At 42.6% G+C, this 72089-nt stretch overlaps 1 protein-coding gene across 1 annotated transcript; it reads left to right on the top strand.

Annotated features, from left to right (window-relative positions):
- The first annotated feature begins 17972 nt into the window (after nucleotides 1-17972).
- Nucleotides 17973-68387, top strand: LOC140724673 (scavenger receptor cysteine-rich domain-containing group B protein-like). The gene is made up of 11 exons (XM_073039098.1): nucleotides 17973-18089; nucleotides 20286-20352; nucleotides 43654-43968; nucleotides 47635-47949; nucleotides 49181-49495; nucleotides 49569-49643; nucleotides 51647-51904; nucleotides 53408-53539; nucleotides 56631-56717; nucleotides 56803-56881; nucleotides 68162-68387. The coding sequence occupies exons 1-11, from the start codon at nucleotides 17973-17975 to the stop codon at nucleotides 68385-68387; spliced, it is 1986 nt and encodes a 661-aa protein (XP_072895199.1).
- The last annotated feature ends 3702 nt before the right edge of the window (nucleotides 68388-72089 follow it).

The following is a 72089-nucleotide window of genomic DNA, read 5'->3' as shown; positions in this document are numbered from 1 at the left end:
GGATTTAAAATAAATAGCCACAGTGAGATCCTAATTTTTTTGGCGTCGGAGCGTACATGCTCGGTGAAGCAATCTCCCAATATACGTCGGGTCTAACCGATATACTGGAGGCAACACCAGAAGCACTGGGCAGAGTATATTACACCAGCAGAGTCACAGGTGAGGTGTTGCCTCACCCGAGAGGACCGTATAGCGTCCTGGTTGTTAATGAGGGAGGGAGTGTAGGGGCAGGGGTAACACTTGTTACGCTTGCAAAGGCACTCTTGAGCGGTTTTGGGCCACTGATCTAAAACTGAAACTGGAGAAGATTCGAAGAATGTTCACGAAAATGATTCCACTGTTGAATGGTTTTTAATAGAAAGAGGGTTTGCTAGTTCTTACCCTGTATTAACTGAAATATAGAATAATCAATTGTGACCACATTGAAGCCTATCAAATGGAAAAAAGCCTTGATATTGTGGATGTGAAGAAGATGCTTCGTAGAGTGGAAGGTCAGACCAGAGGACGTAGCCTTAGAATAGATGGGCTTCCTTTTAGAATGGAGATGGTAAGGAATTTCTTTAGCTAAAGAGTCTTGAATCTGTCGATTTCTTTGTTACAGGTACAGCGATGTATAATTAAGGCAGAGGGTAATCGATTCATCTTTTTGGTCAGGCATGAAGTGATGCAGGAACAATTCAAGTGATAGGGTTAAGAGGAAAATTAGATAAGCTAGGATTCAATTGCGGAACAGACTCAGCGAGCTAACTGGATTAATCCTCATGGTTCTGATCAATCAACGTTCATCCAAACACCGTACATTTTAATCGGATACATTAGTATGACTTCCAAAAACTGTCCCACAAGTGATGTCATCCGGGAATCTCGTTCTCGCCCCACAGAACGTCGTTTTTTATCCCCTAATTAACAAATCTGCTATCAACACAACTCGCCTTTTCTCCCCCTTTCTTTCTGAGTCGCAGAATCAGAATTAATGCTAGAAACGTGAGCGCCGTGACTTTCCTTTGTTAGGTCATCGCCCCCTAGAATATCCAAAGAATGCTGTACCGGTTGAATGGGATGGCCAAAAGTGGACTCCGCACTGGTTCCTTAACGGTTTTTTTTTTCATTCCTGACTGTCAACCAATTACCTGTGCCCTCCACCTTGGGTGCAGCTCCCTCTCCAAAGGTCATATCTATCACATCCTCTGACTCCGCACTGTTCCGAAGTTCATTCGGATCCAGATCCAACACTTTCACGGGGTTTGCTAGAAGTTGCAGCCTGGTGCACTTTCCACAGTTGTAGTTCTTACAGACACACTAGGTCTCCCTTCCTTCCAACATGCAGCACAAGGAACATGCCACTATCCTGCCTCATTCCATTAATGTTCCTAACTGAGCAATTATAAAGAATAATGTATAGGAAAAATCTCTACCTTTTTGATCTTTGCTTTTGCCTTCATTAACTGAAGCCACTACCCGCTGAATCCCGGAAGAACTGCAGCCTCAAAATCTCCGCTTGGATGATGGCCGCTCAGCTTTCCTTGCCTTATATATATATATATAATTACATAGGTAGTTCAAAGAGAGAAGAAAAATACTGACAAATAAGCCTCTCCTGAAGCATAGTGTATGGATAATATTAACAAATCTATGTATTTTCAGGGCAGTTTGGTCGAATTTATTTTCGGTGTGCTGGATATAAATGGTGTCGCATTCAATTTTTAGTTTCCAGCCCATCTTTCTCAAATTAGAAATAGTTAAATGATGGGATACCTGCTCACATTCTCAAGCATCAGAATAAGTGATAATAATCTGATTTTGATTCAGTGAGAGGAAATATGGAAACCCCTACCATGTATGTTTCAACGTTCACTGACGTCTGAAATCGCTCAAGACAGTAAATAGACTAACGTTGTCCCAGTACATAAGAAGGGTGACGGCACTGACCATGGTACCTATTGACCCGGACGTTTAATGTGTATCGGAGGAAAGATTAACATAAAGTGAGCTGGAAAAGCAGCTAATAAGAACAGAACTGCTTGCAGCCAGCATGCGTTCAGAATGGGGAGGGATCATGTTTTTACTAATATGCTGGAGTTCTATGAAGAGGCACCTAAAATTAGCAATAAAGCGTTTGAATTAATTTATTTGGACTTTCAGAAGGTTTTAGACAAGAAACCCCTAACGAGGTTTATAATGAACTTAAAGGATAAAGGAATTCAGGATAAGGGGTACGAAAGGTTTTGGAACTGGCTGTAGAGCCGAAAACACCGAATTATGGTCAGACGGTCAATTTCACGCCTAGAAGCTGTTAAAAGTGAAATTTCGCGGGGATGAGTTTTGGTTCCGCTGCTGTTTTTAATCTGCATTAATGGTTTGGATAAGCACGTTACAAATAAACTGGTAAACTTTGCAGATGACAGAAAATTAAGTGGACGGTCTGATAACGTGCGAACAGCGTAAAATAATCAAAACAAAATGCAAATGTGCACATATTATTGGCTGATAAAAGTTTATGTTAGTAATTGTAAACTATGATATGCAGGAGTAGAAATATTAGATAAAACTGTCCAATTGGGAGTCCTGTTTTTGAAAGTGCACTGTATGAGAAGGATTTGGGCGTCCTAGTAGACTCGTCGTGCCATCATCTGGGCAATGCACAGAAGCAATGAGGAGGTCTGATAGAATGTTCAGCTGTATAATGCGCTCAGTGCATTTCAAGTGTGGAGCTCTTCTCCATTAACTGTATAAAGAGCTTGTGTGGCCCCTACTTGAGTACCGTGCACAATTTTGGTCTCTATAATTGAGGGCACTGGAGAGAGTTCAGAGAAGGGCGGCGAGACTCATTCGAGGTCTGCAGAGTACAAGCTGTGAAGAAAGATTGACATAATTAAATCTGTTGAGCCTAGGTATAAGCCGCACGAAATGGGACATGATAGAAATGGGAACCGTGGCTGTCAAAACAAGTGATGCAACTCGTCAAGAGGAAGAAGGGAGCAGATGTTAGATACAAGAAGCAGGAAGCAGATGGGATCATGAGAAATATGTGGTAGACAGGAAGGAGCTTTGGAAATGATTTGGGAGAGCAAGAGGGGGGCATGAGAAAGCCTTGGCATGTAGGCTTAAGGAGAATCCTAAGGCGTTCTATGCATATGTGAAGAACTGAAGGATGGCAAGAATGAAGATGGGGCCGCAAAAGGATAAAGAAGGCAACATATGCCTGGAGGCTGAGGAGATTGGGAGCTCCTAAATGAATCCTTTGCTTCAGTATTCACAAGTGAAAAGGACCTTTATTAGGGTGAGGTCGAAATAGAACAGGCCTCTGTGCTCGACAATGTCGAGATTAAGGAAGAAGAATTGTTGGATCTTCTTAAAAACATCATGACTGATAGGTCCCCATGGCCGGACGTGATATACCCCAGGTTGCTGTGGGTAGTGAGAAAAGAGATCGCTGGAACAGTAGCTATGATCGTTGAATCCTCGTTGGCTGCAGGGGAGGTGCCGGAGCATTGGAGAATGGCAAATGTAGTTCCCTTGTTTAAAAAAAAATAGGGTGATTTCTGGGAACTATAAACCAGTGATTCTTACGTCGGTGGTCTGCAAGCTATTGGGAAAGATTCTTAAGGATAGGATGAACCAGCATTTGGAGAATTACAGCCTACTCTAGGATAATCAACATTGCATTGTGAAAGGACTGACGTGCCTCACGAGCCTAAATGAGTTTTGTTTTTAAGAGGTAAGAAAAGAACTTGATGAGGGGAGGGCGGTAGATGTGGCCTACATGGAATTTAGCAATGTATTTGAAAAGGTCCCGCACGAGAGTCTCATCCAGAAAGTCACAACGCATTGGATCAGTGGAACCTTGGTTATTTGGATTTTTAAAAAAAATTGGCTTACGGGAAGAAAGCAGAGGATAGTAGTGGAAGGAATGTATTCTGGCTGGAGGTCGGTGACTAGCGGAGTGCCGCAAGTGTCCTGGGACCCCTGCTCTTTGTGATTTTTATAAATGACCTGGATGAAGAAGCAGAAGGATAGGTGAGTAAACTGCGTGTACACGAAGATTGGAGGAGTTGTGTATGGAGCTGTGGGTTGTCGAAAGTTACAAGGGGATATTGACAGGATCGAGATTTGGGCAGAAAAGTGGCAGATGAAGTTCAATACGGATAAGTGGGAGGTGATGCATTTTGGAAGGACAAATCAAAAGGCTGAATAAAGGGTTACATAAGAGTATGGATGAACAGAGAGAGGGACTTAAGGATCAAATCCATTCATCCCTCAAGGTCGCTGCACAGATTGATAGGATAGTTATGAAGGACTATGGGATGCTAGGCTTCATTAATAGGGGGATTGAGTTCAAGAGAAGAGAGGTTGCAACTCTACAATTCTCTGTTGAGACTACACTTATTGTATTGTGTTCAGTTCTGGTCACCTCATTATTGGAAGGATGTGGAAGCTATGGAGAGGGTGCCGAGGATATTTACCAGAATGTTGCCTGGATTGGAAAACAAGTCTTATGAGACAAAGTTAGCATTGCTGGGACTTTTCACTTCGGGGCGTAGAAGGATTAGGGGTGGGTCCTGATAGTGGTCTACAAGATTCTGAGAGGCATAGATAGGGTGGACAGCCAGTATCTCAGGGCACGAATAACAAACACAAGAGGGCATATGTACAAGGTTAAGGGAGGGAAATTTAGGGTAGACATCAGGGGTAAGTTTTTTTTTACACAAAGAGTTATGGGTGCCTAGAATGACTTGCCAGTGATGATGGTGGAGTCCAAAACATTAGGGGTATTTAAGAGCCTCCTGGACAGCCACGTGGATGAAATAGAAAATAGAGAGTTACTGGGTAGTGTGGGTTTAGTATTTTTTAAGGAATATATGGGTCGGCACAACATCGAGGGTTCAAAGGACTGTACTGTGTTGTAGTATTCCAGTGTTGTAATGTTCTAGTGAAAATCCTAAATACCTGGACAACATTGCCAGACGATGAGTAGGAATTTTTTTACAGGCGTATGAAAAGGCAAGTAATAGAGACAAGCGGAATTATTTTAATGTGACATAATAGATGGTTCAGTCATTGTGTACCAGAGGGTCTCTTACCGCTCTGTCGTTTTCTATTTTGCTTTTTCAGCAGAAAAAAATCTGGAGTGGGGTCAATGTTGGAAATTGTAAGGAAAGGTGGAATGCCCAGTAGGGCAATGCAAATAATTGCACATGCAATCAGACAATGCATGCGAACTAATCTCAAGTATTTATATATCTTTGTGTTTTCTTTGTGGTTATTTTATTTTTTATTAATGCTTTGGATGCAGCGGGCACGCTGGATTCCGTGCAAGTTTGGGGACTGGATCCTCTCGTCGGTGGACCTCTCCTGTGTTCGTACGGTGGGGACAATTTTGACTGCAACTGTACGAGCGCAGGATCAGGAACGGCTACATCCTTGTTCTTGCAGAAATATGGGTTGAGGACAACATTGCAATCACCAACAATCCACCGGCCATGACACACGGGGATTAAGGTTACATTTTTGTACGTGTGCGGCTGTATGTTTCTCTGCTACCGCAACTTTGAGCGGTAAATGTGCCTTGTCCTGTTTGTGAAGTGGGTATGTACGAAAGAAACTTAATATCAATGTTGCATATGTTGATACGTTGATATTAATTTTACTTTAAAATTTAACTTCGAAGTTTGGTGGCACCGTATTTTTTCAACTACCACTCTGAGGAAAGCTGTTCCGTTTGGTTTTATTCATGTGTATTTTAAAAATACAATGAAACCCTGGGCTTTTACTTGAACAATGCTGCGATAAGTCATTGGATCCCTAGTATTAACAATATGCATCAACAGTGACTGTGGAAAAAAATTCAATTACTCCAGTCTCTGTGAACAAAAGCATAAGACCATAGATACAGGAACTGAAATAGGCTATTTGGCCCAACAAGTATTCTCCGCCGTTTCATCATGGCTGATGCATTTTCCTCTGAGATCTGTGCCTTCCCATCGTATCCCTTTATGCCCAGACCAATCAAGGATCTATCAAACTCTGCCTTACATATACAGAAAGATGGGTTATCCACAGCTACATATGGCGACGAATTCCACATATTAACCACTCTCTGGCTAAAATATTCATCTTCATTTCCTTTCTGAAATGACGCACCTCTCTTTAGAGGCTGCGTCTTCTGGTGTGAGACACAGCCACCACAGGAAACTCCTCTCCACATCTACTTTGTCAAGAATTTTCACGGACCCAGAGTCATCAAACGCTGTTTATATGACAAGATGTTTAATTCTGGAATTATTTTCGAGAACCTCCTTTGAACCCACTTCAGCTTCGGTTCTGAGGTTAAGTGGCCCTGAAGTGCGTACAATACTCCATGTGGAGGCTGAAAATTTTATGAAGTCTCAACATTATAAACTTGTTTTCGTATTCCAGTTCTCTTCAAATGAATGCTAACATATGATTTGAATTCCTCACAACAGACTCAACCACCAAATTACCCTTTAGGGAATCAGGGACAATATCTTCTAAATCACTTTGCATCTCAGAGATTTTTTATTTTCTCTCAATTTAGACATTAGAATACCCGTTCATTGTTTCCAAGTAAAATGCATGACCATACACTGACCTAGACTGCATTCCGTCTGCAACGTTTTTACTCATTCTCCTAATCTGTCCGTCCTTCTGTACCTCCTTATTTTCGAAAAGCTGCCTGTCCCTCCACCTATCTTAGTAGCGTCTGCAGAAATTGCAACAAAGCCATCAATTCCATCACCCAAATCATAGCCATATGTGGTAAAACGATTTGGACACAACACAGACCGCTTGTGGAACACCACAGTCACCGACAACTAACCAGAAAGGGTGCCTTTAATTCACAGTCCTTGCTTCCTTCCAATCATCCACTTCCTTACGCATGCTAGAATCCTTTCAGGTAATACCATGGGCGCATAGGTTGTTAAGCAAACTCGCTTGTTGCGCCTTGAAAACAGTTTTTCTGAAAATCCAAGTACACAACATGAACTGATTCACCTTTTATCTATCCTGGTGTAATTTCTTCAAAGAATTCCAGATTTCTCAGGCAAGATGTTTCGTTGAAGAGACAATGCTCACGACTCTCTATTATGTCCTGTGCCTCCAGATGAAATGAAACCATACCCTTAACAATCTATTCTAGCCTATTCTCAACCACTCAAGTCAGACTAACTGGCCTATAATTTCCTTCCTGCTGCATCTCTCACTTCTTGAAGAGAGGAATGATATTTGCAATCTTGCATTCTTCCGGAACCGTTCCAGAACCTAGTGGTATTTGAAAGATCATTACTAATGTCTCCACAGTCTCTTCAGCCACCTCTTTCAGAACCTCGGGGTCTACACCATCCGGTCCAAGTCACTTATCTACATTCAAACATTTCATCTTCCGAAAAAAACATCCCTTGGTATGGTAACTTCACACACTTCATGACCCCTAACACCTGGAATTTCCATCATACAACTCGTGTCGTCTACAGTGACGACTGATGCAAAATATTTATTGAGTTTCCCCACCATTGCCTTTTCCCCCATTATTACCTTTCCTGCAGTCCGTTATCCATTCTCGCCTCTCGTTTACACTTTATGTGTCTTGTTACGGATTCATCAACAATAAATATATAAGTGAGGCAGGGTTTTTTTAACAAACAAAACGTTTATTAAACACTGAAAAACAAACCCCCAAAAGTAAACAAACCACTAACGTAACCGGAAATCAGCTGCGGTGCGGCAGCTTAAACAGTTCTTAAAGCGATATTGCAAAAACAGTTCTTCAAAGTAGTACTGCAAAAGTTCAAAATGCTTACAGTCCATTAAATGAGAGACTTTTTAGACGATTTAAATTTTCTTTCACGTCGTGTCGTTGCGGTTCCCAGTCGAACTATACTTTTCCCACGGAGAATTTACGAAGATGAAAATGAAACGGCTTAAAGGCACCGACCTTTCCTTGACAAAACTGTACCCAATCCTTTCTGCTACCATTTGCAGGGATTAACATGGGGACAGCCAACGAATTCCTTCCGAATGAGGAGCAAAGAAAGGTCGAACCTGTTTCACCATCGAAATCGACTTACCTCGATCTTTTAGCTCCCAAAATCCGATCTTCACTCTCCACTGATTTTTAACTGGCAGTATTATAAAGAACCTGCCGGCAATGACCTTTTAAACTTTAGGCATTAAATAAAACTCCATCTTTCAACCAAACTGCGTCGTAATACTGGACCACGCAGTGGCATGGAGTCAAAATGGCAAATCCAGCCACTAACTGCTCCTCCTCACAGGGAGGGGTCCTCACTTTATACACTGTAAAAAAAACTGTCACATGACCTCTACTGGCGGAAAAATGACGTCACTCCACCATCACAAGACCACTACCTTAAGTCCAATATAGCTTTAACACCACTGTCATGTGACAAGTACACCACGGTCACGTGTCACGGATACATAACAATCGGAAGAAACGTTTGTATTATCTTTAAACTTATGGGCTATCTTATCGTCGTACTGCATGATTACCTTACTAATGATATCTTAGTTGCATTCTTCTGGTATTTAAAAGCTTCTCAAACCCCTATACCCACTAATGCTATATGCTTAAGTAGTACTATGAATTGGACGGTCCCCAGCCTAACTGAAAACTGTGCTAGTGCTCATGAGGGAGTGGAGAAATAAAATGCGAGTAATAGAAACATGAATATACATTGGAAGATTGAAACGCAGAATAATTCAAAATACCTTCGCATTAAATGTTAAAATAACCAATCTGCTCTTTTACCGGAGTTCCTGGAAGCTAACATTTTGGGTCAGCAAACAATTAGGAAAATAATGCTGTCTCGGGGCTATTTCTAGATTATTTGCTTCAGTGTTAACACGTCTTCCGACCTTGCTCCATCGAGAATATTATGAACGTGCTTGGTATCCCTACCTCAAAAGCAACATACTTTCCAGTGAGAGACTGAAAAAATACTATGAATTATTCTTTGTATTTGACGTTTGTGTATAAGAGATGAAGTTAACGATCTGTGCTTCCAATATTTTTGAAGAATATATGTGTTCGCCATTATATGATGACGAGATACAACCCGGAAAACAGGCCTTTCGAAATAATTCACCTCTACACTTCAAGTTGCCCAGTAACTAAGTAGCTCCCATTGAAAATAATTCCACCTGGACGGTCCCAAGCCTGGATGCGAATGGATGATGGTTGAGCACAAGCCTAGTAAAGCCATCTCGTTAAAACCCAGAGGCTGTAGAAAAGCCAACGAATCTCCGGAGCTCTGGAGGCAGATGTAGTATCTCCGCAGATGGGTTATACCGAGGGACAAGTTAAATCTGGCCCAGGACAGATGAAGGTGGCGAGCTGCTGTTGATGGCCTATGCCTCAGTAGGAATGATGTTTCTAAGAAAATCTCAATAATAATTATGTCTATTTTATGAAGAACTTCACAAGAACATCTCCTTTGGGAGAGGAGTCACAACCACAGTGGCTCTACAAGCAGCCTTGCATCACATGGACAAGACAAATAGCACTGTCAAGATGCCACCTGTTGTCTACAGCTTCGTCTGCAAACCATCCTTCCTTCAATTCTGATCGAAAAGCTCCAGATCTTGAACTTTGTACATCTCCCTACAACTGGATCCTCGACTTCCTAGTCTGTTCTATTATTATTATTATTATTATTATTATTATTATTATTATTATTATTATTATTATTATTATTATTATTATTATTATTATTATTATTATTATTATTATTATTATTATCTGTTCTATAAAAACAACTGTTCTTGGCACTACAAAATATACGACTGGTTCGATTTGGTGGCTGTCTAATAAGAACATAAGAACATAAGAAATAGGAGTAGGAGTAGGCCATCCGGCCCATCGAGCATGCCCCGCCATTCAATAAGACCATGGCTGATCAGTTCGTATACTCAGCTCCATTTACCTGCCTTTTCCCCATAATGCTTAATTTCCTTACTATGTAAAAACCTATCTGTGTTTCTTTCTTTACAAATCTATTATTATTATTATTATTATTATTATTATTATTATTATTATTATTATTATTATTATTATTATTATTATTATTATTATTGTTGTTGTTGTTGTTGTTGTTGTTGTTGTTGTTGTTGTTGTTGTTGTTGTTATTATCCAAAATACACAGGCACATCGAAGTAACAACACTTAAAATTCCTCAAAAAAATTATCTTAAAGATTGAAATATTTTGTGAATAAAAAAACCCCTACTAAGCAAGAAAAGTGTGGGGGAAAAAGGGCACAACCCCGGAGCCATGTGTCATATAGAATACTTCTAAAAATAAACATCAAACTCCAACAAGAAGAAAGAATATATCAAAACAAAATTTGCACTTAGATCGTAGAAGAAATCTATCAGTTAACTGAAATGATAGTAACGAGCAAATGAGCCCCATCTCTTCTCAAAATCAAGTAAAGGTTCAAAGGTTCGTCTTCTAATTTTCTCCAAACTGAGACACAGCATCACTTGAGAGAACCATTGAGACAAAGTAGGAGCAGATGCATGTTTCCATTTCAACAAAATGACCCTCCTAGCTATCAATGTAACAAACGCAATAAGATGTTGGTCAGACAGAGAAATGCCATGAATATTTTGAGGAATTATTCCAAAAATCATAGTCAATTTATTAGGTTGTAAATTGATTCTAAGTACATTAGAAATTGTCGAAAAGACTCACTTCCAGACGGTTTTAATATAGAACATGACCAGAACATATGTATCAGTGTAGCTATCTCAGTTTTACATTAATCACAATACTTGTCAACATTGCGAAATATTTTAGAAAGTCTCTCTTTTGTCTAATGTTAGCGAAGTACAATTTTAAATTAAATCAGTGAATGTCTAGCACAGACCGAGGAAGAGTTAACCAACTTCAGAATCCGCGCCCAATCCTCCCATATAAAAGTCAAATTGAGTTCTTGCTCCCAATCCTGTCTAATCTTAAGTAAAGGACCCTTATCCCATTGTAATAATAAATTATAAATTCTTCCAATAGAACCTTTTTCTTAAATATTTTCTGTTTCTTAAATATATTTAAGAACTGTTTCTTAAATATATTTAATGTTTCTTAAATTGTTTCTTAAATTGTTTCTTTCAATTGCTAACTGTTTCTTAAATATATTTAATGAAGAAACCTTAACTGATTCCCTGGGAAGATATTCCACAGATTTACCACTCTCTGGCAAAAACAGTTTCTCCACATTTCCGTCCTAAATCTTCTCTCCTGAATCTTGAGTCAATGTCCCCTAGTTCTAATGGAGTTGATCTGAGAGCCGCATGTGAAGTGAATGTTTTTGTCTCAGCCAATACACATCCAGTGGTCACTTTATTGAGCTCACCTGCATACGTGCTCGATAATTCAAGTACCTAATCAGCTATTGAGAAGTGGCAACTCGATGTATATACATCCACAAAATTGGTCAACATGTTCAAACCAAATGTAAGAATGGGGAAGGAATATGATCTAGACGTTGACCGATGAAAGACTCTTGGTGTCAGAAGATGTGGCCTGTGTACTTTAGAACCTGCTGGTCTCCTGGGAAGGTACGCACAACAGATTACAGAATTTACAGAGAAACGTGTGAAAAGCAAAACGAAAGCGTCCCATGAGCAGCAAACCAGGAAACGAATTGTTAATGACAGCGGACAGTTTAGATTCAATCTGACAGGACAGAGGCCGTAACTTAATTAAACACGCATTTGGACAATATTACGCAGAACAGCATCATTGAACGCAAACACATCGAACTTTGAAATGCAAGGACTACAGCATCAGAAGACAACGGCGGATTCTACCCTTGGACATATTAAGTGGGCACTAAGTTTATACACTAGTTAGAGTTGAAAGGAACTGCTAAATTCAAACTGGGGATGTCTACTGGAATGGAACTGACATCATTTTTAATACTTTAACCTGCATGTCACCGGCGCATAAACCCTGGTATTATATCTCCCCCTGCATGTATTCCCTTTCCCCAGTCTCTCTATATAATCGTTTAGCATTGGGAATTGCAGCGAAAATGAGCAGGCAGTAGACAGTCTATATTGTCTGCAGTGCTAGATTTGCCACAGAGTCACAAAGGATTAAATCAAAGAAGAAGAGGTGTTTTTCCCAAAGTGCTGCTTTAGCGAAAAGTAACGGCATTGCGGGCCGTGATTTCGCTCATCTGCCTAATATTAGGGAAACTAATGTTTACGACTAAGGCAATTATAACACAGTTTCCATAATCACCTATTGTATTTTCTTTTATTTAGATTTCGCTGATGTGAGACTGACAGGAACCAGTGTTCGTTGCGTAGGAGATTTACAAATTAAATACCGAAGTCAGTGGCTGGCCGTCTGTAGCATGCAATGGCATGCAGTCCATGGAGAAATCGTCTGTAGAGAGACTGGATGCGGGTCTTTTGACCATTTGAAATACAGACCTATTTCATCTAGAGGCGCACCTGTTCTGAATATACTTCAGTGCAAGGGAACCGAGAATTCATTGTCGGAGTGTTCGTTCACTGTTTCGAACATGAAGGACTGCCAATCTGGGACGACCGTATCAATAATGTGTAATGGTATTTGCAATTCTGTTAAACATTCTCCTTCCCTAACATTGATCACTGGATTTTAACTCGTCCATAGGTTTTGTAACGTTTTCTCAAACTGAATTTCTTCCATTAGCTCCATAGTCATGGGAACCAAGAGAACCGATAAACAGAATATGAAAGAAGTAGACTATGACATAAATTTCGCTATTCATCTCATATAGAACAACAGAAAATAGACTGCCATGTGTGGCACTTTTCAATAGATCTTGTATTTTTTATTTGGAATTTTAGGTTTGTGTTTTCGGCTAGTCCATTCTGTCTGGTGTGGCTGTTTCGATCACTGTCTCCAAACGCCTTCAAAACTCGCTGTCCGTGTTCATCAGTTGCTCCTTTGTCTTTACTTACATGAATTTTACCCTGTTGCCTGTTGTATTTAATCCTGCTCACCCTTGTCTGCTGTCCTTCGTGACTTGCTATCTTTTCGTCTATCCGTAAAATTATTTTTTACTGCTAAATCGTTTTCTCTGCTCGACATTTGTGTCAATCGGCCTCTACATTTCCTGACAGGGCTGTCGATGAGAACTTAAGTTAAAAAGTTTGCAGGTGACCAGTCTGGTATGAGCGGCAACTGAAGGCTATTAGCTGCGGGAACACTGTGAGGTGCCTGAAAGCACCGGCTGGGAGAGCCTGCGGAAGCAGTCCTGACACCATTACCCTTCGTCACATTAGCGTTCCCTCGCTGGTTAGAGTACCTACTCCAGAGACAGAAATCACTCGTTAGGTGAGGTCAGATGTAATATTATCTGGTTCATCGTTTATGTTGCATGTCTCTGTTTCAACACATAAACCATAAATATCGGAACAACTTCATTCAGCTATAAGAAATTCTGTTCAAGATGGACCTATTGGCAAAAAGTGTGTGCAGCCACACCATGTCTGTTGCAACGGATAATTAATTCGTTGCTATCTTTGAGAAGCTTCCTTCGTATTCCTCCGTCTCTTTTGACTCGGCTACGCTATGTATCCTCCATGTGTTTGCCTATAATAGATTTTTGATGAGTGACTACAAATATAGATGTATAATAGTCTATCCTCGTTGTAAGGCAACTGATAACCTATTAACTTGGACACCTAACTGAAGGCTCCACCATTTTTTTTTATAATTTCTATCGCATACCGAAGCGAAAAATTCAGAATGTTTATCACGTGGACCGAGAAAGGCTTCCTGGTTTGAGCAAGAGGTACTAGTGCCTTCGATTGGATTCTCTGCAATAGCCGTTTCATCGTCGAGCCCAGTGTTTGAATTCAGCGTACTGCAATAATATGCATTATATTCAAAGGGTAATTGTTTTCTGGCAATTCCCTTCCACTGTCAGAGTGTTACTTTCTTGCACGTCGTTTCTCAAGTGTCGATAATATTCAGAAAGAACGGAAGTACAGCTTTTTCAAGACAGGAATCGCTCAGAAGCCTGGGTTAAACTGTAGAACCTGGTCCGTATTTAATGTGAGGATACATGGAGGTTGTATAGTTTTCCTTTGCCTTTTAATTTCTTGAAATTTCACCATTTGTGTACTGATAACTCCAGAAGCAATTTATTTGGAATACCTTTGAAATGTAAACTTTAATCCCGAACGAGGGTAGTGAGATGAGATCTCACTAACAACTAAAGGCACTCCATGGCGTGCGTCTCATATAGCCTCTGACAATCAAGTGCTGCTCCTGGCGTTGAAGTGTCGCACAGCGATTAAGCCCTGCAGAACCGTTCGTATGGACAGGGGCAGCGACGAGCATGGATCACTAGTACCGTAAAATCAGTCGTTGTTGGCAGATGAGCATGATTGGTCGGTCATGTTGAAGAAGGAAATCTCTGGTCTCAAACTCCCGCTGCCTTGCAGCTGTAGCCACTTAACAAGGAAGGCTTTTGGGAAAACTACGAGGAAAAGTGCTGAGCTGGACGGGTAGAACTTCAATCCGAGGAGGACCAATATCCAGGCGAGGGGGGGGGGGGAGTTGCTAATGTATTGGGGAGGGTTTAAACTAGATTTCCAATGGTGTGGGAACCAAAACGAAATGGAAGAGGATGGGGCGGTTAGCGCACAAGTAGACACGCTTATAGGGAGTTTGTGAGGAAGGGTAGGCAAATGATAGAGCAAATCTGCACTCGGCCTGATGTTTGAAATGCGCTATGTTACTGCAACGAATATCATAAACAAGGCGGGTGAACTTAGGGCATGTATCAATATGTGGATTAATGACGGGTGGCTTGAATGCTGCAGAGGCAGGAATGGCTGCAAAGTGTGCCAGGCGTTAGATGTTTCAGAAAGGGCAGGGTGAATGACAAAAAAGGTGGGAACGTGGCGTTGCTATTCAGGGATAGTGCCACGGCTGCAGAAAAGGAGAAAGGCATGGAAGAATTATGTACTGATTCCGTATAGGTGGAAGTCAGAAAGGGAGCAATAATTCGACTGGATGTTTTTCATAGATCCCACAATAGTAACAGTGCAATCGATGACCTGATAGGGAAGCAAATTCTGGAATGGTGAAACAATAATAGAGTTGTTGTAATGCCAGATGTAAACTTTCCAAATATTGACGGGCATCTAATTAGAGCAAGAGGCTTAGATGGGATGGTGCTTGTTAGATGTGTTCAGGGAGGATTCCTGACGGTTTGCGCAGATATGTCAACTGGAGGAGAGGCTGTACTTGATCAAGTATCAGATCTCTTGTTGGCAGAGCATTTTGGATGTTTTCACCACAGCACTCTCTACTTTACCTTAGCGATAAAGAGTGGTAAGAGAAGACAATTGGGATAAGCGAAATATGATGCTATTAGTCAAGACAATGGGAGCATAAATTAAGAGCAGATGCTCTTATGGAAATGTAGGCAAAAATGGGGCAAATGTTTTAGGGATCTTTGCATAGTGTTCTGCATAGATATACTCCATAGAGGGAGGAAAAGGATGATAGGATAAAAGAACCATGATGTACAAAGGATGTGGAAAATCTTTCTGAAAAGAAAAGATTACAGATGAGTGAAGAAACTGGATACTGACAGAGTTCTAGAAAATTTCAAGGTTGCCAGGAAGGAGTTTAGAAACGAAAAAGAGCCGGAAGGGGTCATGAGAAGGCCTGGGAAAGCAAAGCTATGGAAAACCTCAAGGCATTCTAAAAGTATGTGAAAAGCAAGAGGAAGAACCGTGTGAGAATAGTACATGTCTGGGGTATTAGTGGTAATGTGTGCATGGAGTCAGAGAAGGCATCGAACGTACTTAATCAATACCCTGCTTCAGAATTCACCAGCAGAAAGGACCTTGGCCATTGTGGGGATTACGTACAGCTCACTAAAAAGTTTGAGGATATAGACATTAAGAAAGAGAATATTCTGGAACGTTTCAAAAGCCTTAAGTTATATACATCGCAAGGACTGGACGGGATATACCCCAGGCTAATGTGGAAAGCAGGAGATGAGATTGCCTAGCCTGTGGAGATGATATTTGTAACATCAGTAGAGAGGCGAGAAGTACCGGAGGTTTTGAGGGTAGCAAGTGTTGTTTCCTTGTTCAAGAAAGGGAGTAGAGATAGCGGAGGAAATTATAGGCAACTGAGTCTTACTTCATTGGTGGGCTAACTGTTGTATAAGGTTCTGAGAGGCAGAATTTAGGAAAATTCGTAAAGACATAATCTGATTAAGGATAGTCAGCATGACTTTGTCAAGGGTAGGTCGTGCTTTACGAAGCTGATAAATTTTTTTGAGGGTATAACAAAATATATGGATGAACGTTAAGCAGCGGATGTAGTGTTTATAGTTTTCAGTAAGACATTTCATACGCTTTCCCATGCGAGGCACATTCAGAAAGTAATGAGGCATGGGATCCAAGGAGACCATGCTCTGTACATCGAGAATTGGCTTGCTCACAGAGGACAAAGGCTGATTGTAGATGGTTCGCATTCTGCATGGGGTCGATGAACAGAACTGTTACACAGGGATCTGTTCTGGGATCCCTCCTCTTTGTGATTTTATGAATGACCCGGATGAAGAAATGGTGGGTTAGAACGCTTGCTGATGATACAAAGGTTGCGGGGTTTATGGATATCCTGGAGGGTTGTCCAGTGCTACAGTGGGACATCGACAGCTTGCCGAACTGGGCAGAGAAGTGGCAGATGGAGTTCAACAGAGATAAGTGTGAAATGGTTCATTTTAGTCGGTCAAATGTGAAGGCAGAATATAGTATTTATGGTAAGGCTCTTGGCAGTGTTGAGCATCTAAGAGATCTTGGGGTCGTGTCCATAGGACACTCAAAGCTGATGAGCAGATTGGTAAGGTTGTTAAGAAGGGCTATGGTATGTTGGCGTTCACCAACCGTGGGACTGAGTTCAAGAGCAGTGAGGTAAAGTTACAGCTATATAAGACTTCAATTCGACCATATTTGGAATACTGTGTTCAGTCTGTTTACCTCACTGCAGGAAGAATGTGGATAATATAGAAAGGGTACAGAGATGTACATAGTTGTTGCCTGGATTGGAGAGCGTACCTTATGAGAATAGGTTGAGTGAATTTGACCTTTTCTCCTTGGCGCGACAGAACATGAAAGGTTACCTGATAGGGGTGTATAGGATGATGACAGGCATTGATCATGTAATCGTGTATAACCCGAGGCCTGTTTTTCCCCTGGGCTGAAATGGCTAACACGACGGGATATGGTTTTAAGGAGCTTGGAGGTAGTTACAGAGGGTATGTTAGGGATAAGTTTTTTTTTCACACACAGAGCAGTTGCTGCTTGCAATGCAATGCCGGAGATGTTGGCGAGGGCAGGTATAATATGGTCTTAAAAGAGATTCTTCAATAGGAACCTGGAGCTTCCAAAAATAGGAGGTTCTGCGGTAGGCTGATTCTGGGCAGATTCTAGAGTAGTATACATGGTCGGCACAACACTGTAGGCCAAACAACCCGTAATGCGCTGTTGATTTTTATGTTCTATATTCTATGTTCTGGTAGTTGCACTTTGAGTTAAACTCTGACTGGCAACTACTTCAAAGCTACTCGTGCCAAAATGTCTGCGCCCATTCCGTTCTTTAAGATTCGTCAGCTGGTACGGAGAGATTGCGCTTTCTCAATGGGCAGCAGCTTTCTTTCCATGTCGTCCTGTCATGGCATTGGTGCAATCATTACTGTCGGGTGAACAAGTTATGTGCAAAACGTAATTCATTTTTCAATAACGCCGTATTTTTAAGGAAAAGGTAACTTGATGTTTTCTTTCTTTAAGGTTTAGTTGATCGGGATGTGGTACTAGCAGATGGAGGCAGCCCTTGTGCTGGCAGAGTGGAGGCCAGTATTTTCGAAAACAACTTCGTCAGTTTTTGTGGACGCAATTATGAAATGAATGACGCTCAAGTTCTATGCAACTACCTTGGATGTGGTGACGCCGTCTCTGCAACAGGGAATTCACAATTTGGAGCTGGTAAACGGCCTGTCCTGCAAGTGGAAGCTCTTTGCAATGGTACCGAGACTAACTTTTGGAAGTGTGATTGGAGATTCTTGGATCACTCTAACTGCTTGAAAGATAACGAAACAGCCGGTGTTGTTTGTTCCGGTAATTTTCTGTTTGTGTTATTCTAGATAGAAATTGAACATGGAGGCAACATCATAAAAAAAAACAAAAGAAAAACATTATTGGACCATTACGTTACCATTTAATTTAACTGTAATTCTTCAAGTTCAGTTTTATGTGTGACAGCTTTAAGTGAAGATTTTACTGTTCAAGGAATTAAACAAATCGGTCTCTTTATCACTCAGGGACAAAGTGTTCAAATCAGGCCAGGCATTGATGTGAACATTCAGGAACTCATACCGAAACTTTGAAACTGGTTAGGCCACTTGGGGAGCATTACAAACAGTTCTTGTCGATCCATTTGACGAAAGATGGCGAGGCTTTGAAGAGATTGCAGAAAAGTTTTATCAGATGCTAGCTGGAATATAGGACACGAGAGGGTGGGAAAACTTTTCTCTCTAGAGCGATGGAGGCTGAAAGGAAGTAAGATATAGTTTTTCTTTCTTTTCGGGAGGTGTCGAATTTGTTTTGTTACTTTCATTAATTAATTTCTGCTCAAAGGTAGGACTTGCGGTCACCATTTAGATTAGATTATGAAATAAGCTCGGATAATTCGACTATATAATTTTAATTATTGAATTTACTTCGTATATCCTTTACTCCATGAGAAGTAAAAACCTTTACCTTACGTCTCCATCTACCAGATAATCCAGATAAGTATGAGGTTGTTCATTTTGGCAGGTCAAATATGATGGCAGAATATAGTATTAACGGTCAGACTCTTGGCAGTTTGGAGGATCAGAGTAATCTTGGGATGCTACGCAGGTTGACTTTGTGGATAAGAAGGCATACGGTGCATTGGCCTTAATCATATCGGGGATTGTATTTAGGAGCCGAAAGGTAATTTTGCAGCTATATAGGACCCTGCCTGGATCCCACTTCGAGTTCTGTACAGAGTTCTGGCCGCCTTACAACAGGAAGGATGTGGAAACCATAGAAAGTGTGTATAGCAGATTTACAAGTGTGTTGCCTGGATTGGGGAGCATGCCATATGAGAACAGATTCAGTGAACTCGCCTTTTTCTCCTTGGGGCGGCAGAGGTTGAGAAATGACCTGATTGAGGTGTATAAGATGATGAGAGGCATTGATCGTGTGGATCGTCGGATGCTTTTTCCCAGGGATGAAATGGCTAGCACGAGAGAGCATACTTTTATGGTGCTTGCAGGTTCGTACTGAGAAGTGGTCAGGGGTAAGTTTTTTTTTGAATGCAGAGACTGTGGATTGCGTGCAATGGACCTCCGGCAGTGGTGGCGGAGGCAGATACGACAGGGTCTTTTAAGAGACTCCTGGCGAGGTCCATTGAGCACAGAAAAATAGAGTGCGATGGGTAATTCTAGGTAATTTCTATAGTAAGGACATGTTCGGCACAGCTTTGTGGGCAGGAGGGCCTCTAATGCACAGTAGGCTTCCTATATTTCTATGTTTCTAAATATGCATTATGCAAATCATAGTAATATATAATAATTTATGATAAATAGAACAGTCAATGTAATATTGAGTACACTCATGTCAGCGTGAGTTCATCAGTCTGATGGCCTGGTGAAAGAATTTGTCCCGAAACCTGGTGCTGCTGTACCGCTTCCCGGATGGTAACTGGTCGAACAGGTTGTGTACAGCCTATCTTCTTAGTGTATTCCTACTCTCTCAAGGCTGAGATCAGTGGAACTTTTACTGGCGTTTCTGCAACTCTAAGAGTTTAACGGGATATGGACGCTTTATCTATGTCTAGCATTTCTCCTTTCATAGTCGGTCCTGGGACCGTCTGTGCTGGAGGTTTTTGTATGAGCCAAGATTAAAAAAATTAAAATGACAGCAAAGGTATCTCCATATATTTCTTCATGACGCCTGAGATGTCAGGACAGAAATGAGTGAAGGTTAGAGTAAAAAGATGAACAAATTTCAAATTTGTGGAAAATTGCATAAAATGTAAACCATTTTAAACAAGCGTTTTAAGTATCAATGAATCTATCGTGACCATAGGGAGAGAGGCAGAGTTAGCCCAGTCAGCCCATCCAGTCTGCTCCACCATTCCGTCATGACTGAACCCGGATCACATTGATTCCCGACATTTGTCTTCTGCCACAGCCTTTGATGACCGAAATGGAATCGATCAACTTCCACCTTCAATATACCCAAGGACTTCGCCTCCAACGTAATCCGTGGCAGATGATTCAGTACCCTCTGGCTAAGATAAATCCTCCTTACCTCTGTTCTAAAATTCCACCCCTCAATTTCGAAGCTATGCCCAAGAGCTCTGTACAACCCAACCACTGGAATCATCCTTTACACATCCTCTTATATACCCTCTACATTCATTAAGTTGCAGTGAGATCCCTAGACACTTTTCTCAATTCTAATGAGTAGAGGCCCATATCTGCCAAGAATTCCGCATATGTTAACCCCTTCATTCCCGGAATCATCTTCGTGAACCACTTTTTGATGACAAAGTATCTTTCTGAGGTATGGGGCCTAAAACTGTTGAGAATACCACATGTGCGGCCTAACAAGTGTCTTATAAAATCTCAGTATTATCTCCTTGCTTGTATATTCAATTCCTCTTGATATAAATGCCAACATTGCATTTGCATTATTTGTCAAGTTGTAACTTAACCTTCTGGCTGTCTCGCACGATTGCTCCTAAGACTGTCCGCACCTCTGATATTTGAAATTTCTCCCTATTTATATAAAATCCCATACAACAGTTCCTTTTACCAAAATGCATTATCATATATTTCGCTGCGATGCATACCACTTGCTACCCATTCTTCTAATTGCTAATTTGCCCCTACGTCCTGTTGTAATCGCATTGCTTCCTCCGACTACCTACACCACCAACCCTCACCCCCACCCCGCCTTTTTATCGTCGGCAGACTTTGCCACAAAGCTATCAATTCCATGAGGTAAATCATTAACAAACAACCTGAACAGTAGCAGAGACAATACTGACCCATGAGAAGAACTAATAGTCACTAGCAGCCAATCGGAAAAGGCACCTTTTATTTCTACTCGCTGCCCCCTGCCTGTCAGCTATTCCTCTATACAGGGCAGTATTTTTCCTGTAACGCCATAGGAGTTTATCTTGTAAAGCTGCCTCATGTGTGACAGCTTTTCGATACAGTTAAATGACATCCACTGCTTCCACTTGGTCTAACCTGTTTGTTACTTCCACGAAAAACTTCAACAGATCTGTCAGGCAAGATTCCCCTTCACAAAAACCATGCTGACTTTGACTTATGTTATAATTGATATGCATTTACAATGAAACCTCGTCCTCAATCCAGTAATAGACTCCAAGAGTTACGCCCAAAAAATCTGTCGTTAGCTTTACAGACCTATAATTTCCTTTTCTTCTTGGCTTCCTTCCTTCTTAAAGAATGGAGTGACATTTGAAATCTTTGTAGCCCTAAGGGAACATACCATAAGCAAGTGAATATGGAAAGGTAATGCCTAATGCTTCCGTAATGTTAGCGGCAACCTCTCTCGGGATACTTTCCATCTGGTCCAGGGGACTTATCTACCTTAAGACAATTGGCGTTCCAAGAACTGTATGCTTTGTAATAGCAATGGCATTCGCTTCTGCTCCGTAACACTCATGGACATCTCGCACAATGTTAGCGTCGTTCACAGTGAAGGCAGGTGCTAAGTACTTTGGACCATAATCCCATGATATAATAGCTTAATTAGGTTATTTGGCCCAGCGAGTGTACTCCGCCATTTAATACTGGCCTTCACCCCGTTTCCTTTATCAAAGGTCCAATCTAGAGCCGATTAAGCTCCGCCATAAAAACACCCAACCATCTGGCCTGCACAGCTGCATGTGGTAACAAATCCCACAAACTCACAACACTCTGGTTAATGAAATTTCCTGGTCGTTCTGTTTTATATGTACTCCCCTCTATCCTAAGACTGTATCCTCTTTTGCCATCAAACGTTCCTCGTATCATAAACTTTTCATTTTAACAAGCATATTTGTGAACAGCCTCTGGACACTTTCCAATGCCACCATGTCGTTTCTAAGATGAGGAGACAGCAACTGTTCACAATACTCAAGGTGAGACCTCAGGGGTGCGTTACAAATCCTCAGCATCACATCCCTGCTCTTGGATTCCAAACCTCTTGAAACGAATGCTGACATTGTATTTACCTTACTCACAACGGGCTCAACCTGCAAACTAACCTTTGGGGGATCCTGCACAAGAAATTCCAAGTCTCTTTGCATCTAATATTTTTTGGATCTTCTCCCAGGTTAGAAAGTAGTCTACAGATCTATTTCTCCTACCAAAGTACATGACCATGCATTTTCCAACATTGCATTCCATTAGACACTTTCTTGCCCATTCTCCTAATCTGTCTAAGTTTTTCTGCATTCAAACCGTCTCCTCAACACTATCTGCCCATCTACCAGTCTTCGTATCATCTACAGATTTGGCTAAAAACGAATACACTTAATCATGTAATTCATTGATCTGCAGCATAAAATGAAGCAGTCTCAACACTGACCCCTGCGAACAGCACTTTTCACTGGCTGCCGACCAGAAGAGGATTATTTTATTCACACTCACTGCCTTATACCGATCAGCCGATGCATTGACCTTGATCGTATCTTTCCTGTAATACCATGGGCTCTTAAGTTGGTAAGCAGCTTCGTGTGTAAATCCCAATATAGAAAATCCACTAAATCTCCTTTATCTATCTTATTTGTAATTTCCTCAATATGTTCCAATAGGTTCGCAATGCAAGATTTTCCATTTAAGAAACCATACTGAAATTGTCCTATCTTGCCCCGTGCTACGAGGTACTCTATAACCTCATCCACGACAATTCACTCCAAGATTCTCCCCACCACTGAGGTCAGGCTGGCTATTCTAGAATGTCTTTTCTGCTCGCGTCCTCCCTTCTTAAAGAGCGGAGGTTTATTTTTTGCAGTCTTCTGGCGCAATGATGGTGTCCAATGATATTTGAAATATTATTGCTGCTCCCTTCACTGTCTTTAACGCCTACTCTTTCAGAACCTCGATGGCAGCTCATCTACCCCGAGTGACTTAGGCACACTTAATCTTCTGGGACCCTGACATGGTGCCAGAAGACTGCAAAGTTACAATGTTACTCCACTCTTGAAGAAAGGAGGAAGACAGCAGAAAGTAAATTATAGACCACTTAATCTGATCTCAGTGGTCGGGAAGATGACAGAGTCAACTGTTAAGGCGGAAGTGATGGAGTGTTTGGTAACACAGGACAAGGTAGTACAAAGTCAGCATGGTTTCTTATGGGGAAAGTCCTGTCTGACGAACATGTTGGAATTTTTGAAGAGATTACAAGTAGGATAGATAAAGGAGATGCAGGGGATATTGTGTATTTGGATTTTCAGAAGGCCTTTGACAACTTGCCACGCTTACCAAGGTGCTTACCAAGTTACGAGCCCCTGGCATTAGATGAAAGTTACGAACATGGTTAGAGCATTGGACTATTGGTGTTCCGCAGGCATCTGTGTTGGGAGCACTTCTTTGTAAGGTTTTGGTAAATAATTTAGATGATGGAATAGATGGTTTTGATGCCAAATTTGCAGATGTTACGATGATTCGTGGAAGGGCAGGTAGTTTTGAGGAAACAGGTAGGATGCAGAAGGGCTTAGACAGATGAAGACAATAGGAAAAAGTGGCAAATGAAATACAATTTTGTAAAATGTATGGTCATCCACTTTGGTAGTAGAAATAAATGAAAAGACTATTATCTAAATGGGGATAAAATACGGGAAACTGAGATGCAAAGGGAGTTGGGTGACCTTGTGCAGAGCACCCTGAAGGTTGACTTGTAGGTTGAGTCGGTGATAAGGCAGGCAAATGCCATGCTAGCAGTCATTCAAGAGATCTAGAATACAAGATCAAGGATGTGATGTTGAGGATTTATAAAGTACTGGTGAGGCCACACCTTCAGAATTGTGAACGGCTTTGGGCCATTCGTCTTAGAAAAATTGTGCTCTTATTGGAAAGGGTCCAGAGCGGTTTCGCAAGGATAGTTTCAGGAATGGAAGGGTTATCAAAAGAGGAACGTTTGATGGCTCTGGGTAGGTACTCGCGGGAATTCAGAAGGATGAGGGGCGATCTCATTGAATCCTTTCGAATGTTTAAAGGCCTATACAAAATATACGTGGATAGGAATTATTCCCATGGTAGTAGGGTATAGGACAAGTGGGCACAGCCTCAGGATTGACGGGCGCCCTTTCAAAGCAGAGATACGGAAAATATTATTTTGCTGAAGGGGAGTAAATTAGTGGAATTTGTTGCCACATGCAGCAAGGCCTGGTCGTTGGGTGTATTTAAGGTAGATATCGATAGGTTCTTGTATGGAAATGGCATCAAAGGTTACGGGGGAAAGCCCACGATATTTTGAAATGGGAAGCAGAACAGCAAGAAGTCGTGGTACAAAAAGGTTGCCAACGACATAGGTAGGAAAAGGGAGGAGTTCCTGAAAAGAAGACTACAGAGAGTTAGGAAAGAAGTTGAAAAGCAGGACCACAAAGATAGTAATCTCCGGATTACTGCCTGTGCCACGTGACAATAATTATAGGAATAGAATGAGGTAGAGATTAAATGAGTGGCTGAGGGATTGGAGCGGGCGCAGGGATTCAGATTTCTGGACCTTTGAGACTTCTTCTTGGGCATGTATAATCTGTACAAAAAGAACGGGATGCACTTGAATCCGAAGGGGACAAATATCCTGGTGGGAAGGTTTACTAAGGCTATTAGGGAGAGATTAAACTAGAATTGCTGGGGGTGGGAAATGAACTGAGGTATCGGAGAACAGTGAGTTTGGCGCACAAATAGAAAAAGTTTGGAGACAGTGCGAAAGGGAGGAAATGCAGGTGATAGAGAAAGGACGCGCTTAGTCTGGCGGTTTGAGATGTGTCCATTTTAATGCGACGGGTTTCACAAATAAAGCAGATGAGCTAACAGAATGGATCAGCACTTGGATCTATGATATTGTGGCCATTACAGAGACTTGGATGATGCAGGGGCAGGAATGTCTACTTTAAGGGCCGGGTTTTAGATGTTTCAGAAAGGATAGGTGGAGAGGCTAAAGAGGTTGGGGCATGGCACAGTTGATCAGAAGTAGTGTCAGGGCTGCGGAAAAACAGGAATGAAAAAGGGGTTATTTACGTAGTCTCTGTTGGTGGACATCAGGCATAGGAAGGGGTCAATAACGCTACTGGGTGTTTTTTGCAGACCACCTAAAGTAACAGGAACTTCGAGGAGCAGATGGGGAGACAGATTTTAGAAAGGGGTAATAATAACAGGGTTGTTGTGCTGATAGATTTTAATTTCCCAAATATTGTTTGGAATCTCCCTAGAGTGAGGAGTTTAGATGGGGTGGAGTTTGTTAGGTGAGTTCAGGAAGATAAACCTACAAGAAGAAAGGCTGTACTAAATCTGGCATTGAGAATGAACTCAGCCAGGTGTCAGGTCACTTAATAGGAGAGCATTTTAGATATAGCGATCTTTTTACCATAGCGTTGGAGAAGTATAGGAGCAGAAAATTTAGGAACACTTTATTAGGAGTAAGGGAAGCTAAGAGACTATCAAGCAGGGACTTGGAAGCATAAATTGGAAACCGATGTTCTCAGGGAAAAGTACCGAAGAAATGTGGCAAATGTTCAGCGGATATTTGCGTGGGATTCTGAGCAGATACGTTCCAATGAGACATGGTAAAAGTGGTAGGGTACAAGATCCGTGGTGCACAAAGGTCGTTGCAAATCCAGTTGAGAAGAAAAGAAAATCTTACGAAAGGCTGAAAAAACTAGGTAATGATATGAATCTAAATGATGTAATGCTAGCAGGAAGGAGCGTAAGAATGAAATTAGGAGAGCCAAAAGGGACCAAGGTAAACTATGGCGGACCGAATTAAAGAAAATCCAAAGGCATTTTCCAAGTATGTGAAGAGAAAGTGGATAAGACGTGAGAGAATAGGACCAATAAATGAGACGATGGAAAACTGTTTATGTAATCGGTGGAAATGGCGGATATACTTAATGAATACTTTCCTTTAGAATTCACTACGGAAAGCGATCTTGGCGATTGTAGGGATGACGTGCACTGAACTGAAGAGCTTGAGGATGTAGATATTAAGAAAGCGGATGTGTTGGAGATTTTGGAAAAATCAGTCTGGATGAGTCACCTGGACCGGACAGTATGTACTCCAGACTATTGTGGGAAGTGAGGGAGGAGATCCCTCAGCTTTTGACAATTATCTTTACATTGTCAATGAGGACGAGGGAGTTTCCGGAGGATTGGAGGGTTGCGGATGTTGTTCCCTTATTCAAGAAAGGGAGTAGAAATAGCCCAGAAATTTATAGACCAGCGAGTCCTATTTCAGTCGTTGGTAAGCTGCTGGAGAAGATCCTTCGAGGCAAGATTTATGCACATTCGGAGAGACATACTATGATTAGGAAAAATCAACTTGGCTTTGGCAAAGGTAGATCGTGCCTTACGAGCCTGCCTGGATATTTTCACGATGTGACCAAGCACACTGATTAAGGTAGAGCAGTTGATAAAGCGTATATGGATTTTAGGAATGCATTTTTATACGGTTCCCCATGCAAGGCTTATCAGAAGTGTAAGGAAGCATGGGATCCAAGGGAACATTGCTTTGTGGATCCAGAACTGGCTTGCCCATTGACGGCAAAGTGTCGTTCTACTTAGAAGCATAGAAATATAGAAAACCTACAGAACAATACAAGCCTTTTGGCCCACAAAATTGTGCCGAGCATGTCCCAACCATGGAAATTACGAGGCTTACTTATAGCCCTCTATTTTTCTAAGCTCCATGTGCCTATCCAAAAGTCTCTTAAAACACCCTATTGTATCTGCCTCCACCACATTTGCCGACAACCCATTTCACGCACTCACCACTACCTGAGTGAAAAACATAACCCTGACTCTCCTTTGTACCTATTCCCCACCACCTTAAACCTGTGTCCTCTTGTGGCACCATTTCAGCCCTGGAAAAAAGCCACCGACTATCCACACGATCAACGCCTCTCAACATCTTATATACCTCTATCAGGTCACCTGTCATCCTCCGTCGCTCCAAGGAGAAAAGGCCGACTTCACTCAACCTATCCTCATAAAACATGCTCCGCAATACAGGCAACATCCTTGTAAGTCACTTCTGCACCCTGTTTATGGCTTCCACATCCTTCCTGTAGTGAGGTGACCAGAACTGAGCGCAGTACTCCAAGTGGGGTCTGACAAGGGCCCTGTATAGCTGCAACATTACCTCTCGAATGCTAAATTCAATTGCACAATTGATGAACGACAATACACCATACGCCTTCTTAACCACAGTGTCAACCTGCGCAGCTTCTTTGAGCGTCCTATGCACTCGGACCCCAAGATCCCTCTGATCCTCCACACTGCCAAGAATCTTAACAATAATACTATATTCTGCCATCATATTTGACCAAACAAAATGAACCACTTCACACTAATCTGGGTTGAACCCCATCTGCCACTTTTCAGCCCAGGTTTGCATCTTATCCGTATCACACTGTAAGCTCTGACAGCCCTCCACACAACCCACAACACCTCCAACCTTTGTGACATCAGCAAACTTACTGACTTATTCACTCCACTTCCACAGCCATGCCATTTATAAAAATCACAAAGAGTAGCGTTCCAAGAACTGATCCCTGAAGCACACCATTGGCCACCGGCCTTCATTCTGATTATGACTGATTAAGACGTTCTACAAGTTTGTGAAGAGCAAGAGGATAAGATGATAGGATCTATCAAATGTGACAGTGGTAAACCTGAGCAAAAACTTAATGAGGTATTTAATGAGTACTTTATTTCAGTATTCACTATGGAAAAGGGTCTTAGTGATTGTTGTGATGAATGCAGCCGACTGAAAAACCTGAGCATGTAGATATTAAGAAAGAGGATGTGCTCAAGCTTTTGGAAAGCATCAAGTTGGAGAAGTCGCCGGGACCGGACGAAATGTACGCCAGGCTACTGTGGGAGCAAGTGAGTAGAATGCTGAGGCTCTGGCAATTATCTTGCATGCTGCAAGTGGCAGATGGAGGTCAACCCAGATAAGTGTGAGGTGGTGACATGAGGTGACATTTTGGTTAGTCAAATATGATTGCAGAATATAGCATTCATGGTAAGACTCTTGGCAGTGTGCAGGATCAGAGTAATCTTGGGGTCCGAGTCCATAGGACACTCAAAGCTGCTACGCAGGGTGACTATCTGGTTAAGAAGGCATATGGTGCACTGTCCTTCTTCAATCGCAGGATTGTGTTTAAGAGCCGAGAGGTAATGTTGCAACTATATAGGACCTGGTCAGAGCCCAGTTGGAGTTCTGTGCTCAATTCTGTTTGCCTCAATATAAGCAGCACATGCAAACTATAGAAAAGGTGCAGAGGAGATTTACAAGAATGTTGCTGGGATTGGGGCGCATGCTTTATGAGAATAGGTTGAGTGACATCGGCCTTTTTTCTTTGGAGCGACAGAAGATCAGAGGGGACTTGATAGAGGTGTACAAGATAATGAAAGGCATTGATTGAGTATATGGTCAGAGGCTTTTCCCCAGGGCTGAAATGGCTAGCACGAGAGGGCATACTTTTAAGGTGCTTGCGAGTAGGTACGGAGGAGATGTCAGGGTCTTATAAGAGACTCCTGGATGTGTAGATGAAGCTTAGAAATATAGAGGGTTATGGATACAGCCTACATAGTTCTAAGGCAGGGACGTGTTCAGCACAGCTTTGTAGGCCTAAGGGCCTGTTTTCTGTTGTATGTTCTCTTTTATGTTTCTATGTTTCTAAGGCCGAGAACGGGGTTGAGCAGGAAATAAAGAAAAATGATCAAACGATTGAATGGCGGAGCAGTCCCAATGGGCCAATTGGGCCAAAGACTGACCTATCTGTATTTGAATCGAGTAAATTAATTTGCAGTGGCATGAGAGCAGAATTTTGCTCCTAAGTCTTATAGTCTTATGGTCTTAGGTCTTCCAGCTTTTATAGCGGTTTCTGTCTTGTAATAGTAACAACACTCACGTCTCTTCCTCCACACACTACACTTCTGACACACTGCTACTGTCATTCACAGTAAGGACTGATGCCAAATCTTCATTTCGTTCAACTGCGAACACATTGTCTCTCGAAATTATTTATCCAGAATAATTTTATACCGGTCCTATATCCATTCTCTTCACTCCTCTGTTTTTTGCATACTTCAGAAAACTTTTACGATCCAGTTTGATATTGTTTGCTTTCATGCTTTTTATAGCATCTTTTTTAGTTCTAATCATTCTGTTAGTTGCTCTCTGTAGGTTTGTAAAATTTTCCGAATCTAATATCTTCACGCTGATTTCTGCTTTAGTCTGTGCACTCTCTTTTGTTTTAGGTTTAGCTTTTAATGCCCTTGTTAGCCACAGTTGTATTATCTTGCCATTTGAGTATCGATTCGTTATTGAATATATCTGCCTGCTCCTTCCTCATTTTTCCCAGAAACTCACGTGATTGCTGGTCTGCTGTGATCCCTGCCGGAATTTCCTTCCAATGTAATTTGGGTAAATCCTCTCTCACGTCACTGCAATTTGATGTACTCCATTCAAATACTGATAGATCGTAGTATACTTGTTCCATATCAAATTTCATGTTGAACCCAACCATATTCTTAACATTGGTTCCTAATGGCAGTTTACCTCAAGCTCCCTAATCAGCTGCAGATCATTAAATAGCACCCAATCCAGAATTTCTGATCATCTTGTAGGTTCAACGACAAACTGTATAAAATGCCATCTTGTAGGCATTCAACAAACTTATTAACTTCAGATCCATTGCAATCTGATTTTCACAATTGACCTGCATGTTAAAATCTTCCATGACTATCTTATCATTGTCCTTTTGATACCTTTTCTGCGTTCTGTTATAACCTGTTTTTCATGTCTCAGCTGCAGTTGAGAGGCCTGTATATAACTGCCATCAGTGTCAATTTACCCTTGTAGTTTTCCATCTCCACCTACGGCTTCAACACCTTCTGAACTTGATGGGCCGATTGGCCTAATACTGCTCCTATAGCTTATGGTCTTATGATCCTATGTCATATCTTTACACACACTTGATGCAATTCTTTACCAGCAGAGCCACACCAGCCCCTCTGGCTAACTTCCAATTACTGCGATATAACGTGTAGACTTTGACATTCAGCTCCCAACTACAACAATCCTTCAGCCATGATTTAGTGGTGGCCACACAATCCTTAATCGTGCAAGAACATCATCCACCTTATTTCGTAAACTCTGAACATTGAGACATAACACTTTGAGGGCTGTTTTTTTTAAGTTTGTCTTTTTCCTTTTGATTTTGCATTTATACTCTTCCGGCTGCAATTTTCTCTCATCATCTGCCTGCCCTTCCAGACAGTCAGACTGCACGCTATCTTCCTTTTTTATTGTCCGTCCTCTCCTCAGTCCCTTCGTTCCGGTCCACCACCCACCCCCCCCCCCCCACACCTCCCGATATATTACGTTAAACTCTCCCCAGCTTCAACAAAGCAGAACGCGAAAATATTGATTCTTCTCGCGTTCAAGTGCAACCAGTCCCGTTTATACAGCACATTGATCCCCGAGAAGTGATTCCAAAGATCCAAGAACCTGAAGCAATGTCCCCGGAACTGCTTCTCAACCAGGCATTTATCTGCCAAATCATCCTCTTTCTACCTTTGCTAGCTCATGCCCATTATGCTAAGAGGTAAAGTACCCCCATTAAGTTCATCTGCCATTTCTTAGTTACCCATTAATGCTTCACCAGCATCATTTCCAGTGGTCCAATATCAACTTTCAACTCAATTTTACTCTTTATATAACTGATAAAAAAGAAAAATAGAAATACAGAAAATTTGCAGCACAATACAGGCATTTCAGCCCACAAGGTTGTGCCGATCATGTCCCTACCCTACAAATTACTCGGCTTACATATAGCCCTCTAATTTTCTAAGCTCCATGCACCTATCAAAAAGTTTCTTAAAAGAACCTATCGTATCTTTGGTACGACAAACAGCTTTGCCGGCAGCCCATTCCACGCACTCCCCACTCTGGTTAAAAAAAAACTTACCCCTGACATCTCCTCGGTACCTACTCGCAAGCACCGTAAAATGATGTCCTCATGAGGCAACCATTTCAGCCCTGGCAAAAAGCCTCGGACTATCCATACGATCAACGCCTCTCAACATCTTATACATCTCTATCAGGTCACCTCTCTTCCTCCGTCGCAACAAGGAGAAAAGACCGAGTTCACTCAACTTATCCTCGTAAGACATGCTCCCCAATACTGGCAACGACTTTGTAAATCTCTTATGCATCCTTTCTAAGGCTTTCTCATCCTTCCTGTAGTGAGGCGACCAAAACTGAGCACAGTACTCCAAGTCGGGTCTGACTCTGGTCCTATATAGCTGCAACATTACCTCTTGGCAGCTAAATTCAGTTCCACGATTGATGAAGGCCAATACACGGTATGCCTTCTTAACCACTGAGTGAACCTGCGCAGCTGCTTTGAGGGTCCTATGGACTCGGATACCAAGATCCCTCTGCTACTCCACACAGAAAAGAGTCTTATCATTAATACTATATTCTGTCATCATATTTGACCTACCAAAATGAACCACTTCACACTTATCTCGGTTGAACACCTTCCGCCACTTCTCAGCCAGGTTTTGTATTATATCAATGTCCCGCTATAACCTCTGACAACCCTCTGCATTATACACAACACCTCCAACCTTAATGCCGTCCGAAAACTTACGAAGACATCCTTCTACTTCCTCATCCATTTCATTTATAAAAATCACGTAGGGGTCCCAGAACAGATTCCTGAGGCACTCCACTGGTCATCGACGTCCATGCAGAGTATGACCCGTCTACAACCACTCTTTACCTTCTGTGGGCAAGGCAGTTCTGGATCCACGAAGTAATGCTCCCTTGGATCCTCCTAACTTTCTCAATAAGCCTTGCAGAAAACCTTATATACTACATCTACTACTCTTCCTTTATCAATATGTTCGGTCACATTCTCAAAAAAGTTCAAACACGCCTGTAAGGCACGACCTGCCCTTGGCAAAGTCGTTCTGACTATTCCTAATCATATTATACTTCTCCAAATGTTCATAAATCCTGCCTCTCGGGATCTTCTTCATCACCTTAACAAACACTGAGTTAAGACTCACTAGTCTATAATTACCTGTTCTATCTCTACTCCCTTTCTTGAATAAAGGAGCAACATTCTCAACCCTCCAATCCTCTGGAAACTCTCCCGTCCCGATTGAGGATACAAAGACCATCGCCAGAGGTTCAGCAATCTCCTCCCTCGCCTCCCACAGTAAACTGGCGTACATCTCATCCGGGCCCGGCGACTTATACAACTTGATACTTTCCAAAGGCTCCAGTATATCCTATTCCTTAATATCCACATGCTCAAGCTTTTCACTCTGCTACAAGTCGTCGCTATTATCACCAATGAAAACTGAAGTAAAGTATTCATTAAGTACCTCTGCTATTTCCTACATGCCATACAAACTTTCCTACAGTCGCATTTTATAGGTTCCATTCTTTCAGGTTTTATCCTCCTGCTCTTCATATACTTGTAGAATGCCTTCAGGTTTTCCATAATTCTGCCCTCCAAGGCCTTTTCACGGCCTCTTCTAGCTCTCCTAATATCCTTCTTAAGCCCCTCCATGTTAGCATTAGAAACTTCCAGATCTCTAACATTACCTAGCTCTCTGAATCTTTTGTAGGCTTTTATTTCTTCTTGACCAGATTTATTACAGCCTTTGTACAACACGGTTCCTGCACTGAACCGTATCTACCCTATCTCATTGAAACGTACATACACAGAATTTCACACTAATATTCCATGAACATTTGCCACCTTTCTTCCGTGCGTTTCCTTGAGAACATCCGTTTCCAACTTAAGAATCCAATATCCTGCTACATAGCCTCATAATTCCCCTTACTCCAACTATGTAATCATATAACCACAAAACAATTACAACACGGAAACAGGACATCTCGGCCCATTTAGTCCGTGCCGAAAGCATACTCTGACCTAGTCCCACCGACCTGCACTCAGCCCATAACCCTCTATTCCTTACCTGTCCAGATACCTTTCCAATTTTTTTTAAAATGACAATATCAAACTTGCCTCTACCACTTCAACTGGAAGCTCGTTCCACACAGCTACCGCTCTCTGAGTGAAAAAGATCCCCCTCGTGTTACCCCTAAACACTTGCCTCTTAACTCTGAACAATTGTCCTCTTGTTTGAATCTCCCCTACTTTCATTGGAACAAGCCTATCCATGTCAACTCTATCTATCCCCCTCATAATTGTAAATACCTCTATCAGGTACACACTTCTTCACTCCAAAGAATAAACCTAACTTGTTCAACGTTATTTTGTAATGTACGTGCTGAAACCCAGGAAGCATACTAGTAAATCACCCCTGTACTCTCTCTATTTTGTTGACATCTTTCCTATAATTCCGTGACCAGAACTGTACACAATGCTCCAAATTTGGCCTCACCAATGCCTTGTACAATTTAAATTTACATCCCCAATCCTATACTCAATGCTCTGATTTATAAAGGCCAGCATACCAAAAGATTTATTCACCACGTTAACCACATGAGATTCCACATTCAGAGAACCATGCACCAATATTCCTATATCACTCTGTTCTACTGCATTCCTCAATGCCCTACGATTTAACATGTATGTCCTATTTTGATTAATCCTACCAAAATGTAGCACCTCACACTTATCAGCATTAAACTCCATCTGCCATCTTTCAGTCCTCCCTTCTAACTGGCCTAAATCTCTCTGCAAGCTTTGAAAACCTACTTCATTACCCACAACGCCACCTATCTTAGTGCCATCTGCATACGTCCTAATCCAATTTACCACCCCATCATCCAGATCATCAAGGTATATGACAAACAACATTGGACCCAGTACAGATCCCTGAAGCACACCACTAGTCACCGGCCTCCAACGTGACAAAGAGTTATCCACCACTACTCTCTGGCATCTCCCATCCACCCACTGTTGAATCCATTTTACTACTTCAAAATTAATATCTAACGATTCTGGCCTGATTCCGGAGGACTGGAAAATTGCAAATGTCACTCCGCTATTTAAGGAGGTGGCATGGAAGTAAAAGGCAAATTATAGACCTGGTAGCTTGTCATCGGTGGTTGGGAAGCTGTTGGTGTCGATTGTCAAGGATGAGGTTACGGAGTACCTGGAGACATATGACAAGATAGGCAGAACTCAGCATGGTTTCCTTAAAGGAAAATCCTGCCTGACAAACCTGGTGCAATTTTCTGAGGAAATTACAAGTATGCTAGACAAGGGAGATGTAGTAGATGTTGTGTATTTAGATTTTCAGAGGCCTTTGACAAGGCCTTTGACACATGAGGCTGCTAAACAAGGTAAGAGCCCATGGAATTACAGGAAAGTTACATACATGGATAGAGCGTCGGTTTATTGGCAGGAAACAGAGAGTGGGAATAAAGGGATCATATTCTGGTTGGCTGCCGGTTACCAGTGGTGTTCCGCAGGGGTCCGTGTTGGGGTTGCTTCTTTTTACGTTGTATATCAACGGTTTGGATTATAAAATAGATTGCTTTGTGGCTACATTTGATGTTGATACAAAGATAGGTTGAGAGGCTGGTAGTGCTGAGGAAACAGAGAGTCTGCAGAGAGACTTGGATAGATTGGGCGAATGGGCAAAGATCTGGCAAATGAATTACAATCTCGGAAAGTGTACGGTCATGCACTTTGGTAGAAGAAATAAACGGGCAGACTTTTATTTAAATGGGGTGAGAAATCAAAGTTCTGAGATGCAACGGGACTTGGGAGTCCTCGTGCAGGCTACCCTTAACGTTAACCTCCAGGTTGAGTTGGTGGTGAAGAAGGCGAATACAATGTTGGCATTCATTTCCAGGGGAATAGAGCATAGGAGCAGGGATGAGAAGTTGAGGCTGTATAAGGCACTGGTAAGACCTCACTTGGAATACTGTGTGCAGTTTTGGACTCCTTATTTAAGAAAGGATGTGCTGACGTTGGACAGAGTTCAGAGGATTCACTTGAATGATTCCGGGAATGAGAGGGTTAACATGTGAGGAACGTTTGACCGCTCTGGGACTGTATTTCTTGGAATTTAGAAGAATGGGGGGGGGGGGGACCTCGTAGAAACATTTCGAATGTTGAAAGGCATGGACAGAGTGGATGTAGCAAAGTTGTTTCCATTGGCGGGGGAGACTAGTACGAGAGGACATGACTTGAGGATTGCAGGACGCCCATTCAGAACGGAGATGCGAAAAAAAAATTAGCCAGAGGGTGGTGAATCTGTGGAATTTGTTGCCACGGGCGGCAGCGGAAGCCGGGTCATTGGGTGTATTTAAGGCAGAGATTGATAGGTATCTGAGTAGTCAGGGCATCAAAGGTTAATGTGAGATCGTAGGGGAATAGGACTAAAGGGGAGATTGGATCAGCTCATGATGAAATGGCGAAGCAGAATCGATGGGCCGAATGGCCGACTTCTGCTCCTTTGTCTTATGGACTTTTGGTCTTATGATTGAAACTTCTCAACTAACCTTTCGTGTTTAACCTTGTCAAAGACCTTACTGAAGTCCATATAGACAACATCCAGTCCTTTATTCTCGTAAACGTTCCTCGTAACCTCTTCAAAATATTCAATAAGTTTTGTGAAATATGACATTCCACACACAAATCCATGTCGACTCCTCCTAATCAGACCCTGTCTCTCCAGATAATTATATATACCATCTCGAAGAATATTTTCCATTAACTTACCCACCACTGACGTCAAATTTACTGGCCGATAATTGCTAGGTTTACTCTTAGAACCCTTTTTTAAACAATGGAACCACATGGGCAATACGCCAATCCTCCGGTACCATCCTCGTTTCTAATGTCATTTGAAATATTTCTGTCAGAGCCCCTGTTATTTCTACACTAACTTCCCTCAAGGTCCTAGGGAATATCGTGTCAGGATCCAGAGACTTATCCAGTTTTATATTGTTTAAAAGCGGCAGTACTTCCTCTTCATTAATCATCATAGTTTCCATAACTACCCTACTTGTTTCCCTTACCTTACACATTTCAATATCCTTCTCCTTAGTTAATACCGAAGAAAAGGAATTGTTCAAAATCTCCACTATCTCTTTTGGCTCCACACATAGCTGTCCACTCTGATTCTCTAAAGGACCAATTTTATACCTCACTATCCCTTTTTTTTAATATAACTGTAGAAACACTTTGGATTTATTTTCACCTTACTTGCCAAAGCAACCTCATATCTTCTTTTAGTTGTTCTATTTTTTTTTCTTAAGATTCTTTCCACATTCTTTATATTCCTCGAGCACCTCATTTACTCCATGCTGCCTATAACTAAACGCTTTTCTACCTTCTCGGTTCCTATCTGTCCCCAATTCCATTGTAAATGAGAAAGAATTATAATCGTTATCTCCAAAGTGCTCTCCCATTCAGAGATCTAACACCTCACCAAGTTGATTTTCCATTACCAAATCAGGTACAGCCTCTCCTCTTGTAGGCTTATATACATATTGTGTCAACAAATTTCCCTGAACACAGCTAACAAGCTTTACCCCAGCTAAACCCCTTGTTCCAGAGAGATGTCAATGGATATTAGGGAAATTAAAATCTCCCATCACGACAACTCTGTTATTATTACACCTTTCCTGGACCAGTTCCCCTATCTGCTCCTCGATATCCTTGTTACTACTGGTCGGCCTATAAAAAACACTCAGCAAATTTATTGACCCCTTCCTATTCTTAATCTCCACCTACATAGACTCCGTAGACAATCCGCCCCATGACGTCCACGTTTTCTGCAGCCGTGACGTTACCCCTGATCTACAGTGCCACGCCCCCACCTCCGTTGCCTACCTCCCTGTCCCTTCTAAAACATCTAAAACCCGGCACTTGAAGTAACCATTTCTGTCCCTTACCTATCCAATTTTCTGTAATGGCCATCACATCATATATCCAAATAGTAATGAACGCCCTAATCTTATGTGCTTTGTTCGCAATACTCCTTGTGTTAAAATAGATACATCTCAAACCTTCGGTCTGGGGGCATCCCTTCTCTATCACCTGCCTATCCTCCCTCACACGTTGTCTCATATCTTTCTCTACTTGAGAGCTAAACGCTCTTCCCCAGTCTCTTTAGATTGGCACCTGACAACTTTTTTATCACATACAAACCTTTGATTTCTGTCCACACAAGATGCCATTTATCGTCCTCCACCTCACCATCTGCTCTAAAACTCTGGTTCCACTCCCCTTGCAAATCTATTTTAAACCTCCCGGAGCGGCACTAGCTAACCTACCCGCAAGGATGTAAGTCCCCTTCCATTTCAGGTGCAGACTGTCCCGTCGGAACAGGTCCTACTTTCCCTGGAACAAAACCCAATTGTCCAGAAACATGAAGCCCTCCATCCTGCACCATTTCCTTAGCCACGTATTTATCTACATTATCTTCCTATTTCTTACCCCGCTAGCACAGGGCACGGGGAGCAATCCTGAGATTGCAAACCTGCAGGTCCTGCCCTGCAACTTTGCACCGAACACCCTACACTCTCTTTGCAGAACCTCCTCCTTCTGCCGATCCACGGCATTGGTCCCTACATGGACCACGATATCTGGTTGCTCACCATCCGTCCTGACAATACTTTTGAATCCTTTACATTACTGGATCGTATGCACTCATATTGCAACTTTTACCTTCTTATTGATTTGTTGTTGCCTTTTGTTAGATCTTCCAAATCATCTGTCTTCCCACTGATCTCCGCTATCTTATATGCCGTTGTCTTGGCTTTCATGCAGTCTAACATCCAGTGATCACTTTTTGATTGCAAGACCCTGTTGAACATAGCTAATGTAGAATACTGCAAATCTGATTCACCAACTCATTGGTGGACAGAGGGGGAGTTGGGTGGCATTGGTTATTGAGAGGACAAGAGCCTAAGCGGCAGTATTGTCTGTTTAGCTCTGCCCAAGAAAGAGATGTCGGAGCAATATGACGCGGCCGAAGTTGGTGCTTCCCAACCAATCCCCCCCACCCCGTGTTTGCTCAGCAGAAGACAAGTCGTATTCTGTTCTACTGCAGATTGCCACAATGTTCATGGGACTTGGTCTTGGATTATATTTTTCCATTATTCTACTTTACTGATACCTTATATGCGCTCTATCTGCCTTGCACTGTGAATTACCTGCAAGCCTACTGGGCTCCAAACAGTCTATCAACAGGTAAGGTAACACTTCACCTGAAAAATCCTGGGTCATCTAGTATATCCGATGCTCCCGATGTGCCCTCCTACAATGGTGAGACCCAGCACAAGTTGGGAGAACGCTTTATCGATCACCTCCACTCCATACGCCAAAAGCAGAAATACCCATTGGCCAACAATTTTAATTTCTTTCCCCATTACCATTGCAAAATGTTGGTTCATGACCTCCTCTTCCGCAACGATGAGGCCACTCTCCAGATGGAGGAGCAACACCTCATATTCCATCCAAGTAGCCTACAACCTGATGTCATGAATATTAAATTTTCCTTCCTGTATACAAAAACGTCCCCTTTCCCTCTTCTATTCCTAGCTCTCTAGCCCTTTACCTCTTCTCACCTTCCTATCATTTTCCCGTGGGTCCCTTCCTTCTCCCCCTGCTCCTATAGCCCACCCTTCACTCTTATCAGATTCACTCCTCTCCAGCCCTTGTGATAAGGCATTTGACAAGGTTCCACACGGTAGGCTTATTCAGAAAGTCAGAAGGCATGGGATCCAGGGAAGTTTGGCCAGGTGAATTCAGAATTGGATTGCCTGCAGAAGGCAGAGGGTTGTGCTGGAGGGAGTACATTCAGATTGGAGGGTTGTGACTAGTGGTGTCCCACAAAGATCTGATCTAGGACATATACCTTTTTGTGATTTTTATTAACGACTTCGATGTGGGGGTAGAAGGGTGGATTGGCAAGTTTGCAGATGATACAAAGGTTGGTGGTGTTGTAGATAGTGTAGTGGATTGTCGAAGATTGCAGAGAGACATTGATAGGATGCAGAAGTGGGCTCAGAAGTGCAAGATGGAGTTCAACCCGGAGAAGTGTGAGTTGGTACACTTTGGAAGGACAAACTCCAAGGCAGAGTACAAAGTAAATGGCAGGATACTTGGTAGTGTGGAGGAGCAGAGGGATCTGTGGGTACATGTCCACAGATCCCTGAAAGTTGCCTCACAGATAGATAGGGTAGTTAAGAAAGCTTATGGGGTGTTAGCTTTCATAAGTCGAGGGATAGAGTTTAAGAGACGCGATGTAATGATGAAGCTCTGTAAAACTCTAGTTAGGCCACACTTGTGGTATTGTGTCCAGTTCTGGTCGCCTCACTACAGGAAGGATGTGGAAGCATTGGAAAGGGTACAGAGGAGATTTACCAGGATGCTGCCTGGTTTAGAGAGTATGGATTGTGATTAGAGATTAAGGGAGCTAGGGTTTTACTCTTTGGAGAGAAGGCGGATGAGAGGAGACATGATAGAGGTGTACAAGATATTAAAAGGTATACACAGAGTGGACAGCCAGCGCCTCTTCCCGAGAGCGCCACTGCTCAGTACAAGAGGACATGGCTTTAAGGTAAGGGGATAGAAGTTCTAGGGGGCTAGTAGAGAAAGGTTTTTCACTTCGAGAGTGGTTGCTGCGTGGAATGCACTGCCTGAGTCAGTGGTGGAGGCAGATACAATAGTGAAGTTTAAGAGACTACTAGACAGGTATATGGAGGAATTTCAGGTGGGGATTATATGTGAGGCAGGGTTTGAGGGTCGGCACGACATTGGGGGCCCAAGGGCCTGTAATGTGCTATAATATTCAATGTTCTATGTTCTGTGCAGTCCCTAACATCCATGGTTGCCTACTCCGGCCATTTGAGAACTTCTTCCTCAGTGGGACGTGACTTTCCTGCGCTTTGTGAACTATTTCCAGAAACTTCAGTCATCTCTGCTCTGCCGCCAAACACCAGTATCCTTCTCCAATCCGTCTACTCTCTTTTGTTTCTGCCGATTCCTTTATTCCATTGCGACACTGATTCATATGTCTTTTGCTTCGCTCCATCAGATTGCAGTATTAGATATGAATCGAATCATATTATGATCACAGCATCTCAAGGGTTATTCACATTAAGCTCCCTAAAAGTTCTCGGCTATTGCAGAGCAACAAATCTAAGACAGCCTTTCCGTGACTGAGCTGAAACACAAATTGCTCTGAAAAGCTATTTCGTGGGCACTGAACAAGTTTCCTCCCTTGCGATGCTTCAGCAACCTGATTTTCCCAATCCCCCTGTACATTGAAATTCCTGATAATAATTGTGTCATTGTACTAATATGCATGCAGTGTCGCTCTCCCTTTGCAACCTCAACCCTATACCTTGCCCATTATTTGGGGGCTGTATATGCTTGCCATTCTGTTTTACATTTCACCCTTGCAGTTTCTTCACTCCAGCCACAAAGATTCAACATTCTCTGACCCTATGTCAATAAAGATATAATTGCATCCCTTACCAACAAAGCCATTCCACAGCCTTTGGCTTCCTACCTATCCTTTTGGTACAAAATATATTATTTGATGTTATGATCCCAAACATGGTCTTTTCTTAGACACGACTCAGTGATGCTAACAACGTCATACCGACCAATTTTTAACTGCCCCACGGGTACGTCCACCTTATTACGAACGTTACACGCATTTAATACTGCATTATCAGTCATCCTTTCATTACCCTTTGGAATATCGCTTCTCTGGTGCAATCCACGTCATTGCTCTGTCTGGATTTGTACACAATCCTTACACATATGATACATCCTCTATCCGCTTGTCAACCTTATATATTCTTCCCTAATATAAAACATGTCCAGCATGCGTGATCACATAGATAATTTCGGTTGGAAAACGTTATTTAATCTCGTTAAATCTGTTCAACATAGCACATTTACTGAAGATCTTTTACCTTGTGCCTATAATCCGCAGGACACAGAGAGCCCAGACTAGTTGATGGCTACGACAACTGTTCTGGAAGACTAGAAATACAACATGGAGAGACTTGGGGAACGGTGTGTGATTCGCATTTAGATTTGCAGGACGCGCTTGTGGTGTGCAGTTCGTTGAAATGCGGCGACGCGACATTAGTAATCGGAGGGGCATATTTTGGAGAGGGCAGTGCTCCCATGTGGCAGGATTCCTATGAATGTCAAGGCAATGAGACCTTTTTATGGGATTGTGCTACCACGCGAAGGAATGAACCCAATTGTTCACGTAAAAGGACTGTCAGCGTCATTTGTTCAGGTAGGCGCTTCATTCGTTTGTTTTTAACTTGGATTTGGGTGGCGGTAACAGGCAACAGCAAGAGTAGAATCGCTTATATATGCGGCATAGTATGTGATCTTCCTGACAAATCAAAATATCAGCTTGGATCTTTAAGCCATAATATTTGTAAAGAGAAGAATTTACACATCAAAAGATATGGGCTGCATAATCAATCTTTTGTGTAGTGTATAAAAATTTTAAAAAGCTGTAATCTATTGCCTTGAAACAGTTTTATTAATATGATCGGTGGAGAAATTTGAATCTTTGGAGTAGCACAATCGTTTTGTACAAAAGCAATGGAATTCAAAGCAATAACATCACACCTGTAACACTGGTAGTCTACCATTCTCGTTCACCTGGCGAAAATTAACCTCATATCAAGTATCTTCCATTTCAGGCTGATTTGCTGTTCTGCGGGATGTTTGTAAAACCTGTTATTTTAGCTTTTCGGGAAGTTCCCCTCACTTTTTAACGTACATTGTTTTTTTGATTGCACTATCATTTTGTGCTGCATAGAGCCTTTAATTTTCAGGACCCTCTGTGTTGCTTATCCCCAGCAATCCTTTCTTACCAGTTCTTTACCATTCCTACCCACCTGGATTCACCTGTCACCCTCTCGGTTGTACTATGCCTCTGTCTCCCACCTCTTCATTCTAGCGTCTTTCTTTCCAGACCTGATGGAGGATCTCGGCCCGAAGCGTCGACGTCAAATTTTTACTCCATTCTATGAATGCTGCTTGACCTGCTGAGTTCCTCCAGCAGATTGTCAGTGTTGCAATGGTGATCTGGCTTCTCACAGTACATTCCCCTCGAAGTAAAAAAGATACACTGTTTTCCCGTTTCGAACGAATTCCCCCTACAAATAAAGCAGCCCATGGCTGGTCGCAAAATAGCTTATACTACACTCGTGTATGGACTGATAATTAGATAGTTAACTGAACACAATACTGCTAAATACAGTATAACGAGATTTTTATTTTTATTATTGTAAGATTTACGTGAACGCAGAGCTCCACCGCCCAGAAGCTCGCATAGTTAATACTGGACTAACCCCAGACTATTTACAATGTCGAATTAACGTAATAAACTGTAGGTATTGGAGTGGGGGGACAAACTGGAACACGCGACGGAAAACCACGCACTCACAAAAGTCTTACAGACAGCATCAGAATCGAGCTCCGAACTCCGCAATTTCTCTCGCTGTAATAAATCTACGCTAACCGCGCTAACGGCCACATATGGGGTATAATGGAACATTGACATACACTGATGCAGATTTGACATTACCGGTAACCAACTTCCGTTTGCGTTCAAACATTAGTGACCTCTGGTGTTCGTGTTTTCCTTTCACTTTACTTCTATGATGACTAAATGTGGTTTTACATTTATCCTCCATGTATTCAGATTGCATAAGCGTTTAAATGGCAACTAACTAACATTGGCAACATTTCAGAAGCTGGCTTGCTGAGGATTTTTGGGATTATCTGATTCTATTCCATCTTAAGCTGTCGTTGAACAGTTTTGTTTTTTATCTAATTACAAACTACCACCTGGTGAGCTATAAGTTCCGTTCTTCATCATATTCAGGCCATTCTGCACATTGCATCATGAACTGTCTTGTTCACCTTTCTCTTTTATTTCGCAGTATCATTTTTGTTTGCATTTGCGCTGTAGAATATTGTTCCTCATGAATGCATTTGAGAAGTGCAAGGCTTATTTGAGGTTGAACATCTAAAGACGATGTAGAAAAATGAGTCCTGAAGTTCAAGTTCAATATTGTTTAAAATCATTTCTTTTGGTGAGTGGATGTGTGGAGGTGTTCACCAGCCTTACGCTTTGGGGGATGTAACTGCTTTTGAGTCGGCCTGTTCCGGCGTGGATGCTACCTCAACCTCTCCATGATGGGGACATCAAAAACAGTCCACGAGCAGGACGACTGGAGCCTGTTATTTCTGCAAGCTTAAGAAAGTTTGCCTTTGTAACAAACCATTGTTTTCGTTGTAACTACACTTAAGGTCAAAAAGGGCCGCGACTCGTCGGTGGCAAGAACGCCTGCTCCGGTAGAGTGGAAGTGCTACGGGGAGAAACCTGGGGAACAGTCTGCGATGCTTACTGGGATTTGAAGGACGCGGCCGTGGTCTGCAATCATCTCCATTGTGGAAAAGCCTTATCAGCGCCTGTTGGAGCATTCTTTGGTCAGGGAACAGGAATGATATGGAATGATATAAACGAATGTCGTGGCAATGAGATGCGGTTGAATGAATGCCTCATTGCATCATGGGGCCAACATCAGTGTACACACGATCGGGACGCCAGTGTGATCTGTTCCGGTAGGTGATTCACCTTTCAGTATCACACATGATTAAACACTTACGCGCTTTAGTCTTAAATGTAGAAAAGTTTCCTGTTGGAAATCTTCATTTTAATATTGTACCGATATTCGTACCTCCTCTGTTGGTGGGCCAGCGAAGAAAATTTTAAACATTGCAAATCGTCATACAGAAACAATTCAGCCTCTTAACAAGGGAGACAAATTTCCAGTTTGAAGTTTGGCCATTACAGTAGTTTGTAATTCGTATCAGTATGTAAATAAAATTGTTTAAAGAGCGTTAGTGGGAATTACATTACAGCCATGTGACGGGCTGTGGTAATTTTCAAGTCGAAGTTATGAAGTGGCAGGTAAATCATAATAAGGGAATCTCTGCGCCGTTTATGTAGGTACATTGTTAGAAAGAGTTAAAGAAAGATTGAAGCTATAAACCAAATGAGCGTAACAGCTGAATACTTCTCGATCCTGCATAATTATTCTTCGTATTATCAATGCCCTAAACAAAATAGCTATGGAGGTAAAGAGCGCATTATGGACTTATGACATGTTCCATGCTTCGTACCAGTTCCAAGAAGTTAAGATTATAATTTCTCACCAGAGTATCTATCGATATTCCACATACCCCTGCTTTTTTGCTGCATCATTTATTTTATTCATTCGTCAGTTTGTTTTGTTTTTACTGGTTTATTAATTTATTTAGAGTTACGGCACGCTTCCGATTCTCTCAGCCACATAGCCAGTAATCCCTAATAATCGATAGCCTAATCACAGGACAATCTACGATGACCAATTTAGCTTCCAACAAATACTTCGTTGTACTATTGGAGGAAACTGGAGGAACTGGAGGAGGTCCAAGCGTTCCATGTTCAGAACATACAAACTCCTTAAAGATAATGTCCATATTGAACTGCGAACTCCCATACCCCAAGCTATAATACCGTCGGAATCACCGCTACGCTTCTGTAGCGCTTCATATCCAATATAATATAACTCCTAAATAATCCCTACATTATGCATGTAGCAAGATATCGTAATAAGCAACCAAGATGATAAGGAGGATCGACACAATGCACCGACCACTATTACCCACACCGCCAGGCCAAAATTACTAAAGGGAGGATCATAATTTTCGGATCATTGGATTAATGTATTGGAAAACTATTGGATTTGTTGCTTTCCGAAATCGACTCTATAGAATAGTTGCAAACGCTTCGATTTGATTAATTTCGGCCACGTATTCTTCCCAGTTATGTGTACGTGTATTTTTTTCACAAATTGCTGAATTGAAACCTTAAATTATATGGATTAAACAATTATAATTTTACAGAGGACCACTGGCAGTTGCGACTAGCTGATGGAGAGGGCCGATGCGATGGCCGAGTGGAGGTTTATCACAGACGTGTCTGGGGCAGAGTGACTGATACACTGTGGGATTTCACAGCGGCAGATGTGGTATGCAGACAGTTGAACTGTGGCTCCGCAGTAAATATTTACAAGCACTGGAAGTATGGAATCGGGAAAGGAAATGTGTTGATGAGCAATGTCAGTTGCAATGGGAATGAGCATTACCTTTGGAAATGCAATTTCACACAACCAGACAACTTAACTATCGGTGATGACGTTGGCGTATTTTGTTCTGGTAAGAACTTTTAGTCCTTCATAAAATTCATAATGACGGTGCATATTATAGTGATTAACACTATTGCCGATCATCTGACATTGTTGAAAATGTGAACTAAAACATAAACTTTGGATATTTTAAGCGTTTCCGGAAACACGTGAAAAGATATACCAAGCTTAACATATAGGGGGAAACAGCATTATTTATTTTTTCCTTCATTTCTTTATCTATCCGTATATCTATGTATATGTATATCTAATTGTGTGTTTGTTTATTTATCTGTCCATTTATTTATTTATTTATAGATATAGCGCGGAAAATACACTTTGGGCCCACGATCTGCACCACCTAACGTCTCACTTACAGTACTTAACGCTAGTTGAATCCCAGGACAACTTACAAGGACTAATTAATATCCTAACCATACGACTTTGGACTGTGCGAGGAAGCCAGGGCCCCTGCGGAAACACATGTGGTTGCGGGAAGAACGTACATATTCCTGACAGGAAAGATTAGAACAGATCACTGACCTCAGACGCTCCGATCTCAATAGTGTTGTGCTTATCGCTACATTGCCATGGACCCTACACCATAAATCGTTTTATCTTTGCAGCTGTTCTGCAGTAATTCTAAATATCACTACTCTGTCTAATGGACATGCCGCTTAGCTGTTCGTCAAACTTCCACCTTCCCCTTAACCTCTGTCCTCATCTCTGTTCAAAGTGCATGATGCTCTGTTCTGAGGATGTGCCCTCTTGTGGGAAAGTTTCCCACTATCGGAGACATGTTCGCCACATCCACACTATCTTACCCTTTCAATATTCGGTGGATATTTATGAATGTACAGCACCCGAAACGCCCACTCCCCATTTTTCTGAACTCCAACTAGTTCAGGTCCAGAGCTTCTTGGGATCACACTTGTGAAATTCCTCTGGGATTTCTGCACAGTTGGTACATCTTTTCTTGTATAAGTGGCCCAGAACTGCTCACAATACTCTTTGTGTGGAACAATTATCTTAAAAAACCTTAGCATTACAATCGTGCTTTTATATTCTTGTCATCTGGAAATGAATTGCAGCATTTCAGTTTTCTACCATACAATGGATTCAAACTACTAATTAACTTCAAGGAATTCTGAATGAGAGTTCACTGGTCCCTTTACACCTCCGGTTGTTAGTTTTCTACTCGTTTAGAAAATACTGTAAGTCTCTATTCCTTCTATCCCTGTGCATCACCATACTCTTCCCGACCCCGTATTCCATCTTGCACTTCTTTGTCAGTTCTGATCTGACCAAATGATTTAGCAGACTTCTGCCTCCTGAAAACTACCTGCCCCTCATAAGCTTTGTATTGTCCATAAAAACATCAATTTGGACATTTGGTTCATTAAAAAAAAGTCGAAACAGGGGGTTCGAACACCGACACTGTGGAGCACCTCCTGGTCATTTGTGTTGCCACATTTTGCGTCCTGCAATTCAGTTAATCCTCTTTCCACGTGAGTATATTTCTTGAAATATCATGTGTTCTTATTTTGTTTAATGGCCTCATGTGGCGCACTCTGGAAATCTCGGTAAACTACACCTACTGAATTCGCTTTATATATATATATCGCCCGATATTTCCTCAAATAAATCCAACAGAATTGTCATGAGAGCTTTCCCCTTAAAGAAACCATGCTGACATCTGCCTACTTTATTATCTGCCGCAGAGTACCGCTAAAAAGTCCCTTCAGATATTTAAATATCCCTTCAGATAATTAAGATCCCAAGCGCTGCATAGATTTCATTCAGATACGACACGGTTAAAGTTTTCATTATTTTCTGCTGCATACAGCGATTTTCTGAATGCGAAGAACGCAATTGGCCGAAGGCACCGCTCTGATGAATCCAAGCTTCAATAACATATCCCCCTTTCTTCTTATCAACAACCAAACTTTTTCGACTGTATATGATGATCCACATGATAACTCTCTGTTCAGGCTGCATGATTGGAAGTGTTATTCAAGATGTTTTCAAATCATTTAATTCATATTATTTCGTGTTGCAGATAATATTCCCGTAAGGCTGATGAATGGCGGAAGTCGTTGTGCCGGAAGGGTAGAAGTTTATTACAATGGATCGTGGGGGACTGTATGCGATGACGCATGGGATTTAACAGATGCTCATGTTGTCTGCAAAGAAATGAATTGTGGGTTTGCTGTTAATGCCACTGTTTCCAGTTGGTTTGGCCAAGGTGTAGGCCCTATTTGGATGGATAACCTGAACTGTTCAACGAACATTTCCGCCTTGTGGAAATGTCCGTCGAGACCATGGGGTGACAACAATTGCATTCACAAAGAAGATGCTGGAGTTATCTGTTCGGGTAAGGAATGACTGCAGACATGCATGGGTTATCACAACAGCTGAAGGTCAAGCTCCAACATGCATGTGAAGAAGAGGACAGGCCATGTTCATCATTGGATTTCATATTATGATAGCGGAACCATTGCAGGGTCATAAATTGTACAGTTGTTTATGAGTGAATAAGCCATGCACTTTTTTGACGTTAGAAAATGTCTGCATGGTAAACGACAGTTAGTTCTATTCGTGATAATGGACTATCTGATTTTGATCCACTGTTAGTGCAAACGCCCCAATAAAATCTGAATTAATATACATATATACAAACTATAAAAATATATTGTGAGCGAATATTGAACTGGACCCTATCCAGTTTGCCTCAACGGATCGCGTTCTTGCGTGAGTCTTTCATATACAGTAACATCATGCCCCAAGCTACCGATTTCAACAGAGTGGCCACATGCAAACTTAATCCTCTCTTACCTTTGCATAGCCTGTTTTGGGATGAGCCATACTACACTGACTCTACCTTCCCTTTTAGTTAGTTGAAAAAAAATCCTTTGCCCAATTTTGCAGACTCTATGATGAATGCAGAACCAGTCGAAATTTATTCAGCAAAGAGCAAAGGGAGAGCATCTTATGTAGTTAAGGTTTAGGTCTTCGATCCTCCACAATTTCGACATTGACACACTTCTGTAAAACTGCTACTCCTATCGAAATTGAAGTTCTTAGAATGTCATCAGGATTCCAACATTTGTTAAAATTACATCTTAAAAGGCTATTTCAGAATCAGAATCAATACTATGTTCAAAGTCTTGGGCATATGTCGTGCAACTTGTATTTTTTGCGAAGGGAGTACATTGGAATGCATAAAAATATTAAAAAACATAAATTGCTTTAAAAATGATATTTGCACATGAATTTATAACTTAACTTTAATGAGTTGCAAAACAAAGAGAGAAAAGTGGAAAAATAAAGAGGTAGAGTATATGGGTTTATTGTCCCTACGGTCGTCAGATAGTGCTCGGGGAGAAATTGATCCTTAAACATTAAACCTTTGAAACATCATACATTTGAAACATCATAGCTCTTTGCGTTTTTAAAATCATATCTTTCGAAGATGTCCTTTATGCTGGGCAAACTATTGTCCAGTGCAGCAGGCAGAGAGAGCGAGAGAGAGAGATATATATTAATTGTTTATAACGTCCATTATGTTAGAATTTAAAGCCATATTTTTATTACTTTTTCTTCAGAACATAGGGAAATAAGGTTGGTAAATGGGAAGAATCCCTGCCAGGGCAGACTTGAGGTTCTCTTTAACGGAACATGGGGAACAGTTTGCTCTGATTTATTTGGAATTGAGAATGCACAAGTCGTTTGCTCCCAGCTCAACTGTGGCTCAGCAATATCAGTCGTAGCCGAAGGCACATTTGGAGAGGGGACTGGACCGATCTGGTTGGATGACATTAGATGTCGTTTTGAAGATTCACTTTTATGGCAATGCCCATCTTCAACTTGGGGCCAACACAACTGCAAACACCAAGAGGATGTCGGGATCATTTGTTCAGGTAATTATCTGAAAACTTAATGACCTGTATTTGGAACATATCACTCAAATGGTGATGCTAATTTGTTTTCCAGAATTACGGCCGCCGAAACACCGAATTGACTGGGCCAAGCTGAAAAAAGGAGTCGACCCATTTCCCGAAGATTCCGGTAATTATAAACATAAAACCATATAAAAATTACAGCACGGAAACAATCTATCTCGGCCCTTCTAGGCCGTGCCGAAGGCTTACTCTCACGTAGTCCCACCTACCTGCACTCAGCCCATAACCCTCCATTCCTTTCCTGTCCATATACTTATCCATTTATTAAAAATGACAAAATCGAACTTGCTTGTACCACTTCTACTGGAAGCTCGCTCCATACAGCTACCACTTTCTGAGTAACGAAACTCCCGCTCATGTTACCCCTAAACATTTGCCCCTTAACAACTCAACTTTTGTCTTCTTGTTTGAATCTCCGCTAATCTCAATGGAAACAACCTATCCACATCAACTGTTTCTATCCCCCTCATAACTTTAAATACCTCTATCGTCCCCCCTCAGCCTTCTACGCTCCAAAGAATAAAGACCTAACTTGTTCAACCTTTCTGTGTAACTTAAGCGCTGAAACCCAGGTAATATCCCAATAAATCTCCTCTGTACTCTCTCTAATTGGTGACATCAGTCCTGTAATTCGGAGACAGAACTGTACAAAATACTCCAAATTTGGCCTCACCAATGCATTGTACATATTTAACATTACATCCCAACTCCTATACTCAAAACTCTCATATATAAATCCAGCATACCAAAAACTTTCTTTAACACCCTATGCACATGAGATTCCACCTTCAGGGAACTATGCATCATTATTCCTATATCACTTTGTTCTACTGCGTTCCTCAATGCCCTACCATTTCCCATGTATGTCCTATTTTGACTATTCCTGCCGAAATGTAACACCTAATACTTACCAGCATTAAACTCCATCTGGCATCTTTCAGCCCACTCTTCTAACTGACCTAAATCTCTCTGCAAACTTTGAAACCCTCCTTCATTATCCACAAAGCCACCTATCTTAGTATCATCTGCTTCCTTACTAATCCAATTTACCACCCTATCACCCCGATCATTAATGTATATGACAAACAACATTGGACCCAGTACAGATTCCTGAGGCACTCTACTTGTCACCGGCCTCAAACCTGACAAGCAGTTATCCACCACTACACTCTGGCATTTCCCATCCAGCCACTGTTGAATCAATTTCAATACTTCGATATTAATACCTAACGATTTAACCTTCGTAATTAACCTTCTGTGTCGAACTTTGTCAAAGTCCTTATTGAAGTCCATATAGACAATATGCACTACCTTACCCTCGTCAACTTTCCTAGTAACCTCTTCAAAAAATTTAATAAGATTTGTCAAACATGACCATCCATGGGCAAATCCATGTTCACTGCTCTGAATCAGACTCTGTCTATCCAGATAATTGTATACAGCATCTCTATTAAAATTTTCCATTAATTTACCCACAACTGACGTCAAACTTACAGGCCGATAATTGCGAGGTTTACTCTTAGAACCCTTTTAAAACAATGGAACCACATGAGCAATACGCCAATCCTCCGCAACCATCCCCGCTTCTAATTACATTTGACGAAACAATGGAATGTGTTACTGATGGCATTGAATCAGAAGTTGCTGATGGACGAAATTTGGAAAGAATCGGTAGGCTCAACTGCTGAACGACAGGCAAGTGTGCGCCAGGCAGTACCATTGCCACACCTGCATTCATGGTTAAATAAAAAGAGCAAAATGACGCAAGTACAAATCCTGCTGCGTACAAGATTTAGATCTGAATTCCGGTGTGATAGGGTTACTTCTCATTTGTGTAATGCAGGATATTACTTACCGCAATGCAGCTTGCCTTTGCATAACATCGACCTGAATTGTAAATCCTATCTAAATTTTGACAACCACATAGAAAGATGATACCTCCCACCGAACATGTTGATTCCATATTGATTTGACCAAATATAAACGGAAAAGTTTCGAATCTCAAAGGATTTAAACATACGTTTCATCACAAATAGTTTGTATGGTACATTAACTGATCCAGTACAAGTGACAATTTCCGAATATGAATGTGTGCCGCATTTCTTTCAGATCTTCGGCTCGTAGCGGGGTTCGGTAATTGCTCAGGAAGAGTTGAAGTTTTCTTTCGTGAGACGTGGGGAACGGTGTGCGACGATTCCTGGGACAGTCCGGATGCTGTTGTAGTCTGTAGACAATTAAACTGTGGAGATCCAGTCTTGGCTTTTGGAGGGATGCTGTTCCCCGAAGGAAACGGCACTATTTGGATGGACGAGATGAAATGCAAAGGGAGTGAGAGCTTCCTGTGGGATTGCCAATCTTCTGAAAAGGGTCAGCATAACTGTGGACACAGTGAAGACGTTGGGGTGATATGTTCTGGTCAGTAATCTAACTACGCTGATCATTTTATGAATTTTACCCATTGTCTCGAAATATCTCTGCACTACAACCCTACAAGAGACCCCGATGTCTGTGAATGGGTGTTCTCCACTAACCTTTGCAGAATTGTCTGTCCCATTCCTCGGTTGCTTCTGCATTTCTACAGATATATTCAATTCAATATTCTTCCTCTGCAAGGTTTTATTCTTCTTTGGGCGTTATCTCCTTGAAGCCCATTTTTTACATCCAGCTAAAAGCAATTTAAAATCTGCAGATGCTGAATATTGGAGCAACAAATACAAAATGAAGAAGCTTGTCGGAGATCCGTATTTGCATAACACTAACTTAATGTGTGGCCACTGGGAGATCCTGCTTTCTCTGGCGGACCAGCATCTGCAGATTTCCTCGTGTTTGCTCTGTAATTAAAGATCTGGCCTCCATTCTGAATACAGTAACAAATTCCACCGACTCACCAATCTCTGGCTTAAGAAATTTCTCTTAATCTTCCCATTAAAAGGACGCTCCTCTATTTTGAATGTGTGCACTCTGGTTAGATACTCTCAGCATAGGAATAATCCTTTGAGCATCCACTTGATGAAGGCCATTCACCGTGCGATAAATTTCAATTAGGTCACTACTCATTGTTGTAGGTTATAGAGAATGTAGGTCCAGAGTCATCCAACTGTATTCATAAGACAAGCGATTTATTCCAGGAATCAATTTCGTGAACCTCCTTTGAACCCGCTCCAGTTCCATATTACTTACTTCACAGTTCAACCAATAATTCTATTCTGTTTTCTATTCTGTCCTGACTGAGCACTAAACATTCTGTGCGTGTACTATTCTTAGCTCTGGCCTCACTCGTACTTGGAACCTGTAGCAAACCTGAGATCATAATCCTAAAGGACCACAACTTGAAACTAATATCTAACTCCCTGAACTCGCTTTGCAGAATCCCGTCAGTCTTTCCACCTATGTCATTGCTCTCCGCAAGGACCATGATCTCTGACTCCTCACTTAATAATGCTCATGTTCAAAGCTCATGAGCAGAATTCGAAACAATTTCGTGTTACTTAATGAAGTCCAATCATTTTTTTTTCTTTTTTTGCCGCATCCATGCTTTAAGGAAGGAAAAGCTATGCTCAGTGCTACTTACTTTTAATGGAAATACGACACAGCAGCATGCTTTACGACTCAGTAAATCTGCGCCGCCTAATTACATCTGTGGCCAATTAACCTACTAACCCGAATATCTTCAGAATGTGGTGGGAAAAACTAGTCCAACCGAACGAAACTCAGTGAAAGGGAGAAACTACAAACGTACAATATTTTTACAGACAGCGGCGGGAATTGAGCTCTGGTCGCTAGCGTTATTACACCGTTGTGCTTACCATTATGCCTCCGTGTCACGTCTAACACAATGCATCTGTATTTTGTTTATCTTCTTTATCCCAGGTTATCAGCCGAAAGCTGTTCCTTTCAGTTATCTCAGGGCCTTCATTTACGCTATACCTTGCATTATTGGTTCTCTTTCGGTCATCGTTTCTCTCTACCTGGTCAAAGTACTACGAAGACACTTCTGGCATGGTTGGTAAATCTTTTATTATAAGTCTCTCTGAAAAGTGGTGAACTAATTTGGCATCCATATTATAGATCCCTTATAATATGGTGGGTTCAATGAATTGGCAGTCTACAAAGGCGTAAATAGACGTAAATAGGCGGAAATAGTCTATTTACTCTTGCAAAGTGGTCTTGGCTTTTAGGTGTAGCTTGCAAATGCATTTTTCTCTGGCACACTGAGCTAGAAAATCCAAGCTGGTATAGCAACGCAGCTTGGAAGGTACTGTTTGATGTAAGGTGCTCACGCCGAGGTGTTTCTAGAAATGCATCTGTTCGCCAAGGTGGACGAAATGCAGAGTTCAGGGAAGTAACATTAAGGTTATTCGAGAAAAGAATACGTTAGGCTGTGTGGCTGATATTACATGTTGAAAATATAACATAGAACATTACATCACAGTTTAAGCCCTTCGGTCCACAATGCTGTGCCGAATATTTAAGCTACATTATCATCATCGAACATTTCCGTCCTACACATCCCTACACATGGGGGTAGAAGGGTGGATTGGCAAGTTTGCAAACGACACAAAGGTTGATGGTGTTCTGATAATGTAGAGGATTGTCGAAGATTGCAGAGAGACATTGATAGGATACAGAAGTGGGCTGAGAAGTGGCAGATGGAGTTCAACCCGGAGAAGAGTGAGATGGTACACTTTGGAAGGACAAACTCCAAGGCAGAGTACAAAGTAAATGGCAAGATACTTGGTAGTTCGGAGGAGCAGAGGGATCTGGGGGTACATGTCCACAGATCCCTGAAAGTTGCCTCACAGGTAGATAGGGTAGCTAAGAAAGATTATGGGGTGTTAGCTTTCATAAGTCGAGGGATAGAGTTTAAGAGACCGAAGTAATGATCCAGCTGTATAAAATTCTAGTTAGGCCACACTTGGAGTACTGTGTCCAGTTCTGGTGGCCTCACTATAGGAAGGATGTGGAAGCAGTGGAAAGGGTACAGAGGAGATTTGCCAGGACGCTGCCTGGTTTAGAAAGTATGGATTATGATCAGAGATTAAGGGAGCTAGGGCAAAACTCTTTGGAGAGAAGGAGGATGAGAGGAGACATGATAGAGGTGTGCAAGATATTAAGAGGAATAGACAGAGTGGACAGCCAGCCCCTCTTCCCCAGGGCACCACTGCTCAGTACAGGAGGACATGGCTTTAAGTTAAGGAGAGGGAAGTTCAAGGGGGATATCAGAGGAAGGTTTTTTCACTCACAGAGTGGTTGGTGCGTGGAATGCACTGCCTGAGATAGTAGTGGAGGCAGACACACTACTGAAGTTTAAGAGACGACGAGACAAGTATATGGAGGAATTTAAGGTCGGGGGTTATATGTGAGGCAGAGTTTGAGGGTCGGCACAACATTGTGGGCCGAAGGGCCTGTAATGTGCTGTACTGTTCCATGTTCTTCCTTACTATTTGTCATCAATCTCTATATTTAGCAATTTCTTAAATGCCACTGTATATCTGCCACTACAACCATCTCAAGCAAGGCGTTTCATGCACTCACCACATACCGCCGATATTAGCCTTACACCTTCCTCCAATCACTTTAAAATTACGGTCCCTCATGTTTACCTTTTCACCCTGGGATAAAGTCCCTGGCTCTCCACTCTAGCTGTGACCATTATAATTTTTCATCTAATGCAGATGTATTCCGTGAAGATATGGAATGCCCAGCTGCTTTATTTTTAATTTCCATAAACAAAAATAGGTCCGAAGTGCATTTTCAAAACAATATTATAAATTCATAAAATCGAATTATATTAAGTGAGTCAAAGGCTATTTGTCAACTGCGTTATTAAGTGGGGAAACGTGAAGTTGTGCACTTCGGTAATGGTAACACCTTCTATTCCGTCTTGCTGCTCTCCAAACTGATGGCATTAATATCGATTTCTCCATCCATGACACATTTCGCACCCTCCCTCACTTCCTCTATTCCCATTATGACCTTTTTCTCCTCACCTGCTCCGTGTCTCCACCTCTTTCCCTTTCTTCTAGGCTCCACTCTGCTCGCCTGTCAGGTTCTGTCTTCTGCACCCATTGAGCTTTCACACCCCATTTGGCTCCAACTATCACCTCCTCTATCCTTGTATGCCGGCATCTTCCACCTTCCTTCCCAGGACTGAAGAGGTACTCGCCCGAAACGTCTTCTGTTTATTTTTTTTTCATCAGATAATGCCTGAACTGTTGAGTTTCTCAGTGTTTTGTGTGTTTGAATTGGATTCCCAGCATCTAAAGGCTTCCTCATTTGAGAGTGTCATCTTACTTTTTTAAATCTGGAGAATTTGGATGTGATGTGCAGACAGAAATGCTAGTCTAAATGGAGTGCATAAGTTCTCCTTTTGGAAATAGCGAATGATGCTGCAAATCCAGAGAAACAAACTCAGTGTTTGATGAACACACCAGGAAAAGCAGCATCTATTGAGACAAATAAACAGGCTGTGTTTCGACGGAGGTCGTTCATCTGCAATGGAAAAGAAAAAAAAATGTAAGGGCTATGGGAAGGTGTACAGTTTGACAGGTGACTGATGAGAACAAGTGAAGAGGAAGGTAAGTGGGCGGGACAGGGGAAAGAAGTGCGAAACTGCGATTTATCAATTCTTTGTTTTTTGTGAGTCCCGAAGGTTATTCACCTTTATATCAAATATCAAGACCATATTGAACACTCGGCAGGATCGCAACAACAGAAATTTGGAGATGTACTTCCTGTTTGAAACATTAGTGTAACCAGAGCATAGAGGCAGGAGTTCATTCTGTCACTCCACTGGATATATTGAGTAAATATTTTATACAGAAAAGCAGAACGGCTGTACAGTTCCACTATAAACAGTCAAATAATCATCAAAAGCTTTCAAGAGGTACATTTAATGTCCCATTTAATATACATTTAGGTACATTTCTTCGCAAACATCCACGGAAGAGAGGAGTGCCACAAAGAATGAATTAGTGTTAAATCCTAGATCCCCAAAGCCTATGTTGCTAGAGGTAATAAAAAAGAAAGCATTACAGTTGACATTTCTATCGGCTTTTATTCAGCTGGTAATTTAACTGTTTTCATATTTCAGGCAGTAGGAAGTCACAACCTTCTATAACTGGGGTTCCTGGGCCGTTTTATGACGAGATTGGCTTTCAGGAAACTGGACCAGAGCTCGGTAATTGTATTTAAACTGGATGCATGAGATACCATTCAACGTAAGTAAATTATTTTATGTTAAGTCAAGATTTTTCTTTCATCAGATTCGCCATCCCAAATCACAGCACAAAGTGTGGAGTATGACGTGGACGATGATGTGAATGCTCACAAATATGAAAACGAGTAAGGTAAGCTCAGCAAAATTTTACTCGATGATATTTTTATTTGAATAATGAAAAATGATTCATGGTCTTGTACTCATGACGTTGTGGCCAATGCGCTTGGAACTATAATGTTGTGGCCATTACTGAGACTTGAATGGTTCAGGAGCAGGAATGGTTACTTCGAGTGCCAGGCCTTAGGGGTTTCAGAGAGAACAGGGAGGGAGTCAAAAGAGTTGGAGACGTTACACTGTTAATCAGAGATAGTGTCACGTCTGCACTAAAGGAGGAAGTTCTGGAGGCATTGTCTATGCAGTCTTTGTGTTTGGAAGTTAGGAGCAGGAAGGGGACAATAACTCCACTGGGTGTTTTTTATAGAGCACCCAATAGTAACAGGGACTGCGAGGAGCAGATGGGAAGACAGATTCTGGATAGGTCTAATAATAACAGGGTTGTTCTGGTGGGAGATTTTAATTCCCCAATATGCATTGGCATCTTCCGAGAGCGAGGGATTTAGATGGAGTGGAGCTTGTTAGGTATGCGTTTTGCAAGGTGTCACGACATAATATATAGATAAGCCTACAAGACGAGCGGCTGTACTTGATTTGGTATTGGGAAATGAACCTGGTCAGTTGTCAGATCACACAGTGGGAGAACATTTTGGAGATAATGATCACAATTCTATCTCTTTTACTATATCATTGACGAGGGATATGATCAGGGATGTTAGGAAAGCGTTTAATTAGAGTAAAGGAAATATGAGACTATCAGGCAGGAACTTGGAAGCATAAATTGGAAACAGAAGTTCTCAGAGAAATGTACGGAGGAAACGTGTCAAATGTTCAAGGGATATTTGCGCAGGATTCTGCATAGACACAGTGGCGTGCAAAAGTTGGGTCACTCTGGTCAAAATTTTTGTTACTGTGAATTGTTAAGTGAGTAGAAGATGAACTGATCTCCAAAAGTCATAAAGTTAAAGTTGAAACATTTTTCAATATTTTAAGCAAGATTAGTGTATTAATTTTGTTTTGTACAATTTTAGAGTGAAAGAAAGGAAAGGAGCACCATGCAATAGTTTGGGTACCCGAAGAGATTTGAGCTCTCAGATAACTTTTACCAAGGTTTCAGACATTTATTAGCTTGTTAGATCTTTGGCTTATTCGCAGTCATCGTTACGAACGGCCAGGTGATGCAAAATTCAAAGCTTTATAAATACCCCGACTCCTCAGCCCTTGTCCCAACAATCAGCAGTCACGGGCTCCTCTATGCATCAGCCTAGCACTCTGAAAATTAAAATAAATGATGCCCACAAAGCAGGAGAAGTCTATAAGAAGATAACAAACTATTTTCCGTTCGCCATTTCCTCAGTTCCTAATGAAATTAAGAAATGGCAGTTAACAGGAACGGTGGAGGTCAAGTTCAGATCTGGAAGACCAAGAAAGCTTTCCGAGAGATATGCTCGTAGGATTGCTGTAAAGGCAAATCAAAACACCATTTGACTGCAAAAGACCTTCAGGAAGATTTAGCAGACTCTGGGGTGGTGGTGCACTGTTCTACTGAGCAGCGACACCTGCACAGATATGACCTTCAGGGAAGAGTCATAAAAAAAAAAAACCTTTCCTGCGTCCTCACCACACATTTCGACATCAGAAGTTTGCAAAGGAGCATCTAAACAAGCATGATGCATTTTGGAAACAAGTACTGTGGACTGATGAAGTTAAACTAGAACTTTCTGGCCGCAATGGGAAAGCTATGTTTGGAGAAGAAAGAGTGGAGAATGTCATGAAAATAACACCTCTCCAACTGTTAAGCACGTGGGTGGATCGATCATGCTTTTGGCCTGTGTTGAATCCAGTGGCACAGGTCATTCACTGGTAGCGTGTCGAATTATTTCAATTAAATACCAGCAAATTCTGGAAGCAAACAACACACTGTCTGTAAAAAAAAAATAGCTGTATATGAAAAAAGTATGGCTTCTACAACAGGATAATGATCATAAACACACCTCAAATCCGCATTGGACTACCTCAAGAGGAGCAAGCTGAAAGTTTTGACATGGCCCTCACAGTCCCCCGACCTAAAAATCATCGAAATTTTGCGGATAGACCTCAACAGAGCAGTGCATGCAAGACGGCCCAAGAATCTCACAGAACTAGAAGCCTCTTGCAAGGAAGAATTTGGCGAAAATCTCCCAAATAAGAATTGAAAGACCGTTGGCTGACTACAGAAAGCGTTTACAAGTTGTGATAATTAGCAGAGGGGGCGTTACTAAGTACTGACCATGGAGGGTGCCCAAACTTTTGCTTCGGGCCCTCTTTCATTTTTGTTACTTTGAAATTGTAAAAGAATGATTTTTTTAAAAAATAATAATAATATTGCTGAAATTATTAAAGAAATGTGTCATCTTTAACTTTATGCCACTTGGAAATCAGGAAATCTTTCACTCGCTTAACTATTCACAGTAACAGAAATTTTGACCAGGGGTGCCCAAACATTTTCATTCCACTGTACCTACCAGTGAGATAGTGAAACGATGGCAGTGTACAGGAACCGTGGTGTATAAAGGCTGTTGTAAATCTAATCAAGAAGAAGAGAAGAGTTTACGAAATGTTCAAAAAACTAGGTAATCATAAAGATCTAGATTATAAGTCTAGCAGGAAGGGATTTAAGAATGAAATTAAGAAAGGTCATGGGAAGTCCTCGGCCGACAGGATTAAGGAAACCCCAAGGTATTCTACAAGTATATGAAGAGCAAAAGGATACGTCGTGAGATAGAGGACCAATCAAGTGAGACAGTTGAAAAGTGTGTATGGAACCGTAGTAGAGCAGAGGTACTTAATGAGTACTTTGCTTCAGTATTTACTGCGGAAAAGGATCTTGGCACTTGTAGGGATGATCTGTAGCTGACTGAAAAGTTTGAGCATGTAGATATTAAGGAAGAGGATGTGCTGGATACGTCACCGGGACCAGACGAGATGTACCCCATGTTGCTATGGGAACGAGGGAGGAGATTGCCGAGCCTCTGGCGATGATCTATGCAACATCAGTGGGAACGGGAGAGATATCGGAGGACTGGACGATTGCAGATGTTGTTCCTTTTTCCAAGAAAGGGCGTCGAGATAGCCCAGGAAATTATAGATCAGTGAGTCTTACTTGAGTGGTTTGTAAGTTGATGGAAATGATCCTGAGAGGAAGGATTTATGAACACTTAGAGAGGCATAATATGATTCGGAATAGTCAGGCATAATATAATAAGGAATACTAAAAGGCAGGTCGTGCCTTACAAGCCTGATTGAATTTTAGGAGGATATGACGAAACACATCGATGAACGTAGAGCATTAGACGTAGTGTACATGGATTTCAACAAGGCATTTGATAAGGTACCCTATGCAAAGCTTATTGAGAAAGTAAGGAGGCATGGGATCCAAGGGGACATTGCTTTGTGGATCCAGAACTGGCTTGTCCACGGAAGGCAAAGAGTGGTTGTAGAGGTGTCATATTCTGCATAGAGGTCGGTGGCCCGTTGTGTGCCTTAGGGATCTGTTCTGGGACCCCTTCTCTTCGTGATTTTTATAAATAACCTGGATCAGGAACTGGACGGATGGGTTAGTAAATGTACTGATGACACAAGTGTTAGGGGTGTTGTGGATAGTGTGGAGAGCTAACAGAGGTTACAGCAGGACATTGATAGGATGTAAAACTGCCCTGAGGAATTGCAGATGGATTTCAACCCAGATATGTTTGAACCGGTTCATTTAGGTAGGTCAACTATGATGGCAGAATATAACATTAAATATGGACTTTTGGAAGTGTGGAGCATCAGAGGAATCTTTGGGATAGAGTCTATTGGACACTCAAAGCTGCTGCTTAGGTTGAATCTGTGCTTAAAGTATACGTCCTTCACTAATCGGAGGGCTGAGTCTAAGAGCCGTGAGGTAGTTTTACAGCTATATATGACCTCTGGCCTAACCGTACCTGGAGTATTAGGCTCAGTTCTGGTTGCCTCACTACAGGAAGGATGTGGAATCCATAGAAAGGGTGCAGAGGAGATTTAGAAAGATGTTGCTTGGCTTGGGGAGCATGCCTTTTGACAATACCTAGAAACATCGGAAAATAGAAACCTTCACACCACAAATCTGTGCCGAACATATCCTTACCTTAGAAATTACCTTAGATTATACTTCGCTAAGTTCCATCCAGTAGTCCCTTAAAAGACTCTTTCATATCCGCCTACAACATGGTCGCTCTCAATCCATTCCACGCACTCACCACGCTCACAGTAATATACTTACCCCTGACATCTCCTCTGTATCTACTTCCAAGCACCGTAAAAGGGTGTCCTCTCGTGCTGGCCATTTCAGCCCTGGATAAAAACCTCTGACTATCCACACGATGAATGCCTCTCATCATCATGTTCAACTCTATTAGGTCACCTCTCATCCTCGGTCGCTCCAAAGAGAAAAAGCCGAGTTCACTCAACTTATTGTCATGAGGCATGCTCCTCAATCCAAGCAACATCCTTCTAATGTTTCCTCTGCAACCTTTCTAATGTTTCCACATCCTTCCTGTAGTGAGGCAACCAGAACTGGGCAAGTACTCCATGTGCGGTCTGACCAGGGTCCAAAAATGCATCAGTCTTAACGGCTAAGCAGAATTAGGCCATTCAGCTCATCGAGTATGCCTCCAAGAGCAGTAAGCCAAATACCGACGAACCTAATTAGCAAATAACATCTACAAGAACAAATAAGAAGCACAACTATACAAACAAAATCTAAGGTAATATTTCGGGTCGATTCACTCCCATTCAGCAATCTCAGTCGAAATACACATTATTTCTACTACGCACTGATCTCGTTAGAATAGATACAGTGTACCGAACGTGCAATGCGTCCCGTTTTCTTTCAATATTGCGCGATTTACTGTGACCCTCATTGAGATATTTTTGTTACTGGTATCTTAATGTGGACGTTGAAGTAACAGTTAACTCCATGAACTCCCCAACCCAGAAAAATATATTTGCATTACTATAACACGAGTTGTTGATGGATTTAAATGCTGGACCAAGGAAATTCTCCCTTCATCACTTGGCAGCTGCAAAGGTCTCATAGTTTAACCCCGTCACGCAGGCATCTATTGAAATGAACTTTTCATGCTGAGGCTGTTCTGCAGGATTGGAGAGGAAGAGGGAAGAATGGCTGAGGTGTAGGAAGATAGATAGAAAGTGATAGGAGCTATGATATCCCTAACCTATGTAACCCCTAACGTTATCACAAGACGGTTTTAACCAGCCATCTAACCTACTAAACAATACTTCTTTTGACTGTGCGAGGAAACTGGAGACCCGAACTAAATCAATGCAGACACCGGGGAGAACGAACAAAATTTTTGTAAACAGCAGCGGATATGGAGCTAATTTCGCTAGCTCTGTGATATCGTAATGCTAAATGCTATGCTACTTTGCTGAATATTCTGGGGATTAACAATTTAAAAGGTTAATTTTGTTCCTGTCTAGACAATTGCTGTCAAGCCTGCCGATGATGACCAGACATCCCGAAAGGTCTCGGACAGAAACTTCGACTGTACTTTATTTCTTTCTTTAGATGCCACTTGCACTGCTGAATTCCTCCAGTATTTTCTGTGTGTTGCTTTTATTTCCAGTACTTGCAGACGTTCTCTTTTTTGTGTCCAGTTTTTTGTTCCTTATTTCCGATTCTTAATATATGCATAGTTTAGATTGCTTGAGGTACTGAACTATTTTGTCCAGACTACGCCGAATTCACGTTCAATCTCTTGCTTAATGGCAGTTAACCACCTTGTTTATTATCCTCCGGCAGCATTTTCTGCAATGTACTCATGAATTGTCTGTCATTTTTCAGAATTCGCTTTGACGCTTGATGAATTTTCAGTGAAGAATATGACGATACTGCATAATTCTGCTTGAAGATCTTTTATAATCACTTAGATTAATCGTCTTATGGTCTGTTGGAACCATGGTGCCTCGTACCTCCATGTTTTGAAATTCATTTGCTGGTAATATTGTAAATAATAATCAACCTCATCTGCGTTTTGCAGTGCGATTCTTGCGTGAGAGTGAAGCAAAACATAACTCCTGAATGACTCCAGTCTTTTAAGAGATTCTTGGATTTGTACATGGAGCTATGCGGTAGTGAAATTTCAGGCAGTTCTAGAGTAGTTTAAATGGTCAGCGCAACATTGTGCCCCGAAGGTCCTGTAATGTGCTGTGCATTTACGTGTTTTATGTTCTATCTTCCATGAACAGTTTGACAAATGCAGTGGCACAAAATGTGGAACAGCTTTCGAATGAGTTTAATATTTGCTTTTTTTTTTTTTTTGCTTTTGACGCACCAAATTGTACTTGGCAGGATTTATTAATTGAACGATGACAATTTTCTTCTTATTCCTCATTTAACGTATCAATGTTTCGATTAAATACATTTGCCGCAATATCGTTTGTAATTTTCACCTATTGCCTTTTTATTGAATGGATAACTATTATATCGCACTGATGTAATGTCATAAATATGTGAAGATATAAATTCGACCTACCTGAAGTATTGATTAATGAAGACAATTGTTAAATATATCTGTGAAATAACTGATGATAAATTCGTCATTCCTTCGTTATTGATTTGCTTACATCGTTGCCAAATATTTCCAATGTTTATGAGTTATATGCAAGTAATACGTTTCTGAGAACTGTACTCAATTGTTGTTTTATTAACCAGATGTTTATCTCTTTTTAAGTGGTACTAGTTTGCCGTTGAGATCAATAAAGGTCGACACATCTGAAACTGGTTTTCATAAATCCAAAATAAAAATAAGTAGCTGGACTTTCTGTTGGTTCTACTTTCCTTCAAAGATCTCTGCATGTTTCAAATGTATCACAAGCTATATGCACGAGGGATAGGTTGTTCTTGCACATAATTAAGTGCGCTGAAAGAAAACCCAACATGAAAGAAATGATAGTCGTTGAATCTTTGAATATTTTACATAAAATATGTTCTAATAAAGGAGTAATTTTAAAAAAGTTAGCCCATCATTAACTTCAGTCAATTACATCTTGCAGTCTTTGTAAATTCTGTGAAATGTGCCCAAGAAAGTTTCCTTCATGAAAAAGTTAAGGAAAATATACAGGACAGTACTCCATCTTCGCCTGGAAAAATGGCGGAAGTACGTGCCATACAGTATAACACTCTGTGTGGAACAGGAACGAATTTCTTCGTTTTAAAATAATTATAGTGAAATGTACAATTGGTTTATAAGTTCATATTCTGAAGTGGCAAATTAAACTTTGAACCCTAAAGGAGGAATGATGCCGCTAACCAATTGGCGAGGTTCTTTGCTGGATTGCAGCGATTGCCAAGTATGAAATATTTAAAAGCTTCAAATTCGATTGCTTCTTCTAAGCTGTTTGGGAGGGTGTGCCTGACCGTGTAGTATCTGAAGTATTCCCGGAGAACCGCTGTCGACGTTTCGGGCCGAGACCCTTCGTCAGGGCTAACCGAAAGGAAAGATAATAAGAGATTTGAAAGTAGTGGGGGGAGGGGGAAATACGAAATGATAGAAGACCGGAGGGGGTGGGATGAAGCTAAGAGCTGGAATGATGATTGGCGAAAGTGATACAGAGCTGCAGAAGGGAAAGGATCATGGGACGGGAGGCCTCAGGAGAAAGAAAGGAGGGGGGAGCACCAGAGTGAGATGGAGAACAGGCAAGCAACTAAATATGTCAGGGATGGGGTAAGAAGTGGAGGAGGGGCATTAACGGAGGTTAGAGAAGTCAATGTTCATGCCATCAGGTTGGAGACTACCCAGCCGGTATATAAGGTGTTGTTCCTCCAACCTGAGTTTGGATTCATTTTGACAATAGAGGAGGCCATGGATAGACATATCAGAATGGGAATGGGACGTGGGATTAAAATGTGTGGCCATTGGGAGATCCTGCTTTTTCTGGCGGACCGAGAGTAGGTGTTCAGCGAAACGGTCTCTCGGTCTGCTTCGGGTCTCGGCAATATATAAAAAGCCACACCGGGAGCACCGGACGCAATATACCACACCAGCCAACTCACAGGTGAAGTGTCGCCTCACCGGGAAGGACTGTCTGGGGCCCTGAATGGTGGTGAGGGAGGAACAGGTGTAGCACTTGTTCCATTTACAAGGATATGTGCCAGGAGGGAGATCGGTGGGAAGGGATGGGGGGGGGGGGACATGTGGACAAGGGAGTCAGGTAGTGAGCGATCCCTGTGAAAAGCAGAAAGAGTGGCAGAGGGAAAAATATGTTTGGTAGTGGGATCCCATTGGAGGTGGCGGAGGTTACGGAGAATTATATGTTGGACCTGGAGGCTGGTGGGGTGGTAGGTAAGGACAAGGGGAACCCTATCCCGAGTGGGGTGGCGTGTGGATGGGGTGAGGGCAGATGTGCAGGAAATGGGAGAGATGCGTTTGAGAGCAGAGTTGATGGTGGACGAAGGGAAGCCCCTTTGTTTAAAAAAGGAAGACATCTCCTTCGTCCCGGAATGAAAAGCCTCATCTTGAGAGCAGATGCGGTGGAGACGGAGGAATTGTGAGAAGCGGAGAGCCTTTTTGCAAGAGACAGGGTGGGAAGCGGAATAGTCCAGGTCGCTGTGAGAGTCTGTAGGCTTATAGTAGATATCAGTAGATAGGCCGTCTCCAGAGTTGGAGATTGAAAGATCACGAAAGGGGAGGGAGCTGTCGGAAATGGATCAGGTAAATTTGAGGGCAGGGTGAAAGTTGGAGGCAAAGTTAATGAAGTCGACGAGCTCAGCACGCGTGCAAGAGGCAGCACCAATGCAGTCGTCGATGTAGCGAAGGAAAAGAGGGGGATGGATACCGGTATAGCCTTGGAACATGGACTGTTCCTCAAAGCCAACAAAAAGGCAGGTATAACTGGAACCCATACGAGTGCCTATGGCTACACCCTTGGTTTGGAGAAAGAGGGAGGAGCCAAAGGAGAAATTATTGAGAGTAAGAACTAATTCCGCTGGACGGAGGTGAGTGGTGGTAGAGGGGAAGTGGTTAGGTCTGGAATCCAAAAAAAACCGAAGAGATTCGAGACCATCTCGGTGGGGAATGGAGGTATATAGGGAATGGACGTCCATGTTGAAAATAAGACGGTGGGGCCAGGGAACTTAAAATCATTGAAAAAATTCAAAGCATGACAAGTATCACGAACATAAGTGAGAAGGGATTGAACAAGAGGGGATAAGACAGTGTCAAGTTATGCAAAAATGAGTTCAGTGGGGCAGGAGCAAGCTGAGACAATAGGTCTACCTGGACAGGCAGGTTTGTGGATCTTGGGTAGGAGGTAGAAATAGGAAGTGCGGGGTGTGGGAACTATGAGGTTGGTGGCAGTGGATGGGAGATCCCCAGAGCTAATAAGGTTGGTGATGGTATACGAGACAATGGCCTGGTGCTCCTTCGTGGGGTCATGATCAAGGAGTAAATAAGAGGAGGTATCGGAGAGTTGTCGCTGTGCCTCGGCCAGGTAGAGGTCAGTCCGCCAGAAAACAACAGCTCCCCCCTTATGAGCAGGTTTTATAGTGAGGTTGGGATTGGTGTGGAGGGAGCGGAGAGCAGAGCGTTTTCAAGGAGAGAGGCTGGAATTGGAACAAGGTGTGGTGAAATCAAGACGTTTGATGTCCCGTCGGCAATTAGCAATAAAGAGATCCAGAGCAGGTAGAAGACCAGAGCGGGGTGTCCATGAAGGGGAGGAGGGTTGAAGACGGGAGAAGGGGTCATCGGCGGGTGTAGGAGAGTCCTTGATAAAGAAGTAAGCTCGGAGCCGGAACCGGCGGAAAAAGAGTTCAGCGTCATGGTGTATGCAGAACTCACTGAGGTGTGGGCGAAGGGGGAAAAAGGTGAGGCCCTTAATGAGGACAGAGCGCTCTGCCTCAGAGAGTTGAACTCGGAGGGAATGGTAAAGACCCGGCACGGATGAGAGATAGGATCAGAGGGGGGAGGGAGGCTGTTAGTGTCACTGGAGAGGGAAGGGTTGGGGTGAGAGGAAGATGGAGCCTCTGAGGGCCCAGGAGCTGACGATGGGATCTGAGGGCCCAGGAACTGACGATGGGATCTGAGGGAGAGGGGATTGCAGAGTGGTGGTGGGGGAGGGGGAGACGGGAGACACAATCGCAGCATGTGAAGACCCGGCCTGGAGTTCAAGGCTGGAGTCGCAGTTGGTGGCTGCGCAATCGCTTTGAAGCTGTCCATGAGCGTTGGAACCCGCGTTGATAGTGCTGGAGTCCGGATTTTCAAAATGCCCTGGGTCTAAGCTCTCTCATTTACAAGGCATTTTCACTCACTCACTGGGACTGGCTTTCGTTTGTTTTTCTCACGATTCACCCTAAACTCTAGACACTGGTCTGAGAGAGAATCCCTGGGTATCAGCAGTTTCTGAGACGGTCAGACCACCACGCCTGGCACCACCAATTATTCCATGGTAAAAAGTAACTTGCATCATATACCTTCCACATTCGGATATTTAATCTGAGAAAGAAATGAGCCACCGAATTTTATGATTTGTGCAGCTGCCGCGTCTGGCTGATTAGATATTTGCATTAACGTGAAGGTGTACATGTGCACCTCATAAAACGGCCACTGCGCGCATCTATGACTAATCAACGGGCACAAGGGGAAATATCTCAGAGGACTAGAACAGTGGGAAGCAGGAATGGGAAGGGTGTGTTTAGTAGCAGAGTTCTATAGCAACCTTATCGCCGGAGCAACAGGTGCACTAAGAAGCAGAACAGTAGACAGAATTTGGAAATGTGCACCCAAGCAGGATTGTCGTGGGATACGTCATCTTCCCTATTGATTGGTGCCTCCTTGGTGCGAGACGTTTCGATGGGGCAGAGAATGTTAAGCATGTCCAGGAAGGATTACTGACAAAATATGCTGACAAGCTTGTTAGTGGAGAAGCCATACTGGCCCAAGTACTCGGCAATGAACCTGGATGGATGACATATATCTCTGTAGGCAAGCATTCTGGAGACAGTGACCATAATTCCTCAATCTAGGTGTGAATAGGAACTGATAGTTTGCAAAGTATTTTAATAGGGGAAGGCGAATTATGATGCTATTAAGCAGGAACTTCCGTATAGTGGAACATTAGTTCTGAGGAGATTATACAATAAAAATGTAGAGTTTGTTTAGGGAAACTTTTAGGATGTTATGGACTGTATTGTCCCATTGAAGTTGGAAAAGGATGATAGGGCGAAGTGACATAGCGAAGAAGACTGATGGAGTATTTTGTTTTTTTGGAAGGAGACAGGGTTATACTTCAGATTTTGGAATCAAAGTTCAGACAAGACTTTTGAAATGTATCATGTACCCGGGAAAGATTTTGAAACGGGATCCGGGGGAGCTGGAAACGGACTGTCGGGGTCCGGTCCAGTCCGGAACCCGCGTTCTGGGTCTTGATCCAGTCAGCAGACTCGGACTCCGGGTCTTGCAGCTGGCCCTCCCGTCACCCTTCATCCTACTGGCTTAAGCAGGCACACCTGAGGCGAATTCAGCTGCAGGTGTTTATAAGGGGCCTTGGGACTGAGACGAGGCGGGTGGTCGTTTTGTTCCGTATCCTGCTATGTCTCCTGCTCTCTGCCGGCTCCGTACTCTGCTCCGTATCCTGTTTACCCTGCCCGGGTTCTGATCTGCTCCACATCCTGTTTACGCTGCCCAGGTTCGGACCTGCTCTGTATTTGTTCTGTCCAGGTTGGTCTTGATCCCCTGCTTTTTCTCGCATACGCTGGTCCCGCTGCTCCGCCCGTTTTGCATTGCTCGCGCTGTCGCGCTCTCTGCCTGCCTCTCCCGAGTTACCTGGGGATCATGGCTGTCGTGCTGGTCACCCTGGATCTAGTCCCCGTTCTACCCCATTCCCTCCGTCGGGCACGTCCGACCGGACTGCCGCTGTCCGGCTGGGCGTTCTGCCCTTTCCTATCCGTTGTCTCCTTCGGGCAGGTCCGGCGGGACTGCTGCTGCCCGGCGTGGTGTTCTGCTCCTTCACCTCCCCCCGCTTTCTCTGGGATTGTGCCCCGCAACCACCTAGGGTTCCGCGTCTTGCCCAGGACTTCGTGTTTCCGCCTAGGAGGTGACCGTACCCGGGACATATTACGGGGGTGTCATGTACCACAAGACCAGCCATGTACCACAAGACCCCGCCTTCTGCCTGAACTCTGGGATCTTCCTGCCTCGCCTGACTCTGGAATCCTGCTCTGTCTGCCTGCTCCGCCTGCCTCGCCGGAACTCTGGGATCCTGCTCTGCCTGCCTGAACTCTGGGATCCTGCTCTGCCTGCCTGAACTCTGGGATCCTACACTGTCTGCCTGAACTCTGGGATCATTCTCTGCCTGCCCGACTAAGAGCTCTGTCTGTCTGAACCCCAGCATTACCCCTTGCGTGCCATGGCATCCCCCTCCTGTCCTACCCCTAGTACTTCAGTACCTGCGTCCTGAACTTGGGTCCATTCCTGTCCCCGTTCCCGACACGGACATAAGAACGGCTTGACGAGGAGGAATAGGAAAAGCCTAAGGAGTTCTACACATACGCAAATAACAGGAGGATGAATAGAATGAGGACAGAAGCAATCGGGGCATAAAGATGAAGCGTGTGTTATTGTCGGACGAAATATGGCAGGACATAATGCATATTTTGCTTCAATTTTCATTAGTGGAATAAGCCTTGCAACTTTCAGTGCCTTCAGGGCAAGAATGGGCACATGACTCCGGTGACAAGAACCTTGCTGAAATCTGTTGGGGGTGGGGGCGAAAGTTTCAGGTTAGGAGTCAACATCACAAACAGTCTGTTCTGGTCTAAAAACTTTGGCACGACAACCGAGAATGGGATCACCAGGGCCCTCGGGAAACTAAAAATAATTGGCCTATAGACGCTGTCCATCATATTTTTTTTTTTGTCGATATACTACCGAATCCGGATGCATCACTGCTGGCTATAGAACAGCTTTTCCCCTTACTCCCAGAACATGCAGAGAACTGAGCACAGAAGCTCGTCATCTCTCTACGTACACCTCGATTCCAGGGCAGCCTCGATTATGCTATCATACGACTACTGAACGATTTCCTAGTAGAATAATTTGGATACTTGACCTTGCGTCCTTATACCTGAGTTTGTCTCTGTACTACATATCTGCAACTATGCACTGTATCTTTATTTAACCTAGCACTAGCTCTGTGTGCTGCCGTAATTGATTGTTCCCACAGAATGGAACTTTTTAGAACGCAAAGCTGACATGAAAAATATACAGCAGGGAAGTTAAGTCAAAATCCCAAGATATGCAATACGGTTGTTAAGAGTAAAAAAAGACCGGCTAGGTAGAGTTTTGCCTGTTCGTTCGATAATGTTCTTTTATACGCTCAGTTCGATGTCAGCAACACAGAGCCGCCGAAGCAACTTGGTCATCTCTGAGGCGAAGGTACGCAGGTGTTTCCAACGAGTGGACAGTCGCAAAGCTGCGGGACCGGACGACATCCCAGGGCGCGGCACAACTGACAGGTGTGTTAGCAGACATTTCAATCTCTCCTTCTTTCAGTGTACATTGACCCCTACTTCCAAATATCCACCATTGTCCCTATACCTAAAAAGACCAACGTAACCCATCTGAACGGCTGGCATTCAAAGCACACGCCTCAGTGATAAGCATATCATTTCAGAGTCTAGTCAAGGACAACATCTGTTGCTGTTGCAAGGGAGTGGCTGGGGACGAACCCACGAACAGGACACAGGCACGGAGACAGGCTCGAAATGTTGCGAACATGGAACGGATAACCAGGGAAGTTTTCGTAGAATATCTAGGGAAAGGAGCGGAGCTTAGAACTAACAGTCGTAAGGGATCAGGAAACGAGGTTAACACTCCCTGGAATCGACCAACGAACTGGCGACCCATGTCTATGATGTGGCTCATCAAATCCTATATTCCTTGAGGGGAACCAGTTGTACTGTAATTAATTGAACGAGCAGCGATTGGGAATGAAACGACGGGAATTAAGACACAATCAAGGAGACAGGAGCAAGATGGGGAGTAGCTAGACGGGACCATGACAGTAACAACCCCCTCCCCCCCCGTATCCCCCAACGGGAGCTTCCAGGCGATCCTCCTGGCTTGTCTGGATGGTTCCGATGGATCAGAGAAGGGCGCAGGATGAAGGAGCGGGGAATCCAGGAACGTTCCTCCGGTCCGCACCGGGTACTAGAGACGCCTGCCCCGATTGCGGGCGTCCAATAACCGCCGGACGGTGTACGCCGTATGGTAGCCGATAATGTGAAGGGGTGGAGAGGGTTCGGTCGGAGGGAACAAGGGGCTGACAGAAACAGGTTTTAACTGGGATACGTGTAATGTAGGACCGATCTTCATAGAGGTAGGTGGATTGAGCAGGATTGCCGTGGGAATATTTCTAGACTAGAGCACACCAACTGCCCAGGTCGATATTCAGGAGCAGGGGTACGATGGCAGTAGGCAATTTTTCGGTTACGGTTGGCTGAGCGAAGCAGGGCCGTGCTTGTGTCTTCCCAGATTTTTCGGAAGATCTGTATACGGGTCTGGACTGACGGCACTGCAATTTCCTCTTCCTGAGCAGAAAACGGCGGGGGTTGATAACCAATACAGCTTGCAAAAGGAGATTTTACATTAGCGGTGCTCACCAGAGAGTTGTGGACGTATTCTACCCATACGAGTTGGTTACTCCAGGTAGACGGGTTCCAACTCCTGATTGACCTGCTCCGTTTGCCCGTTCGTCTGTGGGTGAAACCCGGACGACAGGTTAACTGAGGCACCAAGGGCTCGGCAAAAAGATCTCCAGACTCGCGAAATGAATTGAGGTCGTGGGTCAAGGACAATATCCGAAGGGTTTCCGTGAAGTCGGAAAACGTGGGTGACGAGAAAGTTTGCGGTCTCCTGCACGGATGGTAGCTTAGGGAGGGCTACAAAATGCATCGACTTGGAGAAACGGTCCACCACAGTCAGTACGGCAGTGTTTCCATGTGAGGGTGGTAGACTGTTGATGAAGTCTAGAGCGATGTGTCACCAGGAACGGCCAGGGACAGGTAGGGGACGAAGTAATCCCGCAGGTGGCCGATGGCAAGCATTTACACGGGCGCAGACAGAACATGCAAAGACATAGGAACGGGTGTCAGTGTCCATGGAGGGCCACCAGAAATGTCTCTTCAGGGGGATCAGAGTC

This window comes from Hemitrygon akajei, chromosome 3 (assembly GCF_048418815.1).
Source record: "Hemitrygon akajei chromosome 3, sHemAka1.3, whole genome shotgun sequence".
Taxonomy (NCBI): domain Eukaryota; kingdom Metazoa; phylum Chordata; class Chondrichthyes; order Myliobatiformes; family Dasyatidae; genus Hemitrygon; species Hemitrygon akajei.
Note: the sequence above shows the minus strand (reverse complement) of the source record. Positions and strands in the feature narration are given on the sequence as shown.

Bases quoted from the DNA above. Each gene is read 5' to 3' on its own strand.
- LOC140724673 (XM_073039098.1), top strand. From the start codon at position 17,973: ATGACGCTCAAGTTCTATGCAACTACCTTGGATGTGGTGACGCCGTCT. The intron at 18,090-20,285 runs GTACCGAGACTA...CTTCTGCCACAG, and splicing joins AGTGGAAGCTCTTTGCAATG to CCTTTGATGACCGAAATGGA. The intron at 56,718-56,802 runs GTAATTGTATTT...TTCTTTCATCAG, and splicing joins GGAAACTGGACCAGAGCTCG to ATTCGCCATCCCAAATCACA.